This window comes from Condylura cristata, unplaced genomic scaffold (assembly GCF_000260355.1).
Source record: "Condylura cristata isolate star-nosed mole 26May11 unplaced genomic scaffold, ConCri1.0 scaffold00017, whole genome shotgun sequence".
In the NCBI taxonomy this organism is placed as follows: domain Eukaryota; kingdom Metazoa; phylum Chordata; class Mammalia; order Eulipotyphla; family Talpidae; genus Condylura; species Condylura cristata.
In genome coordinates, this window is record NW_004567118.1 from 2,872,932 (window position 1) to 2,938,697 (window position 65,766).

General features: G+C 52.7%; 8 protein-coding genes across 17 annotated transcripts in view; 2 read left to right on the forward strand and 6 right to left on the reverse strand.

Annotated features, from left to right (window-relative positions):
* Positions 1-7,633: 7,633 nt before the first annotated feature.
* On the reverse strand, positions 7,634-12,142 carry LOC101629385 (tubulin gamma-1 chain). The gene is made up of 11 exons (XM_004684152.2): positions 12,039-12,142; positions 11,609-11,721; positions 11,237-11,404; positions 10,367-10,435; positions 9,988-10,067; positions 9,457-9,583; positions 9,154-9,240; positions 8,896-9,045; positions 8,439-8,591; positions 8,197-8,358; positions 7,634-8,025 (listed from the first exon to the last, which is right to left on the reverse strand). The coding sequence occupies exons 1-11, from the start codon at positions 12,085-12,087 to the stop codon at positions 7,828-7,830; spliced, it is 1,356 nt and encodes a 451-aa protein (XP_004684209.1). The 5' UTR covers positions 12,088-12,142; the 3' UTR covers positions 7,634-7,827.
* Positions 12,143-12,386: 244 nt separating this feature from the next.
* On the forward strand, positions 12,387-31,085 carry FAM134C (family with sequence similarity 134, member C). The gene is made up of 9 exons (XM_004684150.2): positions 12,387-12,702; positions 22,545-22,651; positions 24,039-24,069; positions 24,957-25,083; positions 25,721-25,805; positions 26,601-26,738; positions 27,789-27,871; positions 28,466-28,598; positions 28,974-31,085. Exons 1-9 carry the CDS (start codon positions 12,464-12,466, stop codon positions 29,429-29,431), a joined length of 1,401 nt encoding a protein of 466 aa, XP_004684207.1. The 5' UTR covers positions 12,387-12,463; the 3' UTR covers positions 29,432-31,085.
* Positions 31,086-31,791: 706 nt separating this feature from the next.
* PSMC3IP (PSMC3 interacting protein) lies at positions 31,792-35,660 on the forward strand. 3 transcript variants are annotated; one of them, XM_012726602.1, is made up of 8 exons: positions 31,792-32,222; positions 32,312-32,412; positions 32,577-32,666; positions 34,410-34,521; positions 35,001-35,146; positions 35,252-35,309; positions 35,427-35,486; positions 35,569-35,660. In XM_012726602.1, exons 1-7 carry the CDS (start codon positions 32,189-32,191, stop codon positions 35,441-35,443), a joined length of 558 nt encoding a protein of 185 aa, XP_012582056.1. In that variant the 5' UTR covers positions 31,792-32,188; the 3' UTR covers positions 35,444-35,486; positions 35,569-35,660. The 3 variants fall into 3 exon arrangements, with proteins under 3 accessions (XP_012582056.1, XP_004684210.1, XP_012582055.1); XM_004684153.2 differs by having other exon boundaries at positions 35,252-35,305; XM_012726601.1 differs by having other exon boundaries at positions 35,045-35,146.
* MLX (MLX, MAX dimerization protein) lies at positions 35,650-40,265 on the reverse strand. 5 transcript variants are annotated; one of them, XM_012726598.1, is made up of 8 exons: positions 40,115-40,265; positions 39,661-39,739; positions 39,141-39,230; positions 38,788-38,894; positions 38,456-38,579; positions 38,194-38,293; positions 37,679-37,880; positions 35,650-37,044 (listed from the first exon to the last, which is right to left on the reverse strand). In XM_012726598.1, exons 1-8 carry the CDS (start codon positions 40,154-40,156, stop codon positions 37,000-37,002), a joined length of 789 nt encoding a protein of 262 aa, XP_012582052.1. In that variant the 5' UTR covers positions 40,157-40,265; the 3' UTR covers positions 35,650-36,999. The 5 variants fall into 5 exon arrangements, with proteins under 5 accessions (XP_012582052.1, XP_012582051.1, XP_012582054.1 ...); XM_012726597.1 differs by having other exon boundaries at positions 35,655-36,970; positions 40,115-40,262; XM_012726600.1 differs by having other exon boundaries at positions 35,656-36,970; positions 39,661-39,697; positions 40,115-40,262.
* A 582-nt stretch (positions 40,266-40,847) lies between these two features.
* Positions 40,848-44,937, reverse strand: COASY (CoA synthase). Its single transcript, XM_004684157.2, has 10 exons — positions 44,833-44,937; positions 43,719-44,423; positions 42,973-43,187; positions 42,571-42,702; positions 42,268-42,457; positions 42,127-42,191; positions 41,853-41,937; positions 41,569-41,666; positions 41,334-41,480; positions 40,848-41,232 (listed from the first exon to the last, which is right to left on the reverse strand). Exons 2-10 carry the CDS (start codon positions 44,416-44,418, stop codon positions 41,173-41,175), a joined length of 1,692 nt encoding a protein of 563 aa, XP_004684214.1. The 5' UTR covers positions 44,419-44,423; positions 44,833-44,937; the 3' UTR covers positions 40,848-41,172.
* A 2,478-nt stretch (positions 44,938-47,415) lies between these two features.
* Positions 47,416-49,688, reverse strand: HSD17B1 (hydroxysteroid (17-beta) dehydrogenase 1). The gene is made up of 6 exons (XM_004684947.2): positions 49,201-49,688; positions 48,943-49,110; positions 48,598-48,777; positions 48,342-48,435; positions 47,749-47,926; positions 47,416-47,658 (listed from the first exon to the last, which is right to left on the reverse strand). Exons 1-6 carry the CDS (start codon positions 49,295-49,297, stop codon positions 47,416-47,418), a joined length of 960 nt encoding a protein of 319 aa, XP_004685004.2. The 5' UTR covers positions 49,298-49,688.
* Positions 49,689-49,756: 68 nt separating this feature from the next.
* NAGLU (N-acetylglucosaminidase, alpha) lies at positions 49,757-56,227 on the reverse strand. Its single transcript, XM_004684948.2, has 6 exons — positions 55,828-56,227; positions 54,239-54,386; positions 53,405-53,551; positions 53,146-53,231; positions 52,065-52,321; positions 49,757-51,173 (listed from the first exon to the last, which is right to left on the reverse strand). The coding sequence occupies exons 1-6, from the start codon at positions 56,217-56,219 to the stop codon at positions 49,963-49,965; spliced, it is 2,241 nt and encodes a 746-aa protein (XP_004685005.1). The 5' UTR covers positions 56,220-56,227; the 3' UTR covers positions 49,757-49,962.
* Positions 56,228-61,963: 5,736 nt separating this feature from the next.
* ATP6V0A1 (ATPase, H+ transporting, lysosomal V0 subunit a1) overlaps positions 61,964-65,766 on the reverse strand; it is a 54,588-nt gene continuing 50,785 nt past the window's right edge. For all 4 annotated transcript variants that reach the window (XM_004684160.2, XM_004684159.2, XM_004684158.2 and 1 more), the window contains one exon: positions 61,964-63,402. In XM_004684160.2, coding sequence (XP_004684217.1) covers positions 63,309-63,402 — 94 coding nt within the window. In that variant the 3' untranslated portion in view covers positions 61,964-63,308. The remainder of the gene's footprint in view (positions 63,403-65,766) is intronic.

The window sequence follows — 65,766 nt, forward strand, 5'->3', positions numbered from 1 at the left end:
GCCTGTCTCTTTAGAAAGGTCACCGTGAATGGCCATCGGGAATTGTCAGCATTCGGTTGGGGTCCAAAGGATAAACATTATGAGTCAGAAACCCCTTGAAATTGTTTTCAAAGCCATGCTTTGTTTTCCTTGAGGAAAGGTTCATAGCAGATTTTCAGAGATCTATGAATGAGCAAAAATTAGGAAGTGCCGGTGTGGGTGGAGGCAGGAGGGGCGCCTGTTCCCTGGGGCCTGTATCTCTCAGGCTGGGGCTGTCAGCGGAGTGGGCAGTGCAGTGGTTCAGGGTTCAGGCCTGGGGATTAGCAGCTCCTGTATCATTTGACTTCAGTAGTTGCCTGAAGGCAGGTGCATGCTTGAGGGTTAGAGACGGTGTTCAGGAAAGTGCTGAGGCAGCAGGGAAACTGCAGTGCACACAGAACCCAGGGCTGTGCACACAGGGCGGATCACCGGTCAGAGCAGGACAGCTACTGTGCAACATCCCTCACCGCCGCCACCAGAAAGTGTTCTCAGTGCTGATTCAGCTGATGGCCTACAAGAAGCGGGGGCCCCAAGGACACCCAGGGCCACCCTGGACTTCAGTTAAGGTTGTCTTTGGCTTGGGGTACGGGGCCTCTCGAGCTGTGTCGCAGGTAGTTATAGCTAGCAGAGGTGGTGGTCTGGTCTGTGTTGTTCCGGGGTCTCGGTTCTGCTCTTCTCCTCACAGTTTGTGAAGTTTGTGCACTTCGGGAGGCTGGTGTTTCCTCATCCCCTCCCTGTGACCTGTGTGCTCCGCGATCTGTTTCTGTCCTGGGGGCCCAGGCTGATGGTGGTATGTGAGGTAGTGCTGGAGTTTCTAGAAGTGGAATCTGAAGTGGGTAAGAGGAAAGATTTAGGCAGTTCTCTCTAGGTTCAGGAATCTTTATTTTTGCATAAAAGAATTTGGGTGTGGCCCTGCCCAGAGGCATAGCGGGTTAAAGCACAGCGCTGCAAACTGGCCACAGCAGCTTCAGTATGAGCTGGATCCCCCAAAGCCCCGGAGTTGACCCACGTGGCACGGCAGACCTCTCCTGAGCCACCCACTGCTCCCCTCAGCAGTGTACTTCATCAGTCTGCCTGTTCTGCTCCCCTCTCTGTCTCTGGTGAATCCTCTCACCAACCCTGCACCTCTGGCCTATACCCAATTGGGTACAGTACTGGGGTACAGGCCAGAGGTGGCGGGGCTGAGAGGATTCACTAGAGACAGAGTGGGGGGCAGAACAGGTGGATCTACTGAAATACACTGCTGAGGGGAGCAGTGGGCAGAACGGACAAGGTCTGCTGTGCCACCTGGGTCAGCTCCCTGGCCGGGGATCAAACTCAGGCCCAGACTCAGGCCATGGTGGTGATAGTGCTGAGACTTAACCCCTATGCACCAGGGAGTCCCTCACTTCAGGAATCCTAAACAAGGATGGAACATGGAAGGGGTATGAATTCTCAGGGGTGACTGAATTAGGAAAAGCAAGATGGATCATTTTCAAGTTTTTGAGCAAGATTCGGGGCTGTTTGGCTCAGAGTTTTACTCACAGGCTGAAGTTTGGGGCTCTCACTCCCACCATAGCCTTCGGGCCTTGCTTGCCTGCGGTATGGTCCTCGCTGAGGCAAACCTTCGCCAAGTTGTCTTAGAGGAATGCATCCGGCTGGCGACTTGGTTTTACCCCGTGGGTGACCTCTCCTGTGCCAGTTCTGACCATCCCCTTTCCCAGCTGACTTCATAGGTCAGGTCTTGGAACTGCCGTCCCATCCTCTGATCCCTCTGGGTGCAGCTGTCTGCAGAGCCAGTTCCTGCTTCAGAACTAGTGCTTGATCCTGTAGAAAGTAATACACCTGTTGCCACTGCCACACGCTGGTTTCCACCAGGTGTCGATGGCACCTTGTATCATGTATCCATTGGGACAACTTCCAGAGGATTAAATGTCAGAAATTCAGCTATATCAAGTCCTTCGGTTCCTGATACCATAAGCTAGTCCTGTAAGAATCTGGAGCTATCATGTCTTATGTCATGCACAAAGGGAATCAAAACTTCATTTGTAGTTGAGACATTACATCTCTTCCCCCCCCCCTCCCCTTCCCTCCTCTTTGAGAAGGGCATGGAATTAAAGTCACATTATCCCTGATCTCTAAAGAGCAGTTGGGGCACACATCAATCTCTCCTGAGGTCTGCTATTACTTGATTTTGCGGCAGGGCCTTTAATGTCTTCCTGTCAAAGGAAAGGCAAGGAGTAGAAGCTATGGCCTTGACATCATTCTCTCCTACGCTCAGCAAGTGTTCGTTGAACAGCAACAGTGTGCTAGACTTGTGTCGCTATCAGGGCTATGCAGATAAGAGATACTGTCCCAGTCCACAAAAAAAGCCTGGGCAGCGGGAAGACAAAGAAGTGAATCATTAATGGCACTGCAGTGGGGTGCGGCCAGGAGCAGGGTGAGGGGGTTCCCCCAGGGACTCGTCCAGGCTTCCTTCAGTGGAGATGTAGTACCCCTTATTTTACTATTATCATCCGGTTGTTTCATTTTTACCAGAAATAAAGAAAAGAATTTTCATCTAGAGAAGTGAATTTCCCAGATAGATAATTTTCCTTATCTCCATAGGTCCCATCACTCTCTTATTTATCTAAGTGCTACAGGCTTTGGGGAGTTTTTGGGTCAATCAGGCTTTGGGAGAAACATACATTAAAAATCAGTTGTGTGACATGTATTCATTCTACTTTCTAGTGAAAGAAATATATTCATTGAAACATTTTAATATTTCCTTTATATTTTCTGTATTTGCAGGAACTAGTTTGGAAGCAAATAGACTTTTCATAAACATTTGTTTACAAACCATACATCTTTTTTGTTTGTTTGTTTGCTTAATAGAACTGCATTGTCAGGGCCTCCCTGTGGCCCAGGGGTTAAGTCTCAGGGCCCCATCAGCCTGAGTTCGGCATGAGTTCGATTCCCGGCCAGGGAGCTAGCCCACATGGCACAGCAGACCTCTCCTGTCCTGCCTGCTGCTCCCCTTAGCAGTGGATTATTTCAGTAGATCCACCTGTTCTGCTCCCCACTCTGAGAGGTGAATCCTCTTAGCCCCCACTCCCCACACCCCAGTTCTTCTATGCAAAAATGAAAAAGTTTCATCTTTACATGTCTTGATAACTTTTAGAAACAAACAAAAGCCTATCTTTATGTATTTTAGAGTTGACAAAGAGGGTACATTTCAGAGATGTCTTTATTTGTTGAAACTTAATTATTGCAAGAATTCCCTAGCAGCCTACAAGACATCCGGGGTTGTATTTGAGAACTATTAGAAAAGGAAATCACATTACAAAAATGTAATTATGACACTAACAAAATAATGTGAAATGATGCATCTGGCAGACTGGAGACAGAGGGGGAAGTATGAGATGAGGCCCAGGTATCCTGCCCCCTTGGGAATGGCTGGGAAGCCTGTGGGGGAGGGAAGGTGGTGCATATTTGCTGAGCCAAGGTGGCTCAGGCCCGCCCAGCCTCTGGCTTCTGAGAAAAAATCATGAAGAGCAGACCATCGGTGTGCCAGCCACAGCACCTTAAGGCCCAGCTTCAGGGATGGTGGCAAGACTTACACAGTTTTCTATCAGATTGTGTCAAATATTGGCTTCAGAAAGGGTTAGAGGCCAGAAGGGAATAGCCAGTAAGAACTGAGGTAGTGCAGTGTCATTTGGGAAGAAAAATCCAGAGGGCAGGCTGGTGGCCTGAACTTATTCAGGACCTTGTTCTGATTCACCTCATATCCCCAGGTGCCCCTCAGGGGCTCCCCTTTGCACAAAGAATAAAGTCCAGCTCTGCAAGCACAATTGGCCCTGCACAACCTGTCTGCCTCGGGAAGCCCCTCTGGCCTGTTCTCCTGTCCTTCCTCCAGATGGTACCTCTGAGCTGCTCCCGACCCCTCCTCCCTGTTATTGGTCCTGCCTCTGCCCTCAGGGTCCCTTTCCTCACCTGTGCCTTTTTCTCTACAGTTGGCACATCCAGTGCTCCCTTTGACTGCAAGACCCTGCTGGTTCTGTCCTGCCTGGGCTGGGCCACAGCCCCATTCCTCTGCTTTGGCCTGCTCTCAACCTCCGTGGGCCCTGGTGGCCAAGGCTGTCCAGTGTGAACTTCCCCTTCCCAAGTGACAGAGAGAAATGGGTGGAGCTGCAGGAGAGACAAACCCCACTCACGGCCCCTGCCCAGCCTGGGCCTCTGCTATCTTTTCTTTCATCACCATTTGGGAAGCTTTCCCGCAGAATCCAAGAACCCGTCAAAGGTCACTCCTCTGTATCACTCCCACCATGGCCTCCCACAGTCTTTTGTTTATTGAGCACATATCTGCAGTGATTCGCTGAGATGTGCTTACTACCCTCTTTTCTGTGTCTATCTCTCTCTCTCTTTTTTTTTATTCAGGACCCTAACTTATTCATCCAGATACCTCACTTCTGGAAAGTTTCAGGGACAGAGTAAACTCTTCATATATTTATTAAAAACAAAACAAAAAAAAACAAGCCTTGCTATAACAGATGTTGGCTTCCTAGAAATCCCTAAATCCTCAAAGCTGAAGGACTCACCCACCTGGTTTTCCCAGGACCTAAGGGACACGGGCATTTCAGTATTAAAAACACCTCTGAGGAAGTCCTTGATACTGGGAACTGTCAGTGCTAAATCCAAGATGAGCTGGTCACTCTCAAATTCAACAATGAAGTTGATGGAGGGAAGAATCACCTACGTGAATTCCATGGTCAGGGTCACGCACAGAGTAAGACTGGAGAAATGAAAAGGGTGTTTCCAGCTGTTTCTTGTGACCCTGTTGGGGTCTGCAGCTGGGCAAGAAATGTGCTTTTACCTCTTCACGCGGCAATGATCAGGCCTGAGGAATTTCATTAAACCTTATAAATGATGGATCATAAATCAGAATGTTAATTTAAAATGTTCCTGCTTATTGCTGAGGGCAGCCCCTTCCTTGCTTAAGATACCCAGGGGGGAATGGAAAGTTAGCAGCAGGGGTGGGCATGAAGGTTTGGGGGTGGGTGGTTTGTATATTGCATTGTAGCTGACTCTCGTAAAGAGTGAGCCCCACCAGGGAGGTCTGGGATGCCGCCTGGGGGAGGAGGGAGAGGCTGTAGACTGACTCCCCAGCTCTGCAGAGACCCCTTGCAATGTGCTCCCTACCCAGTCTGCCTCATCTCAGTACTTTCCAGTTATGACCCCGAAGTTCCAGATTGGTCTGCTCCATTCTGTTTTTGGTTCTGTGCTTCCTACTACTTGATCTGTCTCAAGCATGTCGGAGGGCTCAGAGGTCACATCCATGCCAAGCGTTCTGGGAACATTACCAGAAAATGGCTCATTTTCTTTTATTTCTTTTAGTACAGGGTGGTTCCTGTCCCTGCTTGAGCCTCCTGCTTCCTCACCAGCTTCTCTGCAGCAGCCCTTGTCTCTCATGGGGACAGTTACTTCTATGGTTTCAGTCTCTCTGACCATGGGGATTTTTCACCACCAGCACCACCTGCGGCTCTGACTCCCAGAGGCCTCCCTCCCTCCCCACCTGGCCTCCTCACTGCCCTCTGGTTGACACACTTTGGGGTTTGCTGCTGGCCAAGAACAGGGAGGGGCTACTCTGGTGTGGGGGGATGGGTGTTCTGGAAATAGCCTTGGGGGAGGGGCCTGGCTCTGAAGCTGGCACTGAGGAGTCTGTCTGTGCTTATCATCAGCAGACAGAAAAAGGAGCCATGTCTGTAGATCCAGTTCTCACTGCAGGGAGGCCCAGCGGCCCAGGAGGCCACCCTTCTGGGCTGGGGGCTAGAGTATTAGCCACACAAAGCTTTTAATCTGGATTCTTGGGGTGCTTGCTCCCCCCCCCCCTTCCGGGGCTCCACACTCTTATACGTGGGTCCCTGTCAAGGTTTGTGCCCTGGAGGTGGGCCAGCTGCCACTTACACAGCATTCTCTCCACTCAGCACAGGCTGTTTGTGTAGCTGCCCCAGGGTGAAAAGTTGGTCATCAAGGGTAGGGGCAGTAAAGGGAGAGGAGCCAGAGGCAAGCTACCCTGTGGCCTGGGGATGGGGAGGGCAGCCAAGAAGGGACCAGACACACACTGGTTTGCTTTGAAGTCACCACCTTCCCTACTGGGAGAACAGTTAGCTGCTTAACACCCACAGCCTCCTTCAGACCCTGGCAACTGCAAGTGACAGACTCGTGCTTTGGCTGTGGTGGTGACAGGCTGGTGGCCTTCCTGCCACCCCTCAGGCAGTCTGCTCAGCGCCCAGGAGTCCTGCAAGGACCCCCTTTGTTCGTAAGGGTCCGGCTTGGTTGTTGCTCACTCTGTTCCTATCCTGTGCTTTATTCAAGAAAAATAGGTTCCTGAAAGGAAAAGTGTACCATCCCCAGGTCAGTAGTAAACAAGTGTGCTTTCTAGCATTAAAGAGGAAAAAATCTTAATTTGCTTCAAGGTCGTGGGACTCTTCCACCCTCTCAGGGAGCCACAGGAACCTTCTTGGGCTATTTCGCCCACATGCTGAGCCCTGCTAGCCCCAAGCCTGGTGACTCCCTGGGTCTGCTTTCTAGCTTTGGACCCACATCCTGGGGTGGTAAGGGCAAGCTACCCTGACCTGGATGATGGGGACTCTTTGTAGGAGAACCTGAAGTCAGTTGAGGCCGACAGCCCCTCCATGAGACTGCCTGCCCTATGTACACAGCGGCCTATGTACACAAGGCCCCCTCATGCTGACAACCTCAGGTCCATTCAGTAGCTCTACAGACCTCAAACAGGATGTTTCCACACCAGCCCTCTGAGCTCACCAAAGGCAGGTTCGCAATGGTGAGGAGCATGATGCCCAGTTACACCAGGGTTTGGCATTTACAGCCTGGGGGCTTGCACTAACCACTCTCACTTATGAAACGGATCAGTGTTTCCTATTGCTGCAGAATTGTGATGTGCTCAGCAGAGCCCATGCACGTGGTAGCTAGTGCAGCTGGATGAGCCTCACCTTTGGGTTGTATGAGAGCCTAAGAGGGGCCTCGGACAACCCACCAGTCCAGGTTCAGCCTGCTTTGCCATTTTGAGCCTTTTATGGTCCTATTTGCTACTTCCTTGTTATCTCCTACCAGATGTGTTAAGCTCTGGCCCTTTTGATACTGGAGACCACAGAGAAGAATGTCACGTGCCCCAGCTCTAGGCCTCTTCTCATCCTTCTTTTTGTCTGGACTTTGGATTTGACCCCTTGACTTGGTTATATTGGACTTCCGCTGCCTGGTCACTGGCTGTCCTGGACTGGCTCTGTGGCACCCCCTGTAGAAGCCTACGGCACTGGGGCCCTTGCTCAGGCCTGGTGGTGGGGGTGTGTTGTAGGTCTTCTGTTGTGATAACTGTGATGTGGAATGTTCCTTGATGCATTCAAGCTAGGATCAGAGTGTCAGAGAGGGAGCAAAAATCTAGGATCTTTTTACTCCGGAAAGGAATTTCTCAGGTGAGTTAATCCTGCCCATAGTCTCCAAAACTAAGCAGAAGGAAAACCTAGGGAAGGCTGTTAACTCAGAGTATAAGAGGCCACATAAGACCAGCAGAGTGATGGAGGAAGAACTGGCAACCCCTTCCCAGTTCTCTAAGCGTTCAAAGAGACAGACACTTGACTTATATCCAGTGCTTTATTAAAACATAAATAGCCTCATAAGAGGAGAAGTAAACGTGTCCCCCGGCTAACAGAGAGTACACGGGTGTGTGATGAGAAAGATATGCGTGAGGTCCCTGATCTGTGCGCTGAGGGGTGGTCAGTCAGGCAGGGCCTGGGTCAGCCAGTAAGGCAGATGAGGGTCCTACCCGGGGACTCACTGCTCCTGAGTGCCCCAGGAGATGTAGTCCGGCCGCGTGGCCGCGTGGTACTCGTCGATGAGCTGCTGCACAATCTCCCTGGACGTGTCCAGCTCGTCGAAGTTCTCCTTGAAGATGTCTTCCTTGCGGAACTGCTCCAGGAAGGCCTCCCGCTTCCGCAGCTTGTCGTACTGACGGCAGGTCCGCTCAAAGAGCTTGGGGTGTAGAGAAAACAGGGGTTACTTTGATGACAATATGGTTCAGAAAGCAGAGAGCCCAGGCTGGGCATCGCCATAGTAAAGAGCAAAGCCAGAAGCAGGGATGCAGAGTGGTGAGGGACAACCAGGAAGCTGACTGGGTCCCCTGGTGCAAACTGGGAGCCTCACCGAGGAGATGCTGGTGTGGTTGGCCATCATGAGCCCGCTGACCCGGTGGGCCGAAGGCAGGTAGGGAGACTTCCTGGACAGGGCCACCTGGATGCTGGCTGGGCCCCAGGGGATGAAGTTGGCCAACTTCCTTTCCCGGATCCTCTGCAGGCTCTTGTGGACCTGGGTGGGCACACGCGTGGTGGTGGTAGCCTCTCCTCTACCCCTGCGGGGGCGGGGTGGAACGAAGGGGCCTCACCTACCTGGGTGGGGTCCACCTCGCCCTGGATGATGTTGAGGATGGCGATGTAGCAGTGGTTGGTCTGCCGGTCCCGGCCCGTGGACACCATCACGTTCTTGGGCTGCAGCAGCCGCCTCATGACATCCAGGACCGTGGTCTTCCTCACGCTGGCCACCTGAGGGGACGGCGGGCCGCAGGGGCCAGGCTGGCACTCAGGGCACAGTGCAGAGTGGAGGCCACACCTGTCCCCCCTCAGACCCGGGGTGAGGTCCCTTTGGGCCTCTGCTGTAGGACAAGGAGCCTTAACCCTCCCCAGCCCAGAGAACTCAGGCCCTTGACAGGAGCCTAAGCAGGCCCCACAGAGCCCAGGCCCCAGGGAGCCAGGGCAGCTCCTGGGGCTGCAGGGAGGGGAGAGGCCGGGTCGGCCGCGGGGCTCAGGGGCAGCCCAGGCAAGGCCGACCGCTGGGGGCTGCTCTCACCGACTGGTCCGTGGTGAGGGGCGTGTAGCCGGTCATGAGGAAGTGCAGGCGAGGGGTGGGAATGAGCGAGGCGATGAGGCCGATGAGGTCGTTGTTCATGTAGCCGGGGTAGCGCAGGGTGGTGGTGCTGGCCGACATGATGGTGGACACCTGGGGACACGGCGCCCTGTTGTGGGCTTGGCCTGGGGGGGCCACCCTTCCCCAGAACGGGGAGCAAGGAGAGCCTCAAGTCCCTGAGAGTGCAGGTGTGGGGCTCACCAGCTGGTTGATCTGGGAGAAGGAGGGGTTCTGGATGTGCAGGCGGTCCGTGGCGATCCTGTTCAGGGCTGTGTTGTCCAGCACCACCTGGGGGGACAGAAAAGGTAACAGATTTGTGGGAACCAAAGGAAGAAAAACTCTGCTTGAACCTGGCTCCTTTGAACTTCGTGGTCAGAAAGATCCATCCAAAAGGGATGTGCATAGGACAGGTACAGGCAAGGTCTGAAAATGGACTTTAAATGCATGGAAATGATTGAATCACTAGGGACTTGGAAGTGAGGAAAGGCTGACTCCAGATCTCACCACGCAGTCTGCATTCTGGGTCAGCCTCTTGAGCGTGAGCAGTGAGTTGTAGGGCTGGACCACCACATCGCTCATCTCGTCCTGGTTGGGAAACACTGAGTAGGTCTGCACCAGCTTCTTGGGGTACCTGGGGGTGAGGAGGAAGAGGATCAGGGTAATACATGGGAGGCTTGGTGAGCATGACAAGTATCAGGACACAGGTAAATCAGGGTAGGTGAACTGGGGTGAGATCACAGGTCAACAGAGAAGAGAGTCAACTTTTGGAGGTCTGTTACCATGACGTAGGAAGCACAGAGAGCCCTCTTAGGATGGAGGGTTCTCACTACATTCATAGTGTCTGCACTTTCATCTAGAACCTAGATTCTAGGGTCTGGCCCCAAACCTTGGGCTCCGAAGGGTTCTACCTTTGCTCTCAACATAGGAGAGCACACTAGGGCCTGTTCTTGCTCCAGTGATCAGAGAGGCTTATCTAGATGACTTCCCTTTCACTTAAGGAACAAGTCCACCCAGACCCTCAAAACACACGCTTACCTGTCGTTCAACCGTTCTAAGAGGTAGGAGCCCAAGCCGGAACCTGTCCCCCCAGCAATGGAGTGACACAGCACAAAGCCCTGCATGGAAAAGTGGCAGTCACCACCTAGCTATATAGTGGCATGATTTCAAACTCGATTTATCCCGCAATTTCTTGGACTCCTAGCTGCCTGAGCCTTCTCAGCACATACAGTTTCACAGGTTCTACCAGGTCTACCAGCTCCTGTCTAGTGCATGGGCCACATCCATCCTTCTGGGTGGGAATGAGGTGACCCTGTACACAGGTGCGTGGTGGTGGGTCTCGTAGCTGACAGAGCTTGTAAAGGTGCTGCCAAGCCTCCCTTATGTCAGCTCCCACCAGCATTCCTGAGACACTCACCTCTAGGCTGTCACTGCCATCTGCCTCGCGGTCTATGATGTCAAAAATGTCCTCGTGGATTTTCTCTCCCTGTACAGACATGGGGAAGGTCAGAGCGGGCCAGGAACAGGGGACAAGGAGTCTGGCCTCAGTACAGCCAGCCTTCATTGTCCTCAGAAGTCCTGTTTTGGAGCAGGCTGCACGGCTTTTCGTTTGCATTGATGCAGCACAGCACAGTGGGGATGGGCATCCTGATGGCCGGGGCTTCCAGATCATTTCCAGTTCTGCTAGCTGAGTGACCCTGGGCAGGTCACTTAATTTGTCTATACCTGGATTTTCTCACAAGCATAATGCAGATAATGAAAAAGGCATGTCTACAGTACCTTGTCTGAAATCCTTGGGGTACTTATATTTCAGAGTCTAGGAAGGTTATATGGTGTGTGTATGCATATTACATTCTTGAGAAAAACACCAACAGGCACATGAGGTGTGCTAAACAAACATTCATCTTTCTTCCTGAAAGGTATTGAGTACTGACACCTGGATAGACACTATAAAACTGCCTACTTTCACTGATACTTGCTTCTGCTTTTGTTTATAACTTTTTAAGTAAACTTATAAGTTAAATAACTTATATAAGTTAAATAAGTTATAAACCATCCTTTGGTTTCTTTCTTTTTTTTTTTTTTTGCATTTGGAAAGGCAGACATGAGATGGCAGGCCTGTAGTAACTACCTTTAGAGTTACTGGGCTATTTAAATACGTTAATATGTGTAGTTAGCACAGTTGAAGTAGAAATGCCTCAGTCATGCCTCTCTCCCTCCAATACTTTATATCTTCCATCTGGTTTCCTCTGTCTGAGGTCAGAGGGCCTGGCTAGGGGATAGCAACCTGGGAGAATCCGCTGGCCCAGTTGTTGCCAGCTCCTCCTCCGTGCTCAGACAGGTAGATGTTCTCTGGGTTGTAGAGCTTGGCATAGGGGGAGTTGAGGATGGAGTGGATCACCCGCGGCTCCAGGTCCAGCAGCACCGCCCTGGGGATGTAGTGCTCATCGTCTGCCTGCCAGGGGAGTCCAGAGGGCACCCCATCAGCAGGGGCCTGCCCGGTGCCCTGTCCTCCCAGCTCTGGCTCCTGCCTGCCCTCCGCCCTCAAGCAGCTGCCCAGGCCCTTCTGTCCAGAGCGGTTCCCAGACCCAGGCCGCTCGCTGCCCCTCCTTTAGGGCGCCGGGCCACTGCCGGCCCCGGCCAAGTCGCTGGGGGGCACCTGGTAGAAAAAGACGTCCTTGCGGTCAGTGCCCTCGGTGGCGAACTCCTCCACGATGCCCTCGGGGCTGATACCATGCTCGGCGCACAGTTGTTTCCAGAACTCGAACCCAACTGCGGGGGAGGGGCGGAAGGGTTGGGAGAGGATCTCTGGGTCTGGACAGGTTCCAGTTAGGGGCTGGGGGACTGAGCGCCGGGGTCCAGGAGTAGGAAGACATGCTTCGGGAGTCGCCCGAGTCTGAGAAAAGGGCCGCAGGCCAGCGACTGCGCGGGGAGGTCCCCTCGGGGCTGGACAACTGGACATTGGGCAGGCGGGTCCCGCCTTTCAGAGAACCACGATTCTGGAAAGGGCAGATGGAATCCAGGAGCCCACGGCAAGATCCCACAGACTCTAGGGAACCTGGCTAGTGGGGGGGCCGCAGTTCGCTCACTCTGATTGCCGCACTGGCCCAACTGTAGGGTGATGATCTCCCTCGGCATCGCTCCTCAGGCACCGCTCGCGCCAGCAAAGTCGCAGCTCTCCAGCCCGCTCGCCGCACGACGCAGGCGCCAAACAAGCCGCTCCGCCCGCGAACTTCGTCCGTTCCAATGGGAACCGAGTTGCGGCGATGGCACTTCCTCGTTCGCCCGGCTTCAGTCCTGCGAACGGCGCGTGCGCAGCCCGGGACCGGGCTCGGCGCGCGGGTGCGCGGGACGTTCTTTGACGCCGCGACCGCCCTTCTGGGTGGGACCGAGGCGAGCCTGTGCGCATGCGCGCGGCGGAGGGCCGGGCCTCCCGCCGAGCGGCGCATCTGCGCAGTGGGTGTTATTGTGACTGTCGGGCCGCGGCCCCGGATGTTGTGGCTGCAAGGGGGAGATGGCGGAGGCAGAGGGGGTGTCCGCGGCCCCAGGCCCAGCTCCAGGGCCGACTTTCAGGGGCCGCCGCTCTGTGTCAGGCTCCTGGGAGCGGGACCAGCAGGTTGAGACGGCGCAGCGGGCCCTGGTGGAGGTGCTGGGGCCGTATGAGCCTCTGCTGAGCCGGGTGCAGGCAGCCCTGGTGTGGGAGCGGCCAGCCAGGAGCGCCCTGTGGTGCCTGGGGCTGAACGCGGCTTTCTGGTGAGACCACTGGACCCTCGGAAACCCACCGAGGCGCGAATTCGTCAGGGTTCTCTAGGGGTCTACCACTGCCTCCTCTGTCTTCTTCGCTGCATTGGCTTTTCCCTGTATCTGCCTCATTTTGCCTTCACCTCCTTGCAGGTTGGCACCCCAGTTCTCTCCAGGGCCTCCCAGTTGTCCTCCCTGCTTTACCTGCTCTCGCACCCCGCCCCGCACATCTGGCAGGAGTTTGTGGCCACATCGTGAGCCTCTGGCCGTGAGCGGAGGCGCGTCTGGGTAGCACGGAAAGCTGTGTCACTCGGAGGCCGGCACCTCCGGTCCCGAGAGCGTGGTTGGAAGACCGGCTTCAGGGGTGTTAGTAGTTAGGATCGGGAGGGTAGGAGGCCTGAAAGGCTGCCGCTGGTGGGGTGGAACAAACTTGAGCCCTCTGAATTGGCGTGTTGTAGATCCTCTCCTTCCACTCAGGGAACTCTGGGAAGTGTGAGCCGCAGTGAGAGCCACCAAAGCTGCAATCAGAAAGAAATTAAAAGCTTTTAAAGAACAGTTATGAAATAGCGACTTCGCCCATTTCAGAGCCACTTAGGAGTGCACCTCCTCCCCATTCCAAGGAGTTAGCATCCTTAGCCGTGGTTGATAGACAAGGACCTTGGGGCTGTCTCATAGTGTGAGTTTTCCTGAGCTGGAAAAGCGGGACAGTAAATCCTCTTTTAAAGATCTGGATGTGTCATGCTGTGTGAACGTGGAACTGCCGCTTCTCCTCTGGCACCAACTGAAGTGGACTTAGGCCTTCCCAGGACCTGCCTCGTTTGATAGGGCTGTGTTCAGAACTGGGCGAGTGTTCCTGATAAGACTCCAAGGGAACCGAAGAGTAGGGGGCTTCGCCAGCTGAATGAAGTCAGGCTGCCCAGGATGAGTCGGAAACGGCAAAGAATGTGGTTCCAAAGACACTTTTTGCGAAAAGCCTATTTCCCTTAATGTGCCTGGTTTTAAAACCAAAACATTTGTGCATTGAAAGATTTTCACCTAGTGGGAGCAAAACAACTCCAAGTTCATTGACAGGAAGACGCAATGCTTGACCAGATTAACCCTCCCACGGTTTGGAGGACAAGATGAAAGGTCTCAGGGCAGTCTCTGGCATTCATCACTTCCCAGTGTAGCAAATTTAACGATAAACTTTCTCTAAGGTAGTCCTCACTTATTTCTGGCTGTGCCTCTTTCCTTGGTCCCCAGGTACCTACTTCCCTTCACTTCTTTTGTGTCAGAAACCCTTAGTGTGGCTCCTCTTCAGGAACTTACCAGAATGACCTTCCTTTCCCTTTGCTTCCCTCCCCCATCGGGTCCCCTGGCCCCAGCTCATCCAGTCATAGGACTGTACTGCTCCGGCAAACTCTTCTTCATAGATGGGTTTGTATCAGTGTTGACTGGCTGATACAGAAAGAGTTTATCAAGATTTAAATGACTCCTGATAAATTAAGAGTTTATTAATACAAAAGAGTCCGTGCCCGTTATGCTCCAGAAGGGGCCCCTCCACACGCTCCTTTCCTGAGCTTCGGAGGTAGAATGTAGTGTCAAGGTCTGTACATAAGGACCCTGCACCTGAGATGCGCCTTTCAGTGTTGGTATTCCCGTGCTGCCCTCCCCCACAGTGCTTACTTAAGTTTATTAATATTCTGTGTTTAGAATCGCTCTCCGAACCCCTTGCTACTCCGGGTCTCTTAAAGCATTGGTGTGATTGATCTTTATCGCTGGCATTTCCTGGTGCTTGTCTGCTGTGTAGCCAGAATTCAGTCCCTGCTTCTTGTGTTCCCATCACTCTCTAAGTAGGTGGGGGAGAGATATAGCAAAATGAGGGTGTGACTCTTGAGACTGGAAGAACAATTGGCCATGTCATTTATGGAGAGGACTCATACCTGACAAGAGTCAAGTGTTAAGAATATGTGATAAGGGTAGCCCGGCACTGGAGTTCATAGAATTTTTTTGTTTCAGGAAATGAGTTTACTTGGGAGATAGTCTGAGATTCAGAATAACTTCATATTCCAGTAGTGTCATACTGAATATGGGTGTTGACATTTCACTTAGGAATGTTGAAGAGTGACAGAATGCTTAGGGAAGGGAGGAAGATCATTAGGTCAGGTCAAAGAGAAATCAAATCTGAAATATCTCATCAGCTGAGATATTTTATACATTTGAGGTATTGGGAGGTTAGTCAGAAGTACAAAAAATTATCAGAATTCAGTTGGTAGCTCTTAATTATATTAAGAAATTATGGTGACCATGTTGCTTCTGGTCGATAATGCCATTATCTCTGGGATGATAATAGGAATGTCAGGTCTACCCTTCCAATAGCTTGTATTTTGCCTCAACTCCACCTGTTAATGAGTGATTTGGGGAAAGTGTATCTGAGTCAGCCAGAGTGTATCTTGCCTGTATCAGAAAAGAACAGGTTGAAGTAACTTTTTGGTTTGACTCACATTGTAGGCGATAAGGGGAGGACGAAGGAGCCCTGGAAATAAATGTGTGTGAACTCTAAGCTCCCACCCCACCCTTTTCCAAGGAGAGCACCTGGTTGTAGGAGGACTAGGTGATTTCTGAACCCCTTTCCAGTTTTTAGCACTCTATGATTCTAGGTGGTCTTTAAATCAGGGATAGTGATTTAGAGTAATTACCAAGCTGATGCTCACTTGAGATTTGTTAGGATCTGCTTTTACAGTCACTAGTCTAAATTAACTACATTATATTCTGGGGGCTATATGCTAAGGTCTAAATTTTCACAATTGAAAAAAACTGAGATTATTCCTCCCCAAGTTCTCCTAAATAAAAAATGACCAGAAATATGATTAAAGGTATATAGCAATTCTAATTTTAAATTTAGAATTTGAGTAAAAATAAGAACAGGAAATTGAAGGGGAGGGCCCCTTTAAGTAGAAACATCTGTGGAAAAAAATCTATACATCAGATTTCTGATGAAATCTATTGAGCAAATGTTTCTGATGACAGTCTTCAGAGAATTCTTGTTGCTTTTGGTAGCCAAGAAGACTCCCAAGGACGCCTTGGGTTTCTTAAATTTTGCCTCTTGCCATCAGTTTTTATGTCCTAATTATAGATTGTGTGATTTCTCTCTATTAACATAGGTCGTTAGCAGCTAGCTGGTTTCATTTCTGGTTTTGTGCAAACAGCAGCTCCGCTACATGATATAAGGCTAATTTTTTTCATTCTAATTTACCAGTGACTGGCTCATTAACCAGACAGCCACAAGTGCTGTACAATAATGGGCCTTCTGTCCCTGCAGGATGGGCTGCTTTGTTCTCAAGTGCCACTGAGACAGCTTATTCTGTAATAACAAAGGAACCCAGAAATAGTGTCGTCTTTGATTGAAAAAGGCATGTGATCTTATTATGGTTATAAAAGTTTACCTGTACTTACGAGGATCCATGGTAAAGTTAACCGAAAGAAATTTGTTTGGTTTTGGAGTTGCATGGTCCTTCTGCATACCAGATTATTTTCCCAAGGGATAAACTGATAATTCATTGGATTTTAGCCACTAGGATAAACTGATAATTCATTGGATTTTAGCCACTAATAAAGGAGATACGGATATTTTATAAAAACACACAATTCTTCCTAAAATAACCAATGGATGTATAAAATTGTATCTCAACAGTGCTGTTTCCAAAAAAATGTTAATGTCTTTTGATCCAGTAATTCTACTTAAAGTAGTTAATCATAAGTAAAGACAGATTTATGTTGAGGGATACATAGTTCAGCTTTTCACATTAAAATTGGAACAAGTTGAATTAGGAAGTATTTAAAACTAATTGTACAAATGTATGATGTAATCATTTTCAGGTTTTGCTACTTTTCTGATTACACAGGGAAATATATCTGTATTATTAAATGAAAGAAGTTTTTACACTAGTTGTATCTTATCCTGCCATGGAGTTTTTATATGTGACTCTGTTCACATTTTGGGCATGAATGTGGATGATAGATCCTTTAAAAATTTTTATTATGGGAAACTTAAAACATACACGTAAATAGAATATTATATACTGTCATATCACCCTAGCTGGCATATAATTTAATCTGCAAGCACTTCAATATGTATCTCTGAAAAATAAAGGCCAAGAAAATACATTCCCACTATTACGTGTAAAATTAGTGATTTCCTCCCTCAAATTAATTATTCCAGTCGGTGTTAAAATTTCCAATTTTCTCATAAATATATATATTTAAATCTGTTTAGGTTCGGCTCCAAATTGAAGTCCACATGATGTGACTAATAGTCTGTTTTTATATCTCTTACTTTGTCAGTTTCTTTTCAGTCTTTTTCCCTCTTTGCAGTTTATTTGTTGAAGAAACCAGTGTCTCCTAGAAAGTGTCCCTCAGGCTGGACTTGTTGATTGCGTCTCCAAAGCTTAACCTGTGCTCTGTGCTCTGGATTTCCTCTGAATTATTAGTTGGATGGATAGGTTTGATCAAATTCAGAATCAAAGAATACATATACATATCTGTATATTCTTTTTTGCAAGACTTTTGTAGTTGGATGTACTAATTTCATTTATAGTTTCTCTTTAATTTTGACTTAGATTTTCTAAACTTCTCCAATAAGCGTGATTGCCTTTGGCAATGAGAAGAAGTACATCATTAGATTTTGAGTCCATAGTGGGTAGAAGGAGCAATGGGCTATGGGCAATCCTCAAGTTAAATAATTCAATTCATATAAATAATGCAGAGTTGACTGCAGTTGTTTTGCTAGGTTGGGAAGTTCTCATGCCTATTATAGTTGCTGAGAAATGTTTTGCATGTTGTCATTTAATGTTTACATTGTTACATCTACATGTACATATTTTGACCTGTATGAATGGATATTGTAAGACTAAACTAATCCAGAAGAATCCTCCCTTATTTTCCCCCCATCCTCTACCTGTACCAGTCTTGCAAATACTTCAGTTGAAGGTTTGTTTTTGCATGTAAGAACCAAAGTGGGGTGGTGGTTGTGGGGTTTGTATAAGAGTATTCACCATAGAGAGAGTGAGGAGCAGAATAGGGGGATTTATTGAAGTATGCAGGAGAGGTCTGCTGCACCACTTGTGGGTCAGCTCCCGGGGGCATCAACCCAGCCATAGCAGTGACGGCACTGAGACTAAACTCTGGGCCACCAGGAGGCCTTTCACTGTGTCTTAGCCTTACACGCAGTTGCAGAGTTGTTTTACAGTTGGGATTCCAGGTTACCCTCATAAAATGACAAGCATAATGGGGCCTCAGTTGTTGCAAAACACACCAATCTGAGCTTGATATTCCCTTTTATTAGGAATTTAGGAATTTAGTGTTGAGAGCTAGAAGGAAAGGAGCACATGCTTATCCATTTATATATATATATATATATATATTCACTTATCCATTTATTTATATATATTCGTTTATATTTGATAGTCACACCCCGTAAGGGACATGGATATTTTCTAGTTACTTTGGAGGGGTAAATGTTAGTGATTTGAGATGAGCTTCTCATTAAGTTTCTCTCTATCTGGAAAATGCCATTTTTTCCAAGAAATTCTATACCACCACTTTCTTCCCCTGAAGTTCTTCAGTGACTTGTTTAAGGAAAGGGTAAATAAGGCCTCCTAAGATAGATTTATGGGCCAGGATTCATCTTGTTCAAAATATGTTTATAGGTATACCCTTCTTCATAGACTCAGGTTTTCTAAAACGCTTCTGATTTACCTTCATCTCCAGGGTAAAATCTAGTACTCTTTGTTAGAAAAGGCCGTTAAGGAGTTGACTCCTGCCCCCTGCCATCCTTAACCCCTCCCTCTGTTCCTTATGGCTGGGTTCTATATGGCTGCTTATAGTTCCTTACATTACAAGTTCCTTAAATTAGTCCTGCTAGCTGACCTTTCTCTATCTGAATGTTCTCTCCCACACCTTTTTGCTCTGTTTTCTAACACCTTTCAGATCTCACTTTGGTGTTCTCTTTTTATCATCATCTTGTCCTGTCAATGGTGAACACACATGAACAAATACACTTGGGAGTAGGGTCTGTGTCTCTTTTCTGTAACTGGGCTGTTCACCATAAGACTTGAGTGTGTAGTAGGCGCTCCGTGTTGAATTAAAGCACAGTTTATGGCCCTCCCTTGTGGCGCAGCGGGTTAAAGCACAACACTGAGAATCTAAAGCCGCTTCCACATGAGTTCGATTCCCACCTGCCCCGGAGGTGACCACATGGCACAGCAGGCCTCTCCTGACCCGCCCGCTGCTCCCCTCAGCAGTGCACTTCGTTGATCTGCCTGTTCTGCTCCCCACTCTGTCTCTGGTGAAGCCTCTCACCGCCCCTGAGCCTCTGGCCTGTACCCCAGTTCTGTATGAACAAATAATTAAATCTTAAAAAAAAAAAAAAAAAAGCACAGTTTATGAGAAAGGAAGGTGGGGCCACAGCAGGCTACTAAGGTAGTCTGGGTCTTAACGTAATATTTTTATTGCCGGCTCCTTTGGAAAACTGAGTTTGCTTAGAAAAGCGGAATGTCCTTTCCTCACCCCAGTTTATATTTGTGTTAGTGACCACGCTCTGGGAAGTGGAAGATGCAGACAGTCTGGATTGCCTCCCCGGAGAGCACCCTCAAGTACTCCCGAGAAAACAGCAGCCTCCACATGCTGCAGGACGCACTGGGAAGCAGCCACACTGGGGAGGACGCTTTTTAGTCCTTATCCTTGGCCTTGTTAAATTTGCTTGTTTGTTGGGATGAACTGCTTAGTGAGGAGATTAATGGCCTATGGCAACTCTAAAGGCTTATTTCTGCTAAGCAGCTTTCATTCTTTAATTGCACATATAATTACAATATCCCTTAAGTGGCAGGGTGGAAAAATGGGAATAGGGTTGTCATTGATGACTGAATTTGAGTCCTTCCTTGTCTCTTCTATCCCTCATTCTCTGTGTAGTTTTTAAAATTACATACATGGATTTATGTTTATTGAAAATAAAGTACGAAAGTGTCTAGAAACAAAAATTAAAGTTCCTGTATGTATATACATACTCATACATACCCACAGATAAAGCTTTAAAAAATTATGAGAGCGATTATACTGATAGTATTGTTCTATGATTATACCGTCACTAGATCATGTGTTGAATTGAGAAGAGGTCATTTACAACCGTCCCTTGGTCATCTTTACCCTGTTTGGTTGCTGTGATAACAATCCTATTAGTAAAATTAAGAAGAATTATGTGTTATACCTTGTATTTTTTTTTCTTGGCTTTCTAGCAAAATCAAATGTGATATTTTTATAGGGGTTACGTATGCTGTTTTGATACCTACAAACAGTTCTGTAAGATTTGTAATGGGTAACATCACATACGGATGAAATTGAGGCTTGCAGAGCGATTAAGGTAATTTATTCAAGGTCACATGACTAAGAGTGAGTGACTGTTCAGAGACTCAAACTCAAGCCAGTCTAACAGCCGAGTTTTACTGCCCTGCTGACCCACCTCTGGGATGTATTTGGCTTTGCGGGGGGGTGTATTTCTTCTGGATCTTAGAACAGTGTTTTTCAAACCATCTGTGGTGAAAGACTAGAGATATGTTTTCCCTAATATGTTGCAAATCAGGACTCTTGTAAAATACAATATAAATGAGTTAGTAGAATATTTTTTAAGTTTAAAAAACACAGAAAATACAAGTCCAGGCCCTCGCTGGTGGTGCAACAGGTTAAAGCACAGTACTAAGAAGCTTAAGCCACCTCCACATGAGTTCGATTCCCGCCTGCCCCGAGGAGATCCACATGGTGTGGCAGACCTCTCCTGACCCGCCCGCTGCTCTCCTCAGCAGTGTACTCCGTCGATCTGCCTGTTCTGCTCCCCGCTCTGTCTCTGGTGAATCCTCTTACCCTTTGCATCTCTGGCCTGTACCCCAGTTCTATATGACTAAATAAATCTTTTTTTTTTTTTAAAAGAAAATACAAGTCCATATGTATTCTTAGACTCAGTTTACTTGATCAAATTACTTAAGATTTCCTATATGCTTATTTAGAATTTCTCTGCTTCCACACAGTCTGGTAAACTCAGCTTCTTGGTTGACACAACCACAAGTGTTCTGCACCACCGTTGAGGTTTTAGGATGGTGTAATAGAAGATTCACTGAAATATTTTATTGTGAAAGATTTTAGATATGTACAGAAGTAGAGAGAATAGTACAAACAAAGAATTCAGGTCTCCTTCGTGGCGCAAGGGGTGAAAGCACAGCACTGTGAAGCTACCAGCAGCCCTGCAGCACAAGTTCAATCCATGGCCAGAGAGCTGACCCACCTGGCACAGCAGACTTACCTTTTGTCCACTGCTCCCCTCAGCAGTGTGTTTCAGTAGATCTGCATGTTCTGTTCCCCACTCTGTCTCTGGTGAATTCGCTCCCACCCCCCCCCACACACACACCTCTGGCCTACACCTCAGTTTTTGTACGCATAAATAAATACATCTTGGCCCTCCCTGGTGGTGCAGCGGGTTAAAGCACAGCACAGAAGCTGAAACCACTTCTGCATGAGTTCGATTCCCACCTGCCTGGAGGTGACCACATGGCCTGGCAGACCTCTCCTGACCCGCCCGCTGCTCCCCTCAGCAGTGTACTTTGTTGATCTGTCTGCTCCTTACTCTGTCTCTGGTGAAGCCTCTCGCTGCCCCTGTGCCTCTGGCCTGTACCCCAGTTCTGTATGTACAAATAAATAAATCTTAAAAAAAAAATTTAAAAAATCCATACACTCATCACTCCACTTTAGCATGGTCACTAACTCATGGTCAGTCTGGTTTCATCTTCTTTCAGACCTTTCCCCCTGCCAAACTATTATTTTGACCTATACTGCAGACATTATTTCATTTCAAAGTATTTTAGCTTGTATCTCTGAAAGATAGTCACTCTTTAAAAACACAACTTCTGTAACATTGTACCTAAAAAATTAACAAATTCTTTGATGTCGTCAGATGTGTTGTCAGTGTTCAGTTCCAAGATTATGTATAAATATCTATTTATTGTTGACTTTCAGTTAGAACTAATTGTTCCTTTATTAATGTGATAGATTTGTTCTTTGTATGTTTAACCGCTTTGCAATAAATAAATTTCAATAAATTTAACTTAAATTCATGGAATACTTCCCATAAATTGGTCATGACATATAATCCTTTTAATATGGTGCTAACTTCAGTTTGCTAGTACTTTATTCTGGACTTGCTGGGTCTATCTTCATAGAGTATATCCATCTTCATACAGATGTGTCTATCTTCACACTTTATACAGTCGGTGACTTTCTTGTAGTATTGTCAGGCTTTGGTATCATTGAGGCTGGCCTCATCAAGATGTGTTCTCCAATTTTTTAGAAAAGGTTGAGAAAGATAGTTGTTAATTCTGAAGAACTGGCTAACTTTCTATGTGACCTTGGCCAAGTCATTTTACTTCACTGGGTCTCAATTCCTTTATCTGTAAAAGGTTATCTAATTGAGTTAAATTCTCTTTAAAACATTTCTGTCAGTATGCTCTACCCTAAGGCCTGACATTGTAGAAAGGTGTGTGCTTTCATCATAATTTGTTATGAAGAATGAATTCTCCCTGAAATTGGTAGAATCACAGTCTTAAAAGCTGAGGGGGCTTTAAGAGGCTATTTGTTTAGCCTCCTGCCTTTGCAGAAGCAAATTGTTACCTTTACCTGGTAAGTAAAGTAGCTGAAGTCCAGAAATTTTAAGCAGTTCACTCAATCTGTATAACAAGGGCTTACATTGTTTCCCCGGAGCCTCCAGTGCGCATGTAGTCCTTTCTGACATTGGTATAATTGGATAATGATCTTCTGTTTTTCCTTCTCTATAGGTTCTTTGCACTGACATCCCTTCGTCTTATCTTTTTGGTTGCGTTCAGCTCTATGATCATTGTGTGTATAGATCAATGGAAGAGCAAAATCTGGCCGGAAATAAGAGGTAAATTGGTAGCATTTAGAACAATCTGAACTGGAAATGGGCTTTTCTATAATGCTTACTTTTAGTTTTAGGGGTTTGTGGAGCCCTGAGTACCTTTTGATGTCTGTGAGGGTTTATGGAGCCCTGAAAACTTGTGTGTCTGCATCAGTTGACACTTCAAGGGCGAGTGCCCCATCTGGGACTTAGATCTGAGTTCTGCCCTCCCCATTGTCATGAAAGCTAGGAAATCTGTAGCCATTATCTGAGATATTCTTGCCCTTGTAACTGGCCTAAGGAATAAGTAGTCCCCTTGTAACTGGCCTAAGGAATAAGTAGTCCTTATATTTAAAAAAACAAACAAACAAACAAAAAACCTCATTGGGTGCTACATCTTTAACAAAGATGCCTCTTAGAAATTTCTTTTAAATGGTCATTTGAAATTTAGACTTTATCTTACAGGTGGTAGCTCATCATTGAAGATTTTTGTTAGAATTGTGTGTTTAGATAATATGAAAGATTAATTTGGTAGCATTCTACAGGACCACATGGAAGGAGAAAAGGGGAAAGGAGGGACACCTACCTGTTAGGAGACTGTTGCAGGATCTGTGTGAGAACCAGTCACAGAGGGGTCTGGAAACAGGATGATTTAAAGCGCTGTGAAGAAGGGAGGCACAGAAGAGTAAGTAGTGTTAGAAGAATAAGGCATAAAAGCAGAATTTGGTTTCAAGTTCTGGAGAGTAGGAGAATAGCATTACAATTAGCAGATTCAGGCAGTGTCAGGCAGGGGAGTTTGGGTAGGGCATGAGAAGGAGGAAAAGTGAGGTGTTTGGATGGGTTAATTTTGAATTACTTGCAGATGCTACCTAGAGTGAACAGCCTTTAAATACATTCCTATATTATTTGGCAGAGATTTAAGGGAATTGTGTAGCTTATCCACCTGTCTTATGAAAATGTCAGCAGACTGTATCATTCATTGTTGTTAATGGGTCTCCTTTTAAAGAGAATAGGCAGATTTCTAGGGCTGTTATAGTTAAAATAACATGCTGCAGTAGCCTAGCGCAGTGATGAATGTGAGCAGCCCACGTGTACTTGAGGGATGGGATGGGCCACTTTTTGGTGTGGACCTTGGTTCTTAGCAATCATGATTAGAAGGGGCCTTGATGGTCCTTTGGATCTCCCCCTGGCGCCCCCCGCCCCGCCCCCATAGAGAAAGGAGCAGGCGAGGGCCATCCTTCCCTTTGCTGTGGCCCTAACTCTGGCAGTATGACATGATGTTTCCCTTTTGTTGACTGTTACTGTTTATTTCCCCCCAAACCTATTAAAACTTGGGCTTTCAGCCCAACAGTCTAACATTTTTGTGTTTAATTTTCTCTACCAACTAATACTGGTGTTTGTTTTAATATTGTAGTGCCAAGACCTGACGCATTAGACAATGAAAGGTATGGAACACTAATTCAGTCCCTTTTTTGTTGCTCTGATTGATTCTCTTGTTGTAATATTCTGGTTACATGTTATTAACCTCCTGCTCTGGACAGAGTATAAGCTGAGAACCTAGTCTGTTCCCAATAATCATTTTAACAGTTCCTGAAGTTCAGGCAGCAAATTGGTTGAGATGGCTAATGCCATGTGATATTCCAAGAGAAGTCTCTGAAAATGCAGCATTCCAGGAGCCCGGAGCTTTACATGCCAGGGAATAACTGCACTATTCAGTCCTAGTAAGACAGTTTTGTGGCCACTTAGTTCATTTGTCTTCTGGTTTTTATTACAGGTCATTTGGTAAAAGTCTTGGTCAGAAAACGCACTGGTTTCTGGCATCCTCAAGCCAAAGATTCCTCCTGTGTCTCACAGCTCCTGCTTTCATCTCTCAGTTCATTCACCCCATGTGTTTGGTCCAAGGAGTTTTTTTCTGCTGTGGTGTACTTTGATTTGGCTTTCTTTTCTCCCTGAGGGGCACACCCACCGTTGCCTTCCCTCAGCAGCAGTGGTGTCAGGCTGCTTTACTTTTACCCCTAGATTGCAACCCTAGCGAACAGCAGCTGAGTGCAGGGAGGATGTCTCTGAGCACAGAGGGCCTCGGAGCTGGTGGCAGGTTGACACACGTGGGCTCGGCTGCGTGCTTTAGGGTGGAGCTGTCAGAACAAGTTTGCCCTCCTAGTCTCTAAATTCAAGTTGCAACTGGTGAGCCAAGAAGAAAGTCAGGCTTCACCTCTGAGCCCTAGGACGGCCACTCCCCAGCCCTGCTTACCCGGAAGCGCTGGCTGCCACCAGCAAGGTGAGGGAATCCCTCGACACCTCCTTTCACGGCTCCCCCTTCTTTCTCCCGTAGCTGGGGCTTTGTGCACCCGCGGTTGCTCAGCGTGCCCGAGCTCTGCCACCACGTAGCAGAAGTCTGGGTTAGTGGGACCATTTTCATAAGGAACCTTTTGCTTTTCAAAAAGCAAAACCCAGGCAAGGTAAGACTCCCCTATTTCAGTTTCACTCCTGGCTTCGCAGTTTATGCTAAACTCAAACAACTGTTTTACTGCATCTCCTCGTTTAAGAAAGAAAAGACCATGGTGTTTGTGGAGACAAAAGGGAGGTGTAGGAAGGGGCTTCTGACCAGCCGCTGGGCCTGAGGCACGAGCTCGAGGGCTCCTCCCGTGGTGCCCTTGCCACTGAGACTGGGTCACCCTCCTGCCCGAGGTGGGAAAGAGGCTTGCTTGTGTGCGTCCTGTGTCATGTTAAACATGCGGTAGGTGGTTGGGTTTTTTAATTTTTTTACTTTGACTTAAAAAACCCATCACTTGGCTTTCAGAGAGAATTTTTGGCTAAATCCTGTTCAAACCAATTTTCCAGCATGAAAGGTACAGGCTTACAAGGTTAACCGTAATAGAAATGAATAGAATGGAATGAATAGAAATGGCATCAGCCTCTTCCAAACAGATCACCACTATGGGATATAAAAGTGGCTAGCTCCACCTGCCATTCTGATACGCTTGATCCGTAGAGCACAAAGAATTATTTAGATCACATCTCTACTTTGCTCCCTCCTATCTCACTCCGTCTCCTGCCATGTGGTAGAAAGTTAATGCTGCTTCCTGCCTCCCCCAGTTCTGCTTGCTGACCTGTGGGGTACTGACCTTCTTGGCAGTGTTGGGCCGATACATCCCCGGGCTCCTGCTGTCCTACTTAATGCGTAAGTGTGGCGTACACCTGACCCGAGAACTCCCCCTGCCATTGACTTTCCAGCCACAGCTAACCTGGGTAGAAAGACTTACAGTTTGGTTCTCCAGGAAATAAAATTTCAATATTTTCATGCCCTGTTTTGTGTCATAAAAATGCCTTTCTTTAGACCTCTAGCAGGCTTCCCACATACCAAGGCAGTTTTAGAAATTGGTGAAGATCCACTAACATTTCAATATATTGTATTTTCCACGGTAAAGAGCTATATGCCCTGACTTAAGGAGAGGAATTTTAGAGCCTTGTATTGTGCAACAGTGGAACATAACTCTCAGTGGATCATCTATGGGTTCTGTTTACCCTGGAGTACTTTTTTTCCCCTATGGAGCACATTTTTGTAAAGTTAGTTACTTCTGTTGGCATGAATTTTGCGTACATGGTGCCTGAGGAGCTGAACAGTTATGACAGCGGCCCTTGTATATGAGAATCTCAGGTGATTAGTGTCTGAGGTGGTGTCACCATCTGGCCTTGTTTGTGGCTCAGTGACACGCACAGGCAAGTGACACACTGCTGTTCTATTGTCCATCTCTCGGCAACATGCTCTGTTGCCTGTAGGTCACGGCAGAAGTCCCTGCCCTCCCAGGCCCCTCATGTAATAGGGGAGACCAGGGAAGATGGCCCCCAGAAGTACCCAGACTTGTTCTGCACTTGGCCTCCAAGCCCTGAGGGCGTGCGTGCTGGCAGAGGGACAGCTTGACCCTTGTAGGCAGCCCTGCCTGTTTCCACTACTGTTTCCCACTTCTCCTCTCAGTTGTTGCTGTCATGACGTGGCCCCTTGCTGTGTACCACCGGCTGTGGGATCGGGCGTACGTACGGCTGAAGCCAGCTCTGCAGCGGCTGGATTTCAGTGTCCGTGGTTACATGATGTCCAAGCAGAGAGAGAGACAATGTAAGTGTCACAGGGAGGCGTCCTTCCATTTGGGGAAGAGGAGAAGCCTTCTCAGGTCAAAAGTAGGCCTGACATAATGGCTAGATCCTCAGAAATGGAGAAGGGAGGTGTGTAGGGGTGTGTGCGTAGGTAAAAATGATACTCTGTTCCAGGGAAATCTGTCCAGGCTTACCAGTTTTTCCCGTTTGGATTTCTGGATTGTCCATTTTAAAAAGATCTAAGAAAAGTTCTCCCAAGGTGAATAAAAGCCAATGAAGATAAGCACTGGTATTAGCTCCTTTCCCATGTTTTGCTAGCACCTTCAATGTGCAGGCTGCTCTGCCTACATCATTTTGTTTAACTTTTACAAGTGCCTTGATCAGGTGTTATCATCCTTTTTCACTGAGGAAAGTGAAGCTTACAGTCAATATAGCAGAGCAGGTCTTTTCACTCCTAAGCCAGGCCTCTCTTCACTGCTGACAGCCGCTTTCCTGAGGTGACTCAGAATGTGCCAGAAGGCCGGCATGCACTATCCCGGCAGCCTCCAGCACACAGATGCAGTTGTGGGGCCTTTTCCTGCTTAGTGGTCTGGTCAGGTTCGGTGCTTCATTAGAAGTGGCCTTCAGAGAGCTCTAGACATGGTTACCAAGGTCCAGCTCCCCGAGGGCCAGTTTAGTCAGAGCTCAGAGCCTGGGGTGACCTAGGTGGGGTGGTGGGGTGTCTCCCTTTGCCCTCTCTGTGACAGCATCTACTTGCCTCCTTGACAGCCTGCCTGCCCTGCAAATTTCCTGAGAGTTGTTAGCAGGCCTGGGAGCTGATCATTTGACCAGGACAAAATTACATGAGGGTTGCGGCGGGAGGGCTGATGGAAGAGAGGTCTTTCTCTCCGGGGGTATCAGCCTACTTTGCCTCCGAGGCTCAGCAAGCAGCCTGGCCCTCAGGCATTGTTATCTAGTCTTAGCACCATATTCAGGAGGGTTCTTTAGGTTACTTTATGCCTTTGAAACCCAAAGAGGGTGGGGCTCCCCTTAGAGGAAGACATCAAGAAGACCCTCTGCTCTTCCCACATAGTGCGACGCAGAGCTGTGCACCCAGAACGCGCCGCGGACGGCCACAGTGACAGTGAGGAGGAGCTTGCTGCCTTCTGTCCTCAGGTATCTGCGCCACCGGCCGCTTTTTCTATCGCTCCTCTTTAATCATCTGGCACCTCACAAAACCAGGTTTTCAGTTTCATTATGGGCTCTCCAAGGACCATGGTGCAACCTCCCCGAGCAGTGAGAAGAAAGCTAGTGTTCTGTTCGGACCTTTGTACCTAGATCTCAGCTTGAGCCTGGGGACCAGCAAAGCCTCTTCCTTGTCTCCTTTTAACCCCTCCCACCATGGCAGAGCTTCTGGACTGGAGTGCTGTACTTTGGAATAGTCCAGTCCACTTTAGGTTGGGCAGTGTGTGTATCCTCCTGGCCACCTATGAAAAGTAGTCTCGGGATCAGCTGTTGGCCAACAGTAAATGGCTAGTTGGTGCCAAGACGGCTTTCCTTGCTGTACTCGAGATTGATAAATAAGGGTGTTTTCCTTGGGGAGCAGCCTGAAAGGGGCCAGCTTTGACTAGAATCCCCATCCCGGCCAGGTTTCACTGCTAGCTTAGCTCAATCTCCAGGGCTAGCTCACTAGTAAAGCTGTCACTGGGGGATTCCCTGGTTCCTAATCACATTATTTCTTCAGGCTTGTCGGTCTTTTCTTTTCCTAAGCTGGATGATTCTACTGTTGCCAGGGAATTGGCCATCACAGATTCTGAGCACTCGGATGCTGAGGTCTCCTGTACAGACAATGGCACATTCAACCTTTCAAGAGGCCAGACACCTCTAACAGAAGGCTCTGAAGGTGAGGGGACTCACATCTGAGCTGATTATGGCTCTTGTTGTCTCAGCTTCCCTGGGCAGAAGGACACTGGTGCCTGCTCCTCTCCTGTTTCCTGGGCAGAGCGGCCTTGGGGTGTGGCGGTGGTCAGCATGGTCCTTCTGCTCTTCTTAAACTTCTTAGCCCTTGGTAACTTCATTGGGCGTATAGGAGAGGAAGGGAGGTTCTTTGGCCAGCAGATGCCACAATCTTATGTAAGGAGAAAAGCTAACGGTCCCACAAGTCTTGCTTTATGAGAAATCCTGGGTGGAAAACTGATTACAGGGGCCTGATTTTGTGGGGCTGGGGCACAGAAAAGGTGAGGCAGCTGCCTTGTCTCAGACATCCCTGTTTTTCCAGATCTAGATGGTCACAGTGATCCAGAGGAATCCTTTGCAAGAGACCTTCCAGATTTCCCGTCCATTAACGTGGATGCAGCCGGCCTGGACGACGAGGATGACACCAGCATTGGGATGCCCAGCTTGACGTACCGTCACCCACCAGGAGCTGAAGAGCCTCAGGCAGTCCCTGCCAGTCGGGATGAAGCTGCACTGCCAGAGCTCCTGCTTAGTGCCCTGCCTACAGGGTCTAACCTCACCAGCAACCTCGCCAGCCTTGTCTCACAGAGCATGATCCAGCTGGCCCTGTCAGGGGCCTCTCAGACAGGCCCTTCTGGCCCACTTCCTCGGAGAGCAACAAGAAGCTTCCTCCAGGCCCCCAGTTCTGACCTGGACACAGATGCTGAGGGGGATGACTTTGAACTTCTGGACCAGTCAGAGCTGAATCAGCTAGACCCTGCCAGTTCCAGGAGCCATTGAGGCAGAAACTCCTATTGGGGTCACGGAGTTTAGGTGTTTTTTCCTCCCCATCCCACATAAGGTGAAGGGGCAAGGGAAGAACCCAGGTCCCATCCCCTGAATTATATTTGTATGCTGGGTGTTCTGGTTGATCCTCAGAGGCCTGCTGAGAGCACACTCCCCTGCCACCAGCCCGACGCCGCGTCTGAGCTCAGTCCCAGAAGTGAGTGTGTGCTCCCTTGCAGGAGGCGGCTCTCCATCAGGATGGTACTTCTGGGGAACAAAGTAGTCAGGGGCACTGTTTCCCCTTTGAGGGGGTGCTGCTGTTTGCTTCTAGGTGTGGGTGCTTGGGGGTCCTCAGTGACAGAAGAACCCTTCCTCTCCTTCCTCCTGTCTTCAGAGCTCTGAAAGTCAGGCAGCAGTCAGAAGACTTCCATGGTCATCCTCTTCCGTGCTCAGCCTTGATTTTTTTTTGTTTTCCAACACGCTTGTCTTCTGGTTCTGCAGAGCAGGGCTGCTTCCTCCTACTGTGTTCCTCCTTGTTTCTTGAGGCTATTCCAAAATAGTGCTAGTGAAATTTAAGAAATGTGAACATGTTGTGGAGTGAGCCGCTTCTGCGTTGCCTTGAGCCTCAGGGTCAGCTGGTTAGGAGAGTGAGTGCCTCTGTATCCAAAGTCTCACTGAGTCCTCTGCAGCTGCCCGGTTCTCTTTGGTGCTGCTGACCCTGGCTTCCTTTGATCATAAGCCTGAGCAATGAGCAAAGCAATACCATACCCATTCCCATATTCTGTTCCTGCCTCTGCTCCTCCTCTGGAGAAGCAATAATTCCACGGGGGGTGTCAAAGTAGCACTTTATAGATAGCTCAGTGGCATTCATCCCAGGAGCCACCAGCTCTTCTTATTCCCTGTTCAGCTCCATTAATACTTTTATAAAGTGCTTCCCAACTTCCCTGGGTCTCCAAGGATGAGCCCAGTTGCAAGAAAATAGCTATCATGGGTGGAGGAGTGTGTCTGTTCCACTACCTTCTAGTAAAATCAAGTGAGACAAAAATAAAAAGTGGTAATTAGTTTTAACCCTTGCCAGCCTAGAGCCTCTTAGCCTCCCCAATCAGAACTCAAGTCAGACTCTTTTATCCCGCTCTCCCTCTGCATTGACCCTTTACTGATCCTCAGGGACCACTCCCCAAACACCCCCGTACCTGGGTGAGGGGTGCTGAACAGAGCCCATTTTCATGTGCTGCAGGTGCAGGGTGTGCTAACATGTTCACTCTTGGATGCTGGACAAGGCAGAGGCCGGGAGGTGAAAACAGTTAATGGTGAGAAGGCAGAAGAGTTAGCTGCTTGTTTTAGTCACTGTGTGTGAAGGATAGGGTAATGGCCTCTGGAGTTGTCAGACAGACTGGATACCTCCGCCTCAGAGCCCAGATGACTTAGGGATGAGCTCTGATGTGGGGGGGAAGAAGGGAGCTGTGGGAAAGTAGTGGGTTTTATGTGTTTGCATGAGTGTGTAGCTTCAGGCTTTGGCAGTTGACAAGAGAGAAGGAAGGGAGGAGAACAAAATCTTTGGAAGGTGTTTCTTGTACCTGGGGGATCGTGTTTGAATCTCCTTAGTCCTCCACTGTGAATTAGGATGGGGGTGGGGAGGGAGGGATGCTGCGAAATAAATCTTGGTATGAGAACAACCTTTAAGAGACTGATGTTGAATGATGTCCTGCCCTTGAAAAATCTTACTAATTGAGATGTGATAAACTGAGAAAGCCACAGCCTCAAAAGAGAAAGACCAGGTGAGAGCGGCCTACCTGCCCATCCCTTGTATTTTTCTTTTGTGATGGCCAAAATAGTTACCGTGGTAAGAGGTCACCTGACCACAAGAGAAGTGAATGTTAGCGCCAGGCACTATTGGCTGGCATCTCTTCTGTAGTTCTACCATTTCTAATTAATACTGCCCCCTAAGTGGTGACAATACACGTTTCAAAGACTTAACTAGCCTTTAGATAAAAGGCTTTAAAAAGTAGCGCCGTGCTGTTGTTCCTCTGCATCATCTGAGCTGCAGGGACAGCTGCTCTGTGGCCTTCAACTAACCTCAGATACTAGAAATACTTATTTCAGGCTTGTTGCAATGGTCACTGCAGGCAGGAGTGAAAAAAGCACCTGCCAGGTGTTGCCCTGGCGCTGACTTAAGCGCTGTGGCTTGAGTGGCCGCCTTCCAGCCCTCCTTGCCTGCGCGGCCAGGGGGCATGTGTCCAGCGCCCCCTGTGTGCGAAGCTCGGTAGGCGCAGCAGGAAGGGTAGCGGGAGGCTCTCGCCGGGCGCCTCTAGCGGGCGTGCTGGCGCTTTCCCCGCAGCCTTCCCCCGCTCGCAAGCTGCGCTCCTCCCTGTTCGACAACGATAAGGATGCCCGACGAAAAGCACTGGGCCGTGGGGCTGGACACGTCCTGCGGGCCACTAGCCCTGTGACCTTGAGCAAGTGGCCGGCCCGGCGGGAGCCGACCCCGTCGGAGCCCCGCCTCCCAGGGTCGCGAGCGCCCAGCCGCCGCGGGCTCGGGTCTCCAAGCGCCGCCGCGCGGGGTGCAGCGGAGGAAGAGGAGTTCGAAGCGGGCGCCCGCCTCGGCGCAGACCCTGGAGCTACGGTGTCCCGGCAGGGTCGTTTCGCCCCCCGCGAAGGCGACCCCCTCCAGCCGGCAACGCCTGAGCCCCGCCGGCCCCGCCGCGGCGCCGGAAGGAGCCGTTGTCCGAGCAACGGGCACTTCCGGCCCTCAGTTTAGCGGCGGGAAAGACCATGAGTAAAGGCCGGGCGGAAGCTGCGGCAGGAGGTAACTGGGTTTTGGATGAGGGGGAGACCCGGGAGGGGGCTGGTGAGGGGGCGTTGGGCGACCCTCTTCCCTGCCGCGTCTCTCCGTAGCCCCGCGGATCCTCCTGAGGTACCTGCAGGAGCAGAACCGTCCCTACAGCGCCCAGGACGTGTTCGGGAACCTCCAGCGGGAACACGGGCTGGGCAAGGCGGTGAGGACCCCCCGGGATTCCTCCCCGCCCGCGGGTCAGCCTGGGTCCTGCCTCTGCGGGCTGCCCTGCTGGCCCGGGCGTCCTGGGACTGGCCGCCCGCGGGAACTCCCCCTGCCGGGCGCCCAGAGCCACCCTTCCAAGGTCCCGCCCCTTCCCTCCCACAGGCGGTGGTGAAGGCGCTGGAGCAACTGGCCCAACAGGGCAAGATCAAAGAGAAGATGTACGGCAAGCAGAAGATCTATTTTGCCGACCAGGTGAGGAAAGCTCGCGCAGATTCTACTGTGTGCGAGTCCGACGTCGGGCCAGTCAGGCCCTGGTCCCAGTTCGAATTGTGTGGGAGAGTTGAGGCCCCCAGTGAACCGCACCTGTGTTAGGTCCACTAACGAGACCTCGGACTGTCTTTAAGTCAGTGCTCCCTCTCCCCCCGCGGTGACCTGAACCTCCTAAAACTAACAGATTTGAAATATGGATGACAGAAGACCCTGAATTGTTGCTACCAGGGTCTATTTGTCCTGGAAGGCACCACCTACAACATGATTTTCTGTTTCCAGTTCCCTCCCGACACGTAGGCCCTGGAAGCTATCTCCACCTGGGTGCCTCAGACTCTTCAGAATCAGCACCCCCAAAGTAGAACTCCTCATCTGTCCCTCTGAACTGGCTCCCCACTCGTCTTCACCCCAGCCAGAGCCTGGGAAGCCTCCTCATCTCCCTTCCCTCACTTGTCTAGTCAGTCATCAGGGCCAGACGATTTTCCTCTTCTTGACTCTACTTTTCCCATTAACTACGTCATCTTTCCAGCGCCTGTTCAGGCGCCCGTGGACACCCTCCCAACATCTCCTGGCCTCGGACATGTCTGAAACACTGCGGCCAGATGACCATAGGAAGACAAATACTTCCCTATTAAAGTCTCTAGTGCCCCTGGCACAGGTGAAAGGCATGGGGAGGTTTGCCCCGGCTTCCTCCATCCGTCAGTCCTAGAGCCCTTAAATGGCGCCTTTGTTCATTAGCCTCCCCTGCCTGGAGTTGTCTTTTTTTCTCTTCGCTCGTCTTTCAGGATTTCACTCCAGCATCACCTTCTCCAAAAACCTTCCCTGAATACTCTGAAGCATGCTGTATCCAGTTGTTTACTTGTATCCCTCACTGAAGCTCATCTAAGGCTGACCCTTTGCTCTCATCTTCCCTAATTCAGAATGTCCACAGGTGCTTAACCCCTAATAGATGTTACTTATTCACTAAACTAAACCACTGTGGAGACTAATTTTCCTAAAGTAGGTTTCATCATATTATTACTCCCTTGAAGCTCTCCTACAGAAGCTGGCTGACTTTTCTGCTTTTAAAGGGGCAGTTTTTTAATTCTCTGCAGGTGGGGGGGGTCTCCTGTCAGTTACACAACTGTCACTACTTAAGTCCATCACTGGAGAGCCATGCCTTCAGAAACACCTGGCAGGATTTCACTTGCAGACTTCTGCTCCTAAAAAGAGTTCACCTTGCTTAGATGTGAAGCCCACCTGCCCTGGCAGGCACCTGCACCCTTTCTAACCTATACTTTTCATCATGAACTGACAAGACCCCAATGGGATCGCTGTTAGTAGCTGGCCCCTCACAGGAGCACCCAACTTCTACTCCATCCCGTCATGCCTCGTCACCTATCCAGTATCTCCCACTATGGGAGTCCATAATTTAGGAGTTGCTGCCTTGAGAGTGTTCCTTTACTCCTTCAGCCCAGGAGTGGCTTTACCACTAAACTCAAAGGTAATTTTGTGCTGGTCAGTGTCCTGCCCACCTAGAAGCTCCTTGAAGATAGGCATCAGGTCTCAGCCTTTCTGTTATACTTTTTTATTGGTACTGAACGGAATGGTTGCTCAACAGTCCTGTCCTGCTGTGTTCCTAGGTTTTCTGGGGGGTTGGGGAGTCCCAAATTCATGTAATTGTTGCCTTCCCAGTTTCTAGCTTGTGCCTCACTTTACCCCACTTCTGTTTTCCCACTTGCCTGGCAGGACCAGTTTGACACAGTGAGTGATGCTGACCTCCAGAGTCTGGACGCCAAGATCGTGGCCCTCACGGCGAAGGTGCAGAGCCTGCAGCAGAGCTGCCGCCACATGGAGGCTGGTAGGACTGGGACACCCGGGAAGGTGCCCCTAGGTCAGGTCAGCCTGGAGGTTATGAACTGCTAAATGAGCGCTTTGTCAACTGCAGTGTTGTCTTGTTGCAGGAAGATTCCTTTGCTGGGCTGCCATAGGCCTTACATTAAAAGAAATGTCTCATAGTTTTTTAATACCAATGGGCAGGACCTACATTTGCTTTCCCTGTTGTGATTGCCAGTGTTGCATTCCCACACTCCCCTTTACTCCTGCTTCTTTAAATGGCTTCTCCTACGTCTGCTCAACCTCACACCCCACCACTGCTAGTAGATGGAGGAGAAAACCAAGTTGCTGTTTCTGTAAGCCTTAGTCTCCCCTGACCATTTCCAGAATATGGAACCCATTCCGAGGCTAGGTGGAGGCCTGGTCTCCTACCTCAGGGTGTACCCACTGGGAAGACAGAACCCTTTTCTCAGGAGTAGCAAGTGACCATAGGAGATGTTTCAGAGCTGAAGGAGCTAACTAACACCCTGACCACGCCGGAGATGCAGAAAGAGATCCAGGAGTTGAAGAAGGAGTGTGCCAGCTACACAGAGAGACTGAAGAACATCAAAGCAGCCACCAACCATGTGACTCCAGAAGAGAAAGAACAAGTGAGTTTGGACATTCGGGGTACAGGATCAGAGTAAGGGTTGGGGTTAAGTCCCAGTGGCTGCAGGGTGCTGAGCTGGTTAGAGGAACCTGCTTTCCCCATCTAGGTATACAGAGAGAGGCAGAAGTACTGCAAGGAGTGGAGAAAGCGGAAGAGAATGGTAGGTGTGTGGAAGCCCCAAGGCAGGCAGCCCTGGGAATGGTTGCTGCCCAGTATCATGAAACTGGCAGACAGTGCTGGGCACAGCCTACCTGAAAAGGGGCGGTTTTGTTTCTTGTCAGGCAACAGACTTGTATGATGCAATCCTTGAAGGCTACCCCAAGAGCAAGAAGCAATTCTTTGTAAGTGGTTCTCTCCCTTTCGTGCTCCCTGGGTCTCTGTCCAAGCCTTGATGTCTCATTCACTTGTCTCCCTGCCCCACAGGAAGAAGTTGGGATAGAAACAGATGAAGATTACAATGTCAAGCTTCCAGACCCCTGAGGAGTTGGACCTCTGGAAGGAGCAGGGATGGGAACACTGAGGTATCCTGGACTGGCTGCCTTGCCAGCTTTTGTTGATCCTGCTTTGAGCAGAGCAGTGAGGACAGGGCCATCCACCAGGGTGCTGGGTGGAGGGGTGGTTGTCCTGAGTGGATTCGCCCATTTCATCATTCCTGCTTCAGATGCTTGTGCTTATTGCTTAAATCTGGAACAATGCGACAAGAGTATTTGACAGTATTTATTGTAACATAGTTTGATATAAAAATATTTTAACTTCTGGATAATCAAATCTCCCAGATACCATACCTGAGAAAGGCAGTAGAAAGCCTGAGGAACAGGCTAAAGAGTAAAGAGAGGTTACTCAACACAACATTCAAGTAGCCCGAGGCCTCACCTTGGATACTCTTTCGCAAGAAGCCTTTAGAGAATGTTCTCTACCCCCTCATGCCACCCCAAGGCCTGGGAGAAATGCAGGTAGCCCTGAGAGGTGGTAGAGACTTAGATACACTTGATCAAAAGGCTGTAAGTGGTTTTGAGGCCCAGTTAATTTTTCAGAATTATAACTAGCAAAATTGCATTGTTGGTGTTTACAAAAATAAAAAAAACAGTTATGCGACACTGTGTCACACTTGCCTATGCTGTGCAGTGCTACTGCCTGTGGGGCCAGAGCAAGCAGGCAGGTTGCTTCACTCTGACCATGGCAGAGGAAGAAGCCAAGGAGCAGGAGGTAAGGGCAGGAACCTGGCAGCCTTGCCCTGAGCAGGCCAGAAAGCCCTGGCCTCACCTTGGGCTGTCCAGGCAGCCCTAACCGAGGCATGAGGCAGCCTCTCGGTCTTTGGTGCTGTGGGAAAATTTCTTACTCCTTTCTGCCCATGCACCTACTGCCAAAATGGTCAAACTCAGGGTAAATGTTGCCCAAGAGACCAACACAGCAGACAGTATTTCCCGAACATGCTGATCATGAGCAGAAATATGAGGCTTAGAAAAAGGGAAAAGGCCAGAACTCTCTGGGGTGCCCAGAGCAGACCTCTCTATCCCTAGAACTTCTATGGGGAGGGGGATGACTGGATAGGTTTGCGTTTTAGATCAGTATAACATAATAAATTAGGAGTTTTCACAGAAAGACACCCAGCCCCAATGAGGATAGCAGCCTGGGGAGCAAACGCCCAGGAGGAGCTGCTGACCAGTGTGCAGTGGGCCTCGCAGGCCAATCGCCAAGCCCTGCGGCTCTGTACTCAAAGTTCAAGACTCAGGGCCCTCTTGGCTGTTCCGCAGGTTCCAAGAGCCGGTCAGTAAAGCTGGTTCTTCAGTTGGTGCAGGACGCCTATCACGATCTCCCGTAGGGTCTGATAGGGGCAGCAGAGAAATACCATGCTCAGGGGAAGCTCGGAGCCACCTGGCCATGCCTGTGCCTCGTGCTCTTTTGAAGACAGCCGAAAAAAGCACGAGAACAATGTTATCTACAGTTTACTTTGAAGTCCCTCCAAATCAGGATGAAGAAAGGAAGGAAGAAATGGGTAAATAAGTGAAAGAGCAAATACAGAACATGTTATGGTATAACTTAGGCATCCACTGTAGAATTCTCTGCAGTCTCTTTAAAGTGTTTCACAATAAAGAGGTTGGGAAACAAGCAAATCTCAGATCTAAGGCTCAGAAAGAAGCATAACAAGTCTCAAAAGTAGAAGACTTGGTGTGATACTAGCAAACCCCACTCCACTAGACACTAAAACCTGGTCAAAACTATCGTATCTGAAAGTGATGGCCAGGAGTTTTCCCCATAGTAATTCTGCTGCAAGAGACGGGGGTTTACATACTGGGTTCTGCCTGACGCAGCCATAATGTGGGCTAAACAGCCCCATAGCTGGGCTGGCAAGAGGGAGCACTCAGCACACTGTGAGGTGAAGCTGTGACGGAAGACAGCAAATGGGAAGCGAGCACTCAAGTCATAAAAACACTCCCGAGAAACCTGCGAGCTTTTCTGCACAAATCATGGTTGGGCCCCTTTACGTAAGGGGAGTGAGACCACAGACCCCCGTGGCCACTGCTGCCCATACCTGAGGCTTACAGTGCTCCTCAATCCAACTGAAGACACAGGCCGACAACTCCTGGAAGCTGGCCACAGAGATAGAGGCGTTGAAGGACTGGAACAGGGAGTCCATGATGCCCTGAAACACGTTGAACTTGACCTGGTCAGAGACCTGATCTTCCCCCTCATGGGGGTTGTCCTGGTGTGCCTTCACAATCTGTTCATAGTTCCTGAAAGCAAGAAGACCAGGACTAAGTAGCTGCAGCAACTCCACCAGTCCAGGAGAAGTAACAGGATTATTCTTTGTACAGGCCAGGAAGGGGATTCTCAGAGAGCTTCTGGGATGTGTTTAACATCGGTCAGCAACTGCTTCTGGGTCAGAAAGTAACCTACGCTCTCTGATAGCATTTCTGGATTATCGACTATGTAAATTACTGCTGAGGGCCAGGGTTCTGCCTCTGAGTGGACACCAAAGAGAAGGTGTGAAGTTGACCCTAGAAGTCCTGGTTTCTCATTTATTGTGTGTCTCCCTCCCCACCTTACACTTTCATGATCTTTAGGGCCATGACGTCCTTGCGTAGAGTGGACACCTCCTCCTCCTGCTTTTTCTTCTCCTTGTGCAGAAACTGGATGTAGTCAATGGCTGGGGGCAGGGGCACAGGAAATCTCAATCAGAAGGAAAAATCTGATTTGTTTCCCCTCCCACATACCCAGTTCTCCCATTAAAACACCCCCAACACCCCTCCCCCCAGGCCTCAGTGCATATGAGAGGCTGGCTCTCCTAAGCCCCACTGGCTCCACCCACTTGCAGTACTCTCCCTGGCCATACTCTTTTGTAGAACAATGGCTTTGCTGAGCTTCTGGGAGCCAATGGAGAAGTCCTGCTGCTGGCAGGTGGGGACGATGGTCTGAAGGTCATCATAACCTCTCTGCAGAGAGAGCAGAGGGAACAGGGGCTCTTAACTCAGCTTACAGCAAAACAGCACAAAGCTTCCATAACAAAGGAAAGGGCAATAGGGGTCTGGAAGAAGGGAAATGTCCAAGTCCAGGGACTACACTTGCTGCCCCAAGGCTGCTTAGGACTATTTGGTGGGGTCAGGAGAGTGAATCTGAAAAATGGAGGGCCGGTCCAGTCACCTTGATAGCGTCCCTCCTCTTCTGTTCAGCCTGAGTGTGGGCTCGCCGCCGCCGGTCCTTGTAGGATTCTTTATAGGACTCCTGATGGTAATCGCTGTCCTCGTCATCTACTCAGATGGGCAGGGAGAGGTCATTCTGGGGAGTGGTGGGGCCCAGCTAGCCCACCTTTCCCCAAAGAGAAGAACCTGGTGCTCAGAGATGGCAAATGGACCATTGCTATCCTTGGTGAAGTGAGTGATGGTGAGACCCTGTGTCTAGCACCAAGGCTCTGGCACCCCCGGGGCAAATGGCTGGGGCTCCCTGTCTAGGAAAGCTACTACAATGTAGGCATATCTGAGTCCCCTGGTGCCTACCTGTGTTGGGGACGGAAGAGGCACTGGTGGAACCGATGCTATTAGCTCTGGACACTACACTCCCCTTGCGGGCGCTTTCTACAAAAAGCCCTGAAAAACAGAGACCTCAGTCACTAAAAGGTAGGGATGGTTGGAGGGTGGGGGGGGGTGTCATTGCTAGGCCCCTGACCTCTGTGGGCAGAACGGCCTCCTGATCCTTCAATACTGACTTCTTTCAACCCCAAAGCCAACCACATGGGTCACCCGCTTGTCGTGTCATGCCACACCGCCTTGTTCCCCTGCTTAGTGTCTACACTGCTCCGCTGGTCTGGATTCCACTGGTCTGCGCAGAATCCCCCTGGCTCACTGAGGCACGCTTCCTGCATGTCTTCCAGTTCCTCCCTTGCTGTCTCAAGACAGGAATTCGGCTCAGGGGTAGTGGCCTGTGCTCAAAGCCACCCAGACCTACAGGGGCTCAGGAGGGAGTGGCGGGACTCAAGTGGAGGGCTCCAGAGCTGAAGGCGCTGAGGGAAGCACTCACCGGGGTCCAGGCTGTTGTCGCTGTAAGCGTACTCCACCTGCGGCACCGAGCAAGGGAGAAGTCCATCAGACCTCCGACCCTGAGGAAAGGCGCTTCCATTCACTCTACGCGGGCGCGTGCACACGTGTGCACACCGCCCCCACACCCGGGGCGGAGAGCCAAGCCTGGCGAGGCCGAGGAGCAACGCCCTTCTGCGTGATCCCATCGGCCCCCGCTCCTCCACCTCGCATCCCCAAACGCCTCGGCTCACGCCTCAGTCGCCGTCTCCCAGCCCTGGCACAGGGGGTGGGGGTGGGGCTGCAGCTCCGGGACCGTGGGAGGGAGGGGGGCAGCGGGAAGGGGGCAGGGGACTTTGGGGACCTGAAGCAACCCCCGTGTCTTCCAAGCCTTCACATGCACGAGCCGCCCCCCCTCCCCCGCGCCCCTCGCCGATGTGTGCGCCCAAGGGGCTTGCCTTGACCCAGGGGTCCTCGGGCGAGGCGCCAGGCTCCGTCATCGCTGACCGCCACACCGGAAACCAGCCCGAGGCCGCGGCCCCTGCCCGAGGAAGAGGCGAGGCCGCCCACGTGACCGAGCGCCACCAACCATGAGCGCGAGGCAGGGGGCGGGGCGCGGCAGCGCGCGTGCGCAGCGTGGGGCGGCCCAGGACGGCCGCCGGAGGGGCCGTCTTCCAGGCTCGCCTTGCCTTCCCGCAGGTGGGCATTCGGGTGGCGCGCGAACGGGTCTCCTCAGAGGCAGGCGTCGGTCGAATAGTGTGGAAGTGCGCGCACGCGCACTGCCCGGCCCAGCAAGCTAGCGAGGCCTCATTCCCTACCAGCCCTGGGCGCTTTGCCAAAGGGCGGACCAGGCCGCCTCAGGGATCCTCCAGGCCTCAGGCTTGGTGCGGGATGCTCCCCAAACCTAACCCGGCATCTGGCACACTTGGGGAATGAGCGATTGCAGAGAGCCTGTGAGCCAAGTTCGCTACTTTACAGATTAGAAAATGGGTACCCTGACAGTCGTGACTTACACAAAAGCACACAGCCAGCCAGAGGGGGGCCAACACTGACCTCAGTCTGGCTAGCTTGCAAGGCCATGCTCTTAATCTCCACACTGACAGCTTCCGGTTCAGGAGTGGGCCCTGCACTTGCGGCTCAAGAGTCCCAAAGATACCCAGAGAGACATTGGAGCAGGACACAGACACCATGTAGGAAGCACCTGGAGACATTTGCCTTTAATTGTTTCAAGTTCCAGTGTTGGCCCTGGCCCCAGTCAGCCACGGGTATCACGGACACCCTGACAAGAGTGGGATGGAACTCCAAGAGGCCTGCTCACGAGCCGCATCCTCAGTGGTGGCCAAACACCAGCGTGCTAGGTAGGCTTCCTGTGTCCACTGGGCCCAGCCCTGCCCTGCCCAGCTTAGCGGAGTCCTCCAGGCCCAAGCTGGGTGAACATCGAGGTCCCCATTCCTTCTTACCACTGGATCTCTTGTCAGCTCCTAGGGCCACTTTAGCCCCACAGAGAACTTGTCAGTCATGGGCCTGACAACATCTTGGGGATGCGCTTCTGCAGGAGGGCCCAGGCTTTCTCCACCTTTGGGTAGGCCCAGATGTTGAGAATGAGAGGTCAGGGTCAGGCAGGAAGGCCCCACTGAGGACGCCCTCCCATAACCCAGCCTTTCCATGAGCACCCACCTGGTGCTGGGTGACCTCTGGCTCCCACAAGGTGCTCAGTACCACATGGCTCTGGTTCACGAGCTGCTGCCCACTCATCTGGCTCTGTAGCCGGCTCTGGGCTGCAGCCTCACTCAGGCCATCCCTCTCCACAATGCGTCGCACAGCCTGGGCAAGGTGAGGCATTAGTCAGCCTACTGGCTCAGAGCAGGATGCAGTCTGCAGGGGGGACAGGGTGAGGGTGGGCTCCAGGTACCTCAGTCTCAGGAATGACAACGGTCCACACCTCATGCACCATGTTCTGCCAGCCAGCCTCAAGAAGCACGGCGGCATCAATCACACAAACTTGCTTTCCTGCAGAGAGACCCCAGTTACCACCAGCAGAGAGAACCCAGTTACCACCCTGCCATTTACTACAAGTCAGACAGCCGACAAACAGAAGTCCCAGGAAAACAGAGGGCTGGGTTGGGGAAGGAAGCTCCCAGGGGAAGAATCTGCTAACTGCCCACCTGGAATGTACCTATCATTCCTCCAACTCACCCTCAGCCACAGCCTGATCCATCTCCACCCGGGCCAGCTTGGCGATAACTGGCCACATAATATCTGTGAGTATCTTCAGCTGCTTCTGAGGAGGGGAATAGAGGGCATGGGCAGAGTTTACCTTCCCTCAGAGATGGAGCCAGCCCGAGGTGGGAAATTGGGAACACATGAGTCGAAATTGGCAATCAGGGCCAGACCAGAGAGGTCCAGTAAGCTCCCACCTCTGGGCCTAGTAGTGGCAGCTGAAGAGCCTTGGGGGGGGGGGGGAGTTTACCTTGTTCCCAAACACCCGGCTGCCTAGGACCTTCCTGTTGATAATGCCATCTTTGTGGAGAATATCTGGAGGACAGAGAGGATTGAGCAAGGAGGCCAGACCATCTCCTCACTTAAAGCTAACGCCAACCCTCCTCAGTACCTGTTCCAAAGGCTTCCACAACAGGCTGGTAGGCAGGACCACCCGGAGCATAGGCCCGATGGCCCAGTCGGTCACTGTCTATGACAAATGCCCCCAGGCCCTTCAGCCGCTGAGCTACTGAGCTTTTCCCAGAACCACTGATGCCTGTCAGCCCAATCACGTAGAGATGTGGGGGGAGCTCTGGCCTTTTCTAGGGGTAGATGAGAGGGAATCCAGAGTTAGTAGGGTCCCCAGGTTCCTGCTCAGGTCTAAACCCTTTAGTTTCTACTCTCCAGCATTTTTAGTCCCCCCAGGCAGGCTTACCTCTGGAGGCCGAAGTAGGCTTCCTAGCATTCGCTGGCGGAAGCTCGAGGAGCTGACTTTGTCCTCTTCATTTTCCTTGTGGTTTGGGTCCTTCAGAAGCTGGATCTGGTACAAAGCAAGCTCCTCCAGGTTCTGGGGGAGAAGAAGAAGGACGAGGAGAGGGAAGAATGAGATGAATAAGGGCAAATACTTGACACCCAACTTGCCCCCGTATCCATTCCTACCTACCCTGAAAACAGAACTTATCTCAGAGGGCGAGCTGGGAACCAGTTCCTCCTTGCATCTTCCCACCACCCCAAGTCCTCTCATCCCTCCTCTGCGGACATGGTACTTCCAAAAGCCCCCCACAATGGCCCTCTCCATCCCCATCCACGCCCTCTACCAGTGTCCCTCAGGGGTTACATTCTCAAGGCGGAAGCGGTTGACGGCCATCCCCCCACGATAGGTCTCCTCGCTGACCACCAGGAACTCCAGGGAGGGGTCAGAGCCAGCGGGCCCATAGGGGTCCAGCAGGGGGATGATATCAAAAGTCAAGGAGGGCTTGATGTCCACCAGGAACTCACTCAGATGTTCCACACGTTCTGCGTAGGGTTGGAGCAGCTCAGGGAGCAACTTGCCTGAGGAAGGAGTGCAGAACAGTGAGATGTTTTTATTGAGAAGGAAGAAAGTGGCTTAGTGTGGGTGAGAGTGTCCCTAAACCTCCAGAGAGGAGGAGAAAAAGGAAGGGCTAAATTGGGAAGAGGTGGATGAAGTGGGGGCAGCTCTAAGAATTGACATGTGTCCAGAGGACTAGCAGTGCTGGTGGGCACTGGTCACATCCAGAATTCCAACTTCTACAGCTCACTCATCCATCTATCCCAGGCTCTCAAACTTGAAGGCTCATCACCTGGTGAACTTGTTAAAAGTGCAGATTTCTTGGCTTCACCACAGGTGACTGACTGAGCAGTGACTAGACAATACACCAAGAATCCACATTCATTCATGTAACAGGATTTCCTTAGCACCAACGGAGTGCCAGGCACTATGACATTAAGAGGGATGAGAAGTAAAGGGAGGCCCCACCTTTCTCAACCTTACAATGGGAGATGGGTTGGAACAAGGAGTTTGGGGGGACCCCACCACCCTCATCTGGGGTCTGTCCCACTTACTCTTTAACAAGTCTTTATCTGCCACTCCCACCACAAGCTGCTCCTGGGCCAGGACACATGCGACACTGAGCAAGATCTTGTGGGCATTGTGTAGGCGGTCAAACGTGCCACCCACAGCCCCACGCTGATAGCCTCGCACAGGCTGCTTTGGAGACCTGGCTACGGGGGAGTCTGGTCTGATGGTGGAGGGTAAGGGGAAATCCACGGGCTCCACGGGCAGCTCTCCAGACCCATAATCGGGATATAGCAGCACTGAAGCCAGCTGTGGACAACAGCTGTAACAACTGGTTGCATAACGTTCTAGCTGTTGCTTGACTGGGTTGTATTGGCTTCCATCCAGGGTCTGGAAGTCAGTGAGCACCACTTCCGGCGGGTGGGCCAGGTTCTGTACTAAATTGGGCAGGGGAGGGAGAAAGGTGTTCTTGGTTCGGATGTTACTCAGCAGGATTCTTATATCCAGGTGCCTGTGGGCATCGGCTCCAGCATAGAAGTGTGTGATGAAATCGAGAACCTCAAACGTGGCCTGCACCGGGCATGACTGAGGCTGGGCGGGGCCCTCTAGGCTCATGCCAGGCTGCAGGTGTACATAGAGCGTGTGGTTCACCAGCCTGGCCGCCGAGGTCAGAATAGGAGCCAGGCGAGGAGCCAGGGAGGCCAGCGGCGTCGTCAGCACCAGGAGGCCCGAGCGGAATAGGGCCATGCTGCCTGCAGACAGTCAGGGGGAGGAAGTGAGGGCGACTGGTGCTGGTGGGAAATGTGGCTGACACCGAGGTCTGTGCGGGGCGCTGGACCCAAGAAATGGGACCTAGAAAAGGTTCTGATCGCATAGGTCTCGAAATGTCTCAGAACTGATCGAGAAGAACCCGGGAGGGAGGACGGGGCCTGGCAAACGGCGCCTCGGGGCTGAACGTTAAGCCCGGGTTTCCCATCTCAGACGGAGCAGTAAAATAGCCGAACGGAATCGAAATCCTGGGAGGGGGAAACTGAACGGGAGACCTGAGTCAGAGGGCCGGGTCCAGAATCCTGGGCCCTCTTGCTAAGCTGCACCAGGGCCTTTCAGGGGGCCAAAGGAGGTGACTACCGGGGGACGCTCAGGCCCGGGGCGGCCCCTTACCTACTGAGACCGCCGGCCTTTGGCTCAGCGGGCACCTCCGCGGAGGCTCTCCCAGCTGCGACCCGGAAGCAGTAGCCAGAAAACTGCAACGCCAAGCTACGGAAAAGGAGGAGAGCCAAACCTCTCCAGCCCTCGAGCAGGATTCTCGCGAGACTACTGCAGGGGCGGGGCGGGGCGGGGCGTGTCCTCCCCGGGGGCGGGGCGTGTCCTCCCCGGGGGTGGGGCTGAGATCCGGCGCTCGCGTTTGCGTGCGTGGGACCGCGAGGTGGGCGCGGCGAGGAGGATTTGAAAGCCGCTCAGGGGTGCTCGCTCTTCAGAGTCAGAATCTGGGAGGGCATTCTTGGTCATCCAGGAGACAACTGCAGAGTCGGAACTAACGCCTGGCTTTCCTTAATAGATAATGGGGATAGGCCCTCCGTGGTGGCACAACGGGTTAAAGCGCAGCACTGTGAAGCTATCCGCAGCCACAGCAGCAGGAGTTCGATCCCCAGCCAGGGGGGTGACCCACATGGCGCCGCAGACCTCTCTTGACCTGCCCACTGCTCCCCTTAGTAGTGTATTTTAGTCCATCTGCCTATTCTGCTCCCCAGTCTTGTCTGTGGTGAAATCTCTTATCTCCCCACCTCTGGCCTTGTATGGATAAATCTTTAAAAAATATAAATGAATGAGATATCGGTATAGCTGTCAAAGGGTAGCGCTTAAATTAGAACTTCTGGTCCGAGGATCCTTACATGGGAGACCACAACAGCTCTGCTCAAGTACCCATTTTATAGATGGGAAAACTGATGCCTTGTGTGTTCCAGGGATACACGGGGAAATAATGCCAGAGGCCAGCTCTTGTGGCTCCTGTGGGATGCCCTTCACGCCACTTGGAATCAGCCATGCGCCATTTTCAGGGAGAGAAGAGAACTTTGTGTATAAGCTCAGTAAAAATGTCAGAGATTGGACAAGAGAAAAGGGAGCCAGAGCAGGGGACCCAGTGCAAGAGCGGGCTGGAGATCGGGTGTTACACGCAGGTAATTATTGCTGGATAGACTGGAATGGGTCTCCAAAGGGAGAGGAAGCCAGGTTGCCATCAGGAAACATTTCAGGTAAATGGTCCCTGAAGATCTCAAAACGGAGAGAAACAAGTCTCTAAGATCCCAGTAATGTGCTGTAGTTCACCCCCAAAAGCTAAATAAACGCTCGCTTTCATAACTAGTTTTCCATTTATTGTTTTGTATTCTTAAAGCAGCCTCACCAAAGCGTGTAAGCCTCTGGTCCAAAAAACCTCGATCTGCACCTCTAGTCAAGGGTGAGTTATAGAGCCACAAAGAATGGACTCTGACATTTTGTGGGGGTGGAGTGGAGAATGGGATCAGAAACGGGGTGGGGGGAGGGACATGCACGGGATTATGGTGATGGCACATGGGTGACTTGGTGATGGGAAACCCGCGGGGATTACAATTGAGATGGAAAAAAAATGTACAAAATGATGTAAAAATAAACGTTTGTAATAAAAAAAAAGAAAAGAAAATATCCACCTCAAAAAAAAAAAAGAATGGACTCTGGCTGCTTTCAGGAGGCATATTAAATTAGGTTTTAAAGTTGAAGAAGCAAAATGAAAACTGTGCAAAAATGCCCTGAACACCTAGTCACACATGTCACTTTTATTAATAAATGTGTGTTTACTTCCTATCTTCAGGAACAGATTTAGGTTCAAGGGATCCATCAGTGAACAAAACAAAGTTTCTGCCTTCCTGAAGCTTAGATCGCTATGTGCCTAGGAATAGAGAGTGAAGGCTATAAACAAATCTAGTGCCCTTCCTGTGGCACAATCCATTAAAGCGCAGCATTGTGATAAAGCGCAGCACTGTGAAGCTATCCCAGCAACAGTTCAGTCCGCAGCCAGGGAGCTGACCCACATGGTGCAGCAGACCTCCCATGTCCCACCCGCTGCTCCCCTCAGCAGTGCGTTTCAGTCAATCTGCCTGTTTTGCCCCCTATTCTGTCTCTGGTGAATCCTCTCACCACCATCACCCCCGCCCCCCCCAACTGCACCTCTGATTTGTACCCAGTTCTTGTATGCATAAATAAAAATCTTTGGGAAAGTTATAACAATAGTCAATAAGCCGATAAATACAGCACTATTGGCAATAAGTGCTATAGTGGAAAAATAAAACCAGGTCAGGGGGCTACAAGTGGAGGAAGAAAATGCTACCTTAGACAGGGTTGCAAGAACTCGGCAAAGCCCTAAAGGAAGATGCAGTGGAGGGGAGTGAGGCAGACAAAGGGGACAGCCAGTTCAAAGACCTTGAGGTGGGAGGTGACCAGTTGTTCAGGGACAGCCATTGTGCAGGCTGAGGTAGACTGAGTTGTCTCCTCCCTCTTCCTGAATCTCAGTTTCCATGCAGGTAAAAATATTCCTGGCTAGTATGATCTTTTGTGATCACCCCTCCCTGGGCATATCAGTTGTGTAAGGTTATGCAGCCACTAGGCCACCCCGCCCCCAGAATCGCACACCCCCCGGGGCGCAAGGGAGACTTGGAGAGATGGGGCGATTGACCAAGCCTTTATTGCAGAGCAGCAGGAGGAGCACCTAGCTCATGGTCCCTCGGCCCCGGCCCCCGCCCCCGCCCCCGCCCCGGCCCCCGCTCCGTCCCCGGTCTCAGCCGGGGCGCCCTTGGGGTCATCGGCCAGAGGATCAGCAGACAGTTTTCGATGCATGGCATGGATGTAGCTGAGGCCGCTGGGGTCGGAGAGGCGCAGCCGCAACAGAGGCAGGAAGCCCTCGGAGGTGAAATAGCGCAGCGCTGGCCGCTGGGCGCGCAGCGCGGTGACAAACACCTGCGGCGGTGGGAGGAAGTGTAGCAGGGCAGGGCCGGGCGCGCGACTCGCCAGCCGCCCCTCTCCGCAGCCCACCCGCTCGGCACCCACCTCGGCCACCTCCTTGGGGTCCTGCGCCCTCTCGCGCATGGTCCGCTCGCAGTGGCGCTGATAGGTGGTGAAGAGTTTGCGCGTCTCGGGATCCACAGCGTCCAGCGACCCGCGGGGGTCGCCCTCCTGCTTGTCCAGGAAGGCGGTGCGCACCGGGCCGCACTCGATGAGGCTCATGCTGTGGACAGGAAAGCGGCAAGTTCAGCGATGCGTGGGCAGCGTGGGCGGAGGCCAGAGCCCGACCGCCGCGGGAGCCTGGGAACGATCTGCAGGTAAGTGTGGCTGTGGCTTCGCTCAAACGTACAACCTTTTGAGACGACTCTAGCGCCAGAATTCGAACCTGGCTGGTCACTTGACTTGTGACCTTGGGCCATTCACTCTCTAACCGCTTTGGGCTTTAACGTCTCACCCGCTAGGTCGGCAGGGGAAGGGAGGTAACAGGTCCCCAGGACCCTGTAAGACGGTAATGTGCCCGACAAACCTGCGGGCAGTGGGGAGGGGCCAGGGAGAACACCTGAGAATAGCTCCAACTAGTAGGGGCTGAAGTCCCCAGAGTTGGGGTTCTGAGGGCTCTAGGGTAGGGCGGTACTCACTGGACTCCGAAAGGCAGCAGCTGAATTGCCAGACTCTCACACAGGCCTTCCAGGGCGAACTTGCTGGCGCAGTAAACTGGGCCAAAAGGCAGCCCTTTGAGGGGAGATGAAAGTGCTGAGGAACATCCAGGAAGGAGTCTCCCAAGAGCCCCAGGCGCCCACTGTTGTCTAGTGCTCTTTTCATCAGGCCTGGCCCCTTCTGATTACACCCCAGCCCTTCAACTGGCCCCGTCTCCCACCGCCACTGGCCTCTCACCCATCAATCCGCCTGAGCTCCCAGTCACCAAAATGTGGCCCGAGTGGCGCCGCTTCATGTCAGGCAGGAAGGCCTGTAGCATCCTCACGGTCCCCATCAAGTTCACGTCCATCACGGAGGCCACAGCGCTCTCCGGGTACATCTCCAGTGGCCCCATCAAACCCCGGCCAGCGTTACACACTGCCGGGGAGAAGAGGCCAACCAGCCCCCCTTAGGCAGCGCCCTTCACACACACACACACACACACACACACACACACACACACACGGGCGCTCGCGCCGTTGCTGGCCCCCTCAAGCTCCTTGGGAAGGATCCCCAGCAGGCCTGTGTCGCCAGGAGGCTCACCCAGCACGTCCACACGGCCCTCGGTCACCCGTGCCCGAGCAGCAGCTATGGACTCGGCATCCTTCACGTCCAACTGCAGCGTCTCCAGGGAGTCAGGAGGGCATCCTAGGGCACGGGCAGCCTCCCACAGCGGCCCCTGCGTGCTCAGGTCCCTCAGCGTGGCATATACTGGAGGTTTGGCAGTGAAAAGGATCTCAATTCCCTATGTAGGCCCCCCGTTGGCCCACGGGCCTTTTTGCCATCCAGGTCCACTCATACCTTTGAAACTCCGGGATGGGTCCGATGCCAGGCGCAGGGCAAGGTGGAGGCCGACGCCGGAGGAACAGCCGGTGATGAGCACCACTTTGCGGTCCATTGGAGCGAGTGTGCCAAGGTCCCTGAAGTGCTGGGCTCTGTTCTATAGCGGAGGTTATCACCTGCTTTGCCCCGCCCCTGCCTTCTGGGGTCCCCACCCCTTGTTGTGTCTTCAGTGCAACCTCAAGGCTAAGCACTCAGTCCCTGACCTATTATTCAAAGAACCCCCTTCTTCCTGCGTCAGCCGGCAAAGTTTTGCAAGCAGGAGGGGTAGAATCCCATGTGGGCAATTTGCCCCTGGCACATCTCCTGGAATCTACCTCTGCCCCATTGGAGATACAGTACTCAGCATGCCACTGAGGGTGGCAGTGTTTTGGGAGGGGATGGTCAGTTCAAAGTTCAGAGGTTAGGATTAATGTGTAGAATGCGGCAAGGAGACAACTGTGTCAACTAACAGCGGTGCCCATGTTAAGCCCCAAGTCCTCCCAGTTTTTGTGGCAGTGACATTCTCACAGACAGGCCCAGTGATTCATCAGTTTATTAAGCTGTATTAACACACTCCTGTGAGCTCACCTTCAGGGTGTGGAGGGCTGCTGCCCATGCTTGACCCCACCAGCAAGTCTTAGTTCCTTCACCCAGGAGGCTAGGGACCTCTTGTGGCATCTGCCCTCTCTAGGCCCATGAACCCGCCTGGGCCTGGAGTTTGGCCTAGTACTCGTTAATCTGTCATAAGGAGGCAGCCACCCACCGGGGGTAATATTTGAGGAATAGCTCCTTGACCAGTTGCACAGTGTCACCGACGGGCTGGCTGGGATACCTCTGTGTGCTTAGGACAAAGGCCTGCTCCAGCTCCAAGGCTTTCTGGTCAAACAGGCGCTGTTGGAAGGGGACGCCTTGGGCCAGGCTCTCCACCAAGGTCTCCATGAAGAGCTGCCAGCGGGGGGTGTAGTAGTTGGCCACTAGTCCTGCCAGCTGCTTGTTGGCATAGTCTAGGATGTTGCCCACTGGTCCCCACAGGGTGAGCTGGTAGCGGCTATTCTGCTCATAGACACGGGCCTCAGTCTCACTGACCGCTACCATCCGGGCCTTCTCCAGCCAGCTGCCCAGCAGGAAGCGGCTGTCACTAGCCAGAACCTTGTCCAGCGCGGGCAGCAGTTCATAGACCAAGATGCCCCCCACCCTCAAGAGGGAAACCAGATCCTTTCGCAGGTAGGCGGTCCTCGCCTCCTCATAGTACAAGCTGACCAGGTCCTGGACCGCCTGGCGGGTCACATCCAGCAGGTCATAGCGGAAGGTCGGGCTGGTGGCAAGGGTGGGAGTAGCTGTGAGCAGCAGCCGCCAGGCCTCAAATACATCTGATCGGTTGTACCAGACGGTGGTAACCATCTGTAGGGAAGGCCGCCTGACCAGAGGGCTGTGGTTGTGCCCTCTGCAGGCCTCGCCCGAACAGTTGTAGACACTCCTAAGAAGTAGTCTCCACGCTGCCTCTGTGTCCCCGTGGGAGACCCCGTACCTCCGGCTGGCAAAGCTGGTCACCCAGGCCCCCAAATCTTGCACAGGGCCCTTCCGCCAGCCCAACTCGGCCATGAGGGCATAGACCACTTCATTCTGCTCGATGCCCTCAGGGGCCATGCCGGTGCCTACCATGGTGGAATTGGGGAAGAGGCGGGCAGCTGCAGGGCCTTGGTTCACGCTCTCCAGGGCCCCAAACAGGCCATGGTTGCCTCCAAAGTTGTGCAGCATGCACCAGATGAAGGGCTGGCCCTGGAAGGAGGCCGTGCGGATGTACACAGGCTGGCTCTCAGCGAAAAGGTCCAGAAGTAGGAGCCGGCCACGGGGGACGGCTCCCAGCACAGCTCCCACCTGGGCAGGCCCCCAGAACTGGGGCTGATGCTGGAAGAGCCAGCCTTGGAGCAGCCATGTGGCATCAGGGTCCACTGTGGTTGAGGCGGGGGCGGGGGAGACAGAAACAAGGAGGTGAGAGGTGAAGCGGCCAGGGGAATGTTTACCCCCTTCTACAGATGAAGAAACCGAGGTCCAGAGATTCCAGAGACTGCCGCAGGACACTGGTCCCCCAGCCCCCAGCCAGCAGGGCATTCCAGGGCACTGCCTATCTCCTCCCATGGTGAGCTCCGGACAGTGCAAACTTTTGAAAAAATCAGAACTTGCCCAGAGGGGAGGTTAAAACGTGGATTCCAGGAATTCTGTGGATTCCTGGGCCCGGTCACAGGGGCTGGCAGAGGGGCCGCTGGTCCTGGTCATACCTGCAGCAACGCAGCTGAGGAAGCCGAGCCAGTCTGTTCCTTCCCTGCTGACGCAGAGGCCTCCCTGCCCAGCTGCACCTGACTAGCCCCTTGCCAACCCTCCCCCGAAAACAGCAGGAAAGAACACTGGGGTCAAGAAGGGCACCGTAGCGTTGAGCACCTCCTATAATCTCTGGCCTGTACCACCGACCTCAGCTTGGTGGTAGCAAGAGGCAGAATGCGACATTTTCAGGAGCTAGCACTTAATGACACTGCCTGGGCTAGGCAGCTTCCTCCCCCGGCAGCAGCCCCATTCTACAGCTGAGGCAACTGAGACCCTGGGAGGGACGGAACGACCGCGGTCACACAGGCAGAGGGGGCAGTGCCAGGGACCAAGCAGGCTGTCCAGGTCCAGAGCTCAGGGATTAAATGTGATGGCTCTGTGGACACATGCTTGGTAAACCGGAAGTGCAGTGAAGCAGTGAGGTGTTAACGATTCCAGCTCCTCCTCCCACCCCTACTGACCTCCACCACCCCCATCCACTGAGGGGAGACTCCTTAACCCACTTCCCCACGGCACCGAACCTGCAATCATGGCCTGGTAGACAGCAGCAGTGGCTGCAGCCAGGTAGGAAGGCTCTGAGGAGGGCGGCTGCATCTCGTTGAAAGTGTCAGCCCCGTAGATGTGATCTGTGCCAAATTCTTTGGTCAGCTCCCTCAGGAAGAGGCTCCCGATGATGGGGAAGAGGGGGTCTTGTGGAGCCAGGAGAAAGGAGCAGGAGTAGGAGCAGTTGAAGTGTCCCCAGCTGCCCATCTGGGTGACATTGATCCGAGGGAACACCCTAGCAGAGAGAGGAGACAGCGCACACACACCCTGGAGGCTGACACGCGCTCATGGCCAGCCCCCCGAGTAGTCTGTGGTCCCCAGAAGCCGCCTGGTCTCTCGTGCCACCGCACCCCTGCATGTGCCAGGTCCCCGTGCCTGGGGGCCTGTCCTCTCACCCCCTGCTTATGTACCTGGTTACTCCCCGACACCCTTTAAGTTTCACCTCCAGAAGCTTTAAGCTTTTGCTTCTCTCCCTCCTGCACTCCCTGGCCAAAGTAAGCAATGCTTATTTTTCAAGACCTGGCTCAGCACTGCGTCTGCCCTGAGCCCTTGCTGCCCCTCTTCCCCAGGCAGAAGTGACCCTGCCCGAGAAGTGGGCCCACATACACTCACGCCATCTCCCACCAGGGCTGGGCCTCCCCAGGGCCCAGCACAGAGCCAGACAAATGTTCACTGACTGATAAGGCTCCTGCTATGCGTCGGGGTGGGAAGGAGTGGCCCGTGAGGCCAGCAGCACGTGCTGACCTGTGAGTGGTGGGAAGCTGGTGCTCTCCGGTATGGAGTGAGTGGTGAGCAACACTCATCCCCATCCTCTGACAAAGGCTTCTTGAAGGAGGGGCGCTCTTAGCACAGAGGAGCAGGAACCATACTGAACCCCTAAACCTACTGTTTGCTCAGACTCTGCACTAAGCCAGTATCTTTTACATGGGAGGAAACGGAGGCCCAGAGCAGTCACTTGGCTATTAGGTAAAACCAGGAATCCAGCGCAGGCCTGCACTGAGAGCTGCAGTTTTCCTTTCAATCAAGCCCAGCTGCGTGGGGGTACGAGCACGGCCTCACCTGGTGAGCGCCTGGGGGATGTGCCCTGCAAAGGCGGGCAGCACCGGGGTCATGCCGAATGAACGCATCCGCTCCAGGATCCGGTGCTGGGAGGAAAGGGGTGGGACAGTCAGCCGGTGAGCGTGGCCTCTGAGGTGGGAGCCCCTTCTCTCCCCCAGGGCACAGAGTAAGTTACGAGCCTGAGGTGGACCGAACCCCACCCCGCCCTGGGCCCGACTGGCATCTCCAACTTTGCCCGGGTCCTTCCCCATCCTTTTACCTGCAGATAAAGCTCCTTGAGGTGCCAGGAGTTGGACAGGGGGCCACCCCAGGTGTGCAGATTGCCCATGCGCCCCCAAGCCAGGAAGGCGGGCCCAGTGAAGTACTCGTCGATCTCTAGCTGGTTCAGTCCCAAGGCCAGGTACACCTGAGGAGGGCAGTCCCCCACACACAAACACACGCATCTCCTTCATTGATTCATGTCTGCAGCAAACGTTTGCTCATCTCCTCTCTGTGCCAGGGTCACTAACACAATGGACCTCACCTGGAAGGAGCCCACAGTCCCAGAGGGCAGACCTGGGGACAGTGGGCCTACCGGGTCTCCTTGGTCCACAGGTGAGGTGAGGCACAAAGGGCAGCCTCTAAAGGGGAGGGGTCTTAGGAAGCTCCATGGAGCAAGGCTGGCTAGAAGGGTGGACACGGACCCCTCTGCAGAGCTTAAGCAGCCCCAGGGCTGTCAGGGCCCACAGGGTCCAGCTCCCAGGCTGGGGGAGACCTGAAGGTAATGAGTTGAGCGGCCATATTTGCATATTGGAAAGGACACCCTGGTGGAATGTGGGAAGCAAGGAACCCTGCCACAGAGGTTCCTGTGGGGGTCCAGGCAACGGGTGAGAGGCTGGCTGGGTCATGAGTAAGGAAGTGGGGGATGCAGCAGCTCAAGAGCTGTAGAATCTACAGGAGCAGCAAGGGTGGAACAGGAGTCTAGGCTTTCTGAACTTCACAGCTGCATGCTGGGGTGAAGTCCCTGGAAGCTGGGAACCGTCGTGCATACCACAGACACTTCTGGAGCCCCTACTGTCTGTGTGTGGGGTAGGGGGAAGATGGGGGAACACACCCGTCGCCAGATAGCCTCCTGGCCATTCCAGGCCAGTGCCAGGTTGATGCCGTTCAGCGCCATCCAGTCAATCTCCTGCTCCCAGCGCGCCCAGTCCCACCACACGAAGGAGTAGCTCTGTGTGCACACGTTTTGGTAATAGCGGTACCTGTGGGCGGAAGCACAGGCTGGTGCATCCAGGATGTCCCCCACCTCTGAAGAGCTAAGTGGACTGGCCCGGGGAAGTCCCCCACTTAACCCAGAGCCAATTAACCAGTGTAGCCCTCTACTGCTTCACTCCGGGATCCACTCCTGGTAAAGCTGAGACACCCAGGCTACCTGAGCTTCTGAGGTGCCCACACACCTGCCCCCAACTCTCCTCGAGGGACCTGTAGTGTCAGACATTTGGAGCATATTCTGTGGCCATCCTCCTCTTCCAGAGCCTCTGTTCTCTGCACTGTTTAAGTGCTATGTGGTACAGCTGCCCCATGTTCTGAAAGGGGGTGTCCCCCTCTCCACAGACTAATGCATGGATACGACACATCACCCACCGCCTTGCAGGGCAAGAGCGAAAACAGAGACCTGTTGACAACCACATTCCCTAAGCTGGGCCTGGGCCAAGAAGGCAGGGACCCTGCCCCGAACCCGCTGCACCACAGCCCTCAGGGCCCAGGTCATGGGCTGCTGGTGCTTAACAAGATATTTCTGTTCCTTTGAAGGAAGCTGATAACACCAGTGTCTGAAATAGGCCGGCAGAATGTTTCAAATTAGTGACATAGTAGAAAACAACTCCAGATGATTGATTGCTCCTGGACTGAGCAGTGCCCTCTGCCCAAGAATGAAGAACCCTTCTCACACCCAATGCCCTTTGTTTCCTAGATAACCTTCCTTCATCTGCTACTAGGGAGCGGCGCCGACCCTCCCTCTGTCCCTCCCTGGTGGCGCAATGGGTTAAAGTGCAGCACTGCAAGAGAGCCACAGCTGCTTCAGTTTGCTCCCCAACCAGGGAGCTGACTCAGTGGTGGCAGCCCTCTCCTGACCGCCCGCTGCTCCCCTCAGCTGTGTGCTTCTCCATCAACCTGTTCTCCCTACTCGATCGCTGGTGAATCCTCTCACGCCCCTGCAGCTCTGGCCTGTACCCCAGTTCTGTATGCATAAATAAATAGATCTTAAGATTTTAAAAAAGAAAAAAGTACTGAGCCACTGGCTAACAGCTTCTTTGGTGGAACAACCTGGAGGGTCCGGGCCTGACTTCCTGAGCAGCAAAGTAACAGAAGCATCTTTGAAGCGGTGGGAAAAGAAAGGAGAAACGTTTACTGATCACCAAGCAGCACCACAGGCTGCACCCATCATTCTGCAAAGCCTAACAACCCACGTGGCCCAGTGGGTGTCCATTGTGAGGTCCAGCGTCTCGCTCGAGGCCCTACAGCTTTTAGAAAGGGGCCTAGGATTTGAGGCCAGACTCCTGCGACCCTCGCCCAGTTTCCTTCCTTAGCTTCACAGGTATCGGTAGGACCAGCCTGGGGCGCCCTGGGGCGGGGACTTCAGTGACTGGCAGGTGCGGCGCAGCGGGAGGGCGTCGGGGCCACGAGGCGGCGTCGGCCCCATACCTGTTGGGCGTGGCCTCCGTCAGCTCCTCGGGCACCGCGGGCAGCGGCCGCGGCAAGCGCAGCTGGGACCCCGACCAGGCCACGTGGCAGCCGCAGAAGTCGCGCAGGTAGCGGTGCAGCCCCGCGGCGGCCGCCACGCCCGTGGAGCCCCGCACCTGCACGCGCGCCCCCGCGCCGCCGCCGCTCAGGCGGTAGGTGTCCAGGCCGGACTCGGCCGCCAGGGCGCGCTCCACCGACACGGAGAAGCCGGCCGCCGGCCCGGGGCCCAGAAGCCGAACCAGCAGCGCTCGCACGGCGTCCGCCTCCCGGGCTTCGTCCCCGGCCGAGCTCCCCGGCCCGGCCAGGAGCAGGAGCCCCAGAACCGCGGCCACCGCCCCCGCCCCCGCTGCCATGGTCCAGCGGTTTCAGCCTGGCCTCGGCCCCAACTTGGGACTCGGCCAGGGGGCGGGGCGGGCCGCGGCCAATCAGCTGCGGGCCTCGGGCCACGTGACCCTGAAGGGGCCGCACCGGCCCGCCGCGGGGAGACCCGCTTCCGGGTCCCGGGCTGGCCCGGCGCGTCTCCTCACGCGCTTGGTGCGGGAGCACGTGACCCGGAGGCTTAGCAGGTCAGAGCCAGCTCTGACCTGCTGTCGGCCACATGCTTCTTGGGGTGCGGCAGGCTTTCACTTGCACGTCACTTTTCTTCCTTCCAGCAAATACTTGGAGTCTACTGTGTACGGCACTGACTGCGAGCCCTCTCTGGGGAAGACCTGGCGTCACTTATGTAAAGATTTACATTATATTTGTGATGCCTGAAGAAATACAAGGGCGTCCAGCCCAAGGCTTCCATAAACAAATGACCTTTTGATGCAGGGCAGAGAGGAGGCCAAACTGGCCAACGCCCCTCTGCCCAAATACTTTACTGGGCATTGTCTGAGTTCTTCAGCAGCACACAAATGCAAGACTGCTCAGGCTTAGGGAACAGCGCAGGGATTTATGTATTTGATAAATCAGGCAAAAACAAGAGTTGCTGAGGCCAATAGTGGCCGTTTGCCCAAAGTCATGTCCAGTACTGTCCACTATAATGGTGTCTTCCCGCGCTGAGGAAGTGCTGCTCCTCTTCTGAACAATGGGCCACGTGCGTAGGTGGCGGCTTCCTTTGGACATCAGCAGCCAAACTATCGGCCAGGATCTGATTCATAAACACAACAAAGGATGCAACAGGAGGTGCCTCTTGGGCTGCCCAAATGCCCCAGTACAGCACCAAGCAAGTGATACTCCAGACCACAGCCAGAGGTGCAGGGCTGGTGAGAGGCTTCACCGGAGACACAGTGGGGAGCAGAACACGCGATCAATGAAGTACACTGTGAGGGAAGCAGCGGGGAGACAGGAGAGGTCTGTTGCGCCATTTGGGTCACCTCCGGGGGCCGGAGATGGAACTCCCACTGAAGTGGCTGTGGCCAGCTTGCAGTGCTGCCTCCTAACCCACTGTGCCACCACAGCAGGCCCATTTCTCCTCTTCTAAAGGGAAAGGAGGTGGCTAGGACAAGATCAATGACCAGTAACCAAAAGGCCAGCAGGTTCGGTCTGGACCCCCAAGCCCCCAGGCCAGTGTTCTGGCTATGCATCTCCAAGTGTTGTAACTTCTCAGGCTGCTTCACTGGGTAGGGAGGGGTTGAGTGAGCGGGGCTGTGCGGTAGCAGGGAGTGACAAGCCCTATAGAAAGATGGTTTTCTAAAAAGATTGAGTCCTTTTGCTGGCAGAGGTAGATTGTTTCAGATTGTCAGACCTGAGTGAAGCAGCCCAGGAACAGGGAAGGGGTCAGAGAAGAGTTGCCAGTCTCAAGAACCCAGAGCTGGGATTGAAAGAGCAAGGGAGGGCCTCCCTGGAGGCGCAGGGGTTACAGCCTCACATCTTTGTTTCTTAATTGATAGTGCTATCAAGCTATCGCCTGCCACTGTGGCCGGAGTTCGTCTCTAGCAATAAATCTTAAAACAACGGAGTCCACAGAGTTTGCCATCCTGCCCTCACTCGCAGACACAAGCCAGCAGCCGGTTCCCAGCTCAGGGAGCAGCTCCTCAGGGTGGCAGCCCCAGCTCCCGTTCAGCTCTGTGCAGCAGGTTGTCAGGGAGCGCGACTCCAACACAGGCCCAGGGAGATGTGCCCTCATGGTGGCCCCTCCCAACCGCTGGGCTCTTCTCCACCCCCGTCCAGCACCCCTTCCCCAACTGCCCCTCCAGACACGTTTTGTTCCAGGTGAGATCTGTCAGAATCTCCTCCGAGGGCACTGTACGAGGACTTCTGGATCTTAGGGGACACTAGGCTGCAGGCCCACTGTCAGGCTCAGAGGGCTTCTTCCAGAGTGGTGGAGACTTGTTGGCAGGGGCAGTAGATTGGAGCCCCTCCAGAGGGTGTCCTGAACTCATGGACACTGGGGCTGCCTCCCTGATGCTCCAGGCAAGTCCCACTCTTTTCTCACCTTCCCCACTGGGCTGGGAACTTTGTGGCCTGCAAGAGGCTGATTAAAGAAATTAAGGTGCCGACAGAAACACCAGGCATGAGGAAAGATGAGGTGCTAGGCTAGTAGTTAATGGGAAAGTTCTACAATCTACATACTTTTTTATAAAGGGTCAGACCTCTGGGTATAGTATCTCCCATTTGTGTGTTTTTAAAGAAAGACTCTGGGGCCCTCCCTGGTGGGGCAACGGGTTAAAGCACAGAACTAGCCACAGCCACTTCACTGCAATTTCGATCCCCGGCCAGGGAACTGACCCACATGGTGCAGCAGACCTCTCCTGTCTCACTCACTGCTCCTCTCAGCAGTGTGCTTTATTGTTCTGTTTCCCCACTCTGTCTCTAGTGAATCCTCTCACCACCCCTGCAGCTCTGGCTTTTACCCTGGGGGAAAAAAAATAAAGAACTGTAAACAGTGGTTGCTCTGGGTGGGATACTCAGACGTACTTCCCTGTTACCAGGAAGGGTGTCCTAGAGGAACTCTGCGGAGTCTTGTGGACCCCACCCCTACTCCAGCGACGGGAAACTACAACTCCCAGCAGTACCAGGGAGAGAACTGCGTGGGCCCAAGGGTGGAGCTAAGCAGGTATTATGGGGCTCAGGGGAATAAATAGGCGCCATTTTCCAACGGCTCTCCGGACCGCGTGAAGGGGTTTTCAGTTAGTTTCTGACTAGAGCTCCAAGTCAGCCGAGCCAGTAAGATATTCCAGTTACCTTGTATCCCTCTCTTGCCCTGGGCTGTTCCTTTTCCTTTCCCTTTTTGTAAATAAACCCATGATTGACCCTTTTGTGTGCGCCTGCAGTACAACTAAATTTTAAGCATGCGGGTGAGGCCCCCCCAGACAGGCAGCCCAGTTCACACCGGGGTGCCCTGTAACACTTTTACCCTGTGACACATTTATTACTTTTACACCAATGTTGGTGAGACAAGCTGGATGGGCTGCCCCCCTGGCTCCCCTCCCTCCAGGGCACACAGCCGGCCCCTGCCTGTGCATGGTCCTCCAGGGTCTCGTCCCCCTGCTCTGCCAATCCAGTTGCCTGTCAGGATCCCACCTATCTGGCACTAGCCCTTCCCTGTCTGACCAGCAGGGAGCAGCCCACACCTAGGACAAGCCTGGGGTAGGCTGGTGGGCAGGCAGCTCATTCCCATTTGAGCAGCAGCCTGTGCCCCTCCCACCTAGGGCTCCCAGGGCAGAGGTGCCGTCCCATCCAGGTCTCCAAGGCAGGCCAGGGCAGAGCGGGGTGCTGAAGGTGTTCATGAATTGGCCTCTGTCTCTATGATGTGCAGCAGGCCCAAAGCCACCCTCTCCCACACTGGTGAGGGCCTCAAAAGGAGACAGGCATTCCCTGGACAAGGGACACAGATGTGCTTGGCAGATGTCTAGGGTCCCGGGATTTCACAGGAAGAGGATCAGATAAAGGACGTGTCCTTTAAAAACACGAGCAATGGACCCATCCTGTCCCCCAACCGCATCCCAGGCTTCTGGAATGTCCCACATCTTCCTCAGCTGTTTCCAGTCAGTTCCACTTAGATGGCTGGGCTGGAGGCAGCCAGGCAGCCGGGCAGCCGGAGCCCAGCAGGTCTTGAGAGTTCTGGTTAGCCCATGACCCAGCAGTCCAGTGACTTTGAGCCAGACTAAGGGGGAATTTCTGTCTGAGGAGTGTTTGGCCTCCCAGTCCCTGTACCTCAATTTACTGATGCAGATTGTAGTTTACCAATTGAAAGTGCACAACCAGGAGCCCTCCCGGTGGTGCGAGGGGTTAAGGTGCAGCACTGTGAAGCTGTCCACTGCCACTGCAGCACGAGTTCGATTCCCAGCCAGGGAGGTGACCCACATGGCACAAAATTCCAATCCAGCTCTGTACCCATTTAAACCCCATCCCCATCCAGCAGCGCCAGCCCCCTCTGACTCTCGATTTGTCCATTCTAACCACCTCCCGGAGTGGCTCGCATGTCCACGCAGCCTCGTCTGCCTCCTTAGCGTGCTTCTGAGCTGCGTGGACAGAGCTGCAGGGCTCAGCTCTTTCTAGCCGAGTGCCACACAGGGCAGAGCCCCTCTTTTGTTCATCCAGTCACCAACTAGTGGGCACTGGGGTTATCCCATTCGGGGGCTCTTCCTTGCACTTGTTTTCATCATCTTGAGCAGAATCCCCGAGGAGTGGGATTGCTGGGGCTGAGGGGATTCTGGGACACTTGGAAGACCTGTCAGGCCGCCTTCCCTCACCCCTTCCCCCTTCCCCAGCAGGACCCTTTTCTCCATTCCTTGCTGCTCAGGGCATTGTATTGGGCCTGGTGCGGCATCTCTTTGTGGTCTGACTTATACCCCCAGCAGCAAATGACTTTGAACATCTTTTCATGAGCTTACTGGACTTTGATATCTTCTTTAGAGACATGTTTATTGAAATGCTTTGTCCATCTTAAAATTGATGTGTTTGTTTTTTGAATGGTAAGGTTTGTGTCCTAGATACAAGCCCCTATTCAGAGATTTGACTCAAACATGTTCTCCCAGAGGGCAGATTGTCTTCGCTCTGTCCTCTGAAGCACAAATATTTTGAATGTTGCTAAAGGCCAAACTTATCTTTTCTCTTTTTTTTTATGTGCTTTTGTTTTGGGGTTATACCCAAAACAACCCTAACATACCTAAATCATTGCCTAATGCAGGTCACGGAGATGCTCACCTATGATTTCCATCAGTGGTCTAGTTTTAACTCTTATTTAGGGTTATGATCCATTCGGACTTAGTTTTTGTACACAGCGGGGGGTTACAGTCCAGATCTGTTCTTCAGTATTTGGATCCCCCCATTCTATTCATACCATTTGTTGAAAAGAAGTTCTCTCTCCACTGAACTACTTTGGCACCTCTGTGGAAAATAACTGAATTCATAAATTTTAGCGTTTATTTCAGGACCCTTGATTCAGTTCTGTTCCACTGACTCCACATATCTGCTCTGCCTGGGATTCCCTTTGTGAGTGACAGAACAGAGGCTAAAGGAGCTCATTTACCAGACTGTCGGAGGAGCCAGGTGGGGAGAACCCCAGGGCCTGTTACTGGGTCTCAGGGTGGCAGGTAAGAAACACGGTGAACAGCGTCCCTCCTGGAGCTGGCAGCCTGCCGCTCACATTCCTACGCGGCCTCTGCCCAGAGCCTCAGGGGGCAGAGACAGAGAGGGAGGCACTGAGAAAGAATGTGGGCGCTTGCCTAGTCCCCATGGCAGTTGGGAGGCCAAGGTGGCCTGCCCTCCGCCTGCCTGGATGGCCTGGCATCTCCTTGCTCCCTGCTACCTCAGCACTTTCCACTTACAGCGGGCTGCTGAGCCATGGAGAGCAGCTTGGAGAGGAGGGTGTGGTGGACAGACGCTGAGGCCCCTTCCCCAGGCTCTGTGTGGGGAGGGGAGCTGGGGCCAGGCCCCCAAGTCCCTCACACGCTGGGTGCTGGGTAGCCTGCAGGGCTGCCTGGGCTCCTACGAGTAAGGTACCTGGGAGATTTGAGACGAGGCGAGAATTTCACAAATAAACTGCTGGCCTGGCAGCTAGAGCCGGGGCCTTGGGTCAAAGAAAAGCAAAAATGCTGAAGGGAGGGAAGGCCAGGGTAGGGGCACCAGGTTGGCTCAGGGCTGTGGGCACAGACACAGGCAGCCTCCCTGTACAGTCAGACACACTTTATTCAGCATTGCAATGTCTGAACAGAAGGGCCTTGGGCAGGGTTCCTGACCAAGAACTCTGCTTCCAGCCCTGCTGTAAACAGAGCAGAGACGATCACGTGAACCATGGGGACCGGCAGGAAGGGGGCAGCACACAGGATCTGGGGCAGGTCACGCTGCACAGGGGTGAGCGGGGAGGGGGCCACGTCCAGGGCCAGCCCAGCCTGGGGAGCCAGCAAGCAGCTCTAAGCACTCAGAAGAGGCGGGTGGGGGAGGGCAGGGGCCACTGGAGGCAGCGGGGGTGGGGGGTGGGGGGGCAATTTAGCTGAAGCAGCCAGGGCTGCTGCTCCAACACATGATTAAGTGGCCCGAAGACCTGTCGCCTGCTGGGGGTGACAGGGCAGGTGGCGCCTTCGCGGGGCCCATCTCCAGCCTGCAGGACGGGGGTTCACCTCTCACCACCTCGTACACTGGCAGCCCTGCTGGCCCTTGTTGACCAGCAAGCCATAAATGACACCTGCCTTCCCTACCTATGACCCCATCTCTCAACTTGGGGTCAGCGTGGGGGGAAGGGACAAGCACAGCAGGCAGAGCATTGCCACCCAGGGGAACCACTGCTCTGCACGGGGACTCATGATTGGCCAGGAAGGTGCAGTCTGGGCCAGGAGGGCATGGCCACGGCGCTGCCCAGAGGGTGTGCTTGAGGCAGGCCGCTGGGGCCGGGAGGCACCAGCCAGGCCCTGCTGTGCTGTGTTATGCTGGGTGCAAGCGGGAGGGGAGGGATGAGAGTGTAGAGTAGGGGTCAGAGAGGTTGGGGGTCCTGGGACCTGGGGGTGGATGGTTCACTTCGGTTCAGCAGAATTCCCAACTAACAAGAGCTCTGAAAACCACAGGGGATGGGCATAAATACCACCTTCCTGGGCCTACCTCATGCTGACGCACGGGTATGCCAAAGAGCACCCCTCCCCAACCGGTAACCAGAATGGCAGGGAGGGGCAGGGCCTCGGTGTGGATGATGAAGGCTCCTTCCAGCTGCTGCAATTATGTGCAAGCCTAAAGGGGCCTGGGCTCGCGTGACCATGCAGAAGGGGGTCCACCCCAGGGGTCACAGAAGGAGGCTGCTGGCTGGCTGGAGGCAGTGGGTGTCTAGTGTGAGTGACAGCTGGGGCCCAGCTTCGCCCTGGGAAATAGCCACACTACACACAAAGCCAGGGTGGCAGGGGCCAGGGAAAGGTGGGAGGAACGCCACGAATGTGCCGAGGCCCAGGGAACACTACCACAGGTAAGAGGAGTACCACCAGTTATTGTGGAGCACGCGAGGACCGCAGGGCACTGCCCAGAGGGGCTCACTCATCAAACTTCCCTTCCCGAATGTGCTCGAAGGAGAAGGGGAGGAACTTGAAACCGGTCCCACTGTAGAATTTGTTCTGGAACTCCACCCTGGGGAAAGGGAAGAGGAAAGTCATCAATGCGCAAACCTTTCAGGACTTCACAGCTGGCTGGGGAAGAGGCCCCGCCTCTGCCCACCCAAATGAAGTCCCCCCAAGAACTTGAGGAAAAAGCCCTGTGTCCTGACCCACCCACCGAGCCCCCAGGGAACAGAGGGTCTTGAAGCAAAACTCTGTAAAGAGCCCTGAGCAAGACAAGTTCAGCTGGCTGAGTCTAACAGCAATGCAGGGTCCCCAAAGGCCTTCTCTTGGAGGGACTGTCAGGTAGAACTCTAGGGGGAGCGCGGAGTGGGGGCCCCTCAGCCCAGACTCGGGCAAGCACCTCTATTGTACTGCAGGGAGTGAAAGCTGGATGCTTTTGACTAAGGGGAGGAAATTCCCAGATCAGGGGGAAATTAGGAGGGGACATTGTCTCAAAGTGATGGCAACAACATTCTCTAACTACAAAAAACATCTGAGAAGGAATTCTCCTCCTGGGGACTGAAAGGAAAAGCAGAATACTAACTGCTTTCCCAGCAGCTCGGCTTCCATGCCATTGGTCTCCGCAGCCCTGACAGGGCAGGGGCGCTGAGGGGCAGGAAGACCTCGCTCCTGCCTGCAGAGCCAGGCAGGCTGGCTGGCTTCCCCTGCAGGCCTGCCCTGGAAGGCTGCCCAGCAACCAAATCACCACCAAATATGGGCAGAAAAATGCGTGATTCAGAGGACAAAAAAGCCAAGGAGAGCTGCCCTGAGGAATAGTTTCCACACAGCTGCCTGACCCAGGGGCACCAGAAAACCGGGGACGGACAGGCCTCAGGCTGGCGCTCCTGCCCCCCAGGGCTTCATGCCCAGCCTGCAGCCTGCCTCTCTTCTGGCTGCCTCACTCCAAGCCAGGAAGGGGAAATGAGCAAAATGGGGTGAAGTGGGAGTGGCCTAGGGCCCAAGCAAGGGAGGACTCCCCAGCGGCCCCTCCAGGTGTGGGTGCTGGCTGAGGACAGAGTGGCAGAGATGCCAGCTTCACCCCAGGGAAGAAGAGGTGAAACAGAATTTACTGTGTGGGTATAAGAACAGGCTGTCTTCTTGCCCCACATTCCACAGGGGCTGGGCAAACCACCCCCACCCACCCCCGCAGGGAAAATGTGTCCAGGGCTGGGGAGCTGCAGGCTGAAGTCCTTACGTGCGGCATTCCACACGGGACTGCAGTGGCTGCCATGGCCCAGCGCCCCTCTGAGGCTCTGCATAGGCTTCAGGCTCCAGTCCCAGGCCCCCTCTGAGGAAATGCTGGGGGGTGGGAGGCGCGGCAGGGGGTGGATTATGCTCCTAGCTCACCTCTGTAGGGTCTGATTCCTTCACAGCGGGTAGATTGGTTTTGCACTGGGTGCTTCTGTGCACTGGGGTATTTCTGAACAACTAAAATTAGGTGAACATGGTCCCTTTTCCATCATCAGCATATAGCCAAGAAGTGAGCAAGCTGCCCTTGGTCCTGTGACGTTTCCAGAACAGATCTACTGGCTATAACCACACAAGCAATTCTGACTCCACCTGAGCAAATGGAGAGGTTTCAGGGCCTTTCAGATGCCTGGGGGCATCCCTCCACAGGCCTCTTCTACCCCGGGGTCCGATGGGGAGGAAGAGGGTCATGTGACTGGGATGGGGGTACAGAGATCTGCCTGAGTCAAGGGGGGTCCCGCTGATACAGTGCAGCTGCTCCAGGCAGGAGACAGGGCTGGCCTGACTTGGCCCCCTGGCCCAGCCATGCTCAGAGCACAGGACCTCCCAGCATGGAGCTGGAAAGCCATCTCCCTGCAGTCTCCCCACCCTCTCCCCCTCCCAAGCAGGGAAACACGTGCTTCCTGAGAAAGTACAAACACGAAGTGCTTGGTGTCGGGGTGCGGCAGGGTCTTCCTGGCCACCGAGTTCTTCCTTCTTGGGGGGAACGGTACCCTGCTCCCCTCAGGGGCTTCTGGGACTCTGTCACACTCTAGGCTGCTCAAACGCATCTCGAGAATTCACTAGTTGTGAGGAAAGCCTTGGGAAGCCAGATGGGCCCCCATTACCCCTTCCAGCCCAACACCTGGCAGAAGCCTAGCTGGGAGCCCACAGGAAGAGCCTCCTGCTAAGTAACAGGAAACCTGGTTTCCTTGAGGGAACGGGATGGAGTCCCTGGCTGCTGTGTGCCTTTCCTGGCAGGGGTGTGTGGCTGAGGGGTGCAGTTGTAGAAAGAGGAATTCTGAGCCGGGCTGCTTCGCTGGTCCTTTGGGCCACGATCTGCACTGCACAGGGCCTGGCACACAGGCTGGTCTGATGCCCACCGGCAGGGCATGATGGCCGCCAGGAGCCACATTTCAGGTGTTTCCACTTCTCTTGGGGCAGCGAT

Bases quoted from the DNA above. Each gene is read 5' to 3' on its own strand.
- LOC101629385 (XM_004684152.2), bottom strand. From the start codon at position 12,087: ATGCCGAGGGAGATCATCACCCTACAGTTGGGCCAGTGCGGCAATCAG. The intron at 9,046-9,153 runs GTGAGCCCCACA...CCGTGTCCCCAG, and splicing joins TCTCCCAGATCAACCAGCTG to GTGTCCACCATCATGTCGGC. The intron at 8,359-8,438 runs GTAGGTGAGGCC...GTGCCCACCCAG, and splicing joins GCGAGGTGGACCCCACCCAG to GTCCACAAGAGCCTGCAGAG.
- FAM134C (XM_004684150.2), top strand. From the start codon at position 12,464: ATGGCGGAGGCAGAGGGGGTGTCCGCGGCCCCAGGCCCAGCTCCAGGG. The intron at 12,703-22,544 runs GTGAGACCACTG...CCTTCTCTATAG, and splicing joins GGGCTGAACGCGGCTTTCTG to GTTCTTTGCACTGACATCCC. The intron at 26,739-27,788 runs GTAAGTGTCACA...CTTCCCACATAG, and splicing joins CAAGCAGAGAGAGAGACAAT to TGCGACGCAGAGCTGTGCAC.
- PSMC3IP (XM_004684153.2), top strand. From the start codon at position 32,189: ATGAGTAAAGGCCGGGCGGAAGCTGCGGCAGGAG. The intron at 35,147-35,251 runs GTGAGTTTGGAC...TTCCCCATCTAG, and splicing joins CTCCAGAAGAGAAAGAACAA to GTATACAGAGAGAGGCAGAA. The intron at 35,306-35,426 runs GTAGGTGTGTGG...GTTTCTTGTCAG, and splicing joins GGAGAAAGCGGAAGAGAATG to GCAACAGACTTGTATGATGC.
- MLX (XM_012726597.1), bottom strand. From the start codon at position 40,156: ATGACGGAGCCTGGCGCCTCGCCCGAGGACCCCTGGGTCAAG. The intron at 39,740-40,114 runs GCAAGCCCCTTG...GCCTTTCCTCAG, and splicing joins CCGAGGACCCCTGGGTCAAG to GGTCGGAGGTCTGATGGACT. The intron at 38,895-39,140 runs GTAGGCACCAGG...CCATCTGAGTAG, and splicing joins CTCTTCCGTCCCCAACACAG to ATGACGAGGACAGCGATTAC.
- COASY (XM_004684157.2), bottom strand. From the start codon at position 44,418: ATGGCCCTATTCCGCTCGGGCCTCCTGGTGCTGACGACGCCGCTGGCC. The intron at 42,703-42,972 runs GTAACCCCTGAG...CTTCTCCCCCAG, and splicing joins ACCGCTTCCGCCTTGAGAAT to AACCTGGAGGAGCTTGCTTT. The intron at 41,233-41,333 runs GTGGGTGCTCAT...GCCTACCCAAAG, and splicing joins CAGAGGTCACCCAGCACCAG to GTGGAGAAAGCCTGGGCCCT.
- HSD17B1 (XM_004684947.2), bottom strand. From the start codon at position 49,297: ATGGACCGCAAAGTGGTGCTCATCACCGGCTGTTCCTCCGGCGTCGGC. The intron at 48,778-48,942 runs GTGAGCCTCCTG...TCTCCCCGGCAG, and splicing joins GGGCCGTGTGGACGTGCTGG to TGTGTAACGCTGGCCGGGGT. The intron at 47,659-47,748 runs GTGGGTGCCGAG...CCACCGCCGCAG, and splicing joins ACCCCAAGGAGGTGGCCGAG to GTGTTTGTCACCGCGCTGCG.
- NAGLU (XM_004684948.2), bottom strand. From the start codon at position 56,219: ATGGCAGCGGGGGCGGGGGCGGTGGCCGCGGTTCTGGGGCTCCTGCTC. The intron at 54,387-55,827 runs GTATGGGGCCGA...TTCCGCCCACAG, and splicing joins ACGGAGGCCACGCCCAACAG to GTACCGCTATTACCAAAACG. The intron at 53,552-54,238 runs GTGTGTTCCCCC...TGCCCTCCTCAG, and splicing joins AGGAGGCTATCTGGCGACGG to GTGTACCTGGCCTTGGGACT.